Genomic DNA, 72,089 nt, shown 5'->3' on the forward strand with positions numbered 1-72,089 from the left:
AGGGAACGCTACCAACATCTTCATAACCTTGCCTAAGGGGATTCCTTTGAATAATCTGTTTTCGTTTTATTTATTTTTATCTTTTAATTTTAAGAGATTATAATGTACTTGTATGTGCTAAATCATTTTCCTAGTATAATTTTATAAACGCCTTTACTTGTTAAATCCTAGTATATGTCTTAAACTTTTTAGGTAGTATTTTTATAAACGCCTTGAAAACTTGTTAAATCCTGTATATTTCTTAAAGTTTCAGGAGTTTGATTGTAGATTTGTTTTGACGTTACACATCAATGGACTGGATTGTACCATTCCCATAGGCTGTGCCATACAGAGGACGGATTTTATAAACCTCACCGTTGCATAATAGACGCGTTAAACTCTGTTACGCGAGTAAACGACCTTATACAATGTAGCAATTTCCTAACACTTTCATAGCAGAATAAAACAATTTATACAGCTCACGTAAAATATTCTTGGTTTTTATCATCGCTCAGTATGCAAGGAAGTATTAAGTGTCCACTTGGAACCATTATATCGCTAGTTTATCGCGATGAACGCGTTTTATGTCCAGTGGCTTTACTTAGTCTGGAAATATACGGTGCGCTGTTTCAGTAAACATTTTTTACACACTTTTTTTGAAGCCTGGCCTAAATTAAGTAAAATTAAAGTAGTATACTCGTCAAATAAATGCACGTCCTGTCCATTCACTGCAAATCCAAGCCGTTCGGACAAAATTTGACACGCAGAGCTGCGCGGCGCGAAGACAGGTAAATTAAGCGTTTCTATAATACATAAAACGGGGCAATTAAAAAAAAAACCTTTTTATGCGGTATTTAGGCTAAAGTTATAATACAAATATTTTCTGCATTATGAGCTGGTCAAGAAGGTTCTGTTGAGATTAAACCAAGTGTTACAGTGCGAGAGAAATAAAAAAGTTTTTTCCCTTCTCCTGGTAAATATGCGTGAATTAAAAACATTTTAGTTACGGAATGTATAAAAACATCGTAAATTGAAAACCTTTACACTAGTTTACTGAACTCAATTAGGTCATTATTATGCTGTCTTAGAAAAATTAGCTTCATTAGACCTGTTGAATGCTCCCTTAAAGTTAACGGAAATCAAAAATAACACGGTGTGAATTGTGCCCATGCACAATAGGCATTTCCTAATAATTATAGGCACGTGCTTGTTTAAACAAGCAGAATATTAATAAGAAGACGCTCGTCTATTTACCAGTCCGTCTGTCTTCCAGTATGTCGTAACCGCACAGCGTTATGCTTTCATAAAGCTCACGCACTTAGCCTTTACGGCGTATTGCTGGCACTAAAATCATTGTCGCTATACTTTAAGCGATTATTTACAGAGCCATTTATTATCACGGTGCGTATTGTTACGGTTACATTGTTAATGATATTTTCTCTAACTTGCTCGGAAATGTTTTCATTAATATTGGAAAAATCGACCGGGAAGTCCATCGTTATAATATGTGTTGATGCGATAATAAATGGGAGCAATTTACATCGCCATCACCCACGAAAACAACACCGCATTTTTTACACAGCACGGCCATGGTAGGATAATTTACAGACCGACTCTAAGTCAATACGAATAATGTCCAAAATTGCACAAGCGGCAAGCCGTGATTGCGTAGGGTAATTAGCACTCGGCGGTGGCGATTCAAAAAATTGATTGTTTGGACTTAGTTTTTTAAGGAATTCACTTCACATATAAGTTGTATCGTGGATATTTCTTCATTCTTGAATGGAAAGTTTACTTCCCTCGAACAATTATATCATTTAAACTTCCAATTTTTAACTTTAAGTACAACAAAACACTTTATTTGCAACTGACGAGCAAAGCGTCCTCTTGTCGTCGCACGGCGCCCCGTGTTGATATTCTGTGGTGGCAGGCAAAAATATATTCTTTGTATTGAATTTGTTTTTTTATTAGTAGCCCGAAGTCGAAGACTGAGGGGGTTCGTAATTCTAGTATCGCCCGTGCGACATACAATGTTTTTCATCACATTTGCGAGTAAGTTGTATATTTGTAAAAGAAAAACTAATATTTTTTCAAAAAATTGCCGATACCGCTGGCTTCGCTCTTAGCAGCGCTCTGCAGCATGTGCATGGCGTACGTGTGCAGCGCGCGCACGGAGCAGCAGCACGCCATGCAGTAACAAACTCATTTACCGACCTTGGGCTTCATGGCATGAAAATTAATAAGGGCAATGACTCACTTACCGACCACGGGTTTCATGACAAGCACATTAAGGTCGAGGGTTTTATTTGGGGGGTTGCAACCAAGGTAGCCTGCATGTTACGACATAGTTTACGAGCAAGTGTGATGAAAAGTATGAGACGATGCCCACTAGCACGTTTCCTAACCGTCGCCGTCGCTTGTCATGTATTGCGCTTAACATTTCGTTCCTGGCACGATCCTATGACGGTCATGGCATGATATGGTGTACTGGTAAACCTTAAAGATCAAACGATTGAAGTTACAAAGCTAATCAAATTCGTCTCATGTCTTTAAATAAATAAATAATATAACGGGACAATTAACACCAATTAACCTAGTCCCAAAGTAAGCTTAGCAAAGCTTGTGTTATGGGTACTAAGCAACGGATAAATATAATTATTTAGATAGATACATAATTAAACACCCAAGACCCGAGAACAAACATTCGTATTTTTCATACAAATATCTGCCCCGACACGGGAATCAAACCCGGGACCTCAAGCTTCGTAGTCAGGTTCTCTAACCACTAGGCCATCTGGTCGTCTTTGTCACGTAAGATATAATGTCTCTCTTGGCCTTTGCAAGTGTAATTAATTCACGTTTCGAGATTAAACCATTAAGTCTAACAGATGTACAGAGCATCATAATTTCATATTAAGCTATCATTTTACGTGGGACGATATTCACGCCTACACTGTCACAGCTTATGTAGGTTAAAGATAATACAGGATTGAATTTCGAAAATAATTGCTGGGCAATAATAGGTAATGCATTAACTTTTTAACCTCCATCAGGCAATCTACCATCGCGCATCATGGGATCTTTCAGGGAAGGCTTGAGAAAGATGTAGCTCACACTTTCTTCTTAATGAAATGTTTGAGAACTTTCCTTTATTTTTTTGTATACTCATGTACTGTATATGAATGTATTATACATACATACATGCATAAAATCACGCCTCTTTCCCAACGGGGTAGGCAGAGACTACATCCTTCCACTTGCTACGATTCTGGCAGACAACTCTCGCTTCCTCTACATTCATCAATCTTTTAATGCATGCACGTCGGTTTAGAGTACTCCTGACCCGACCTTTCTTCAGAACGTCCCCGATTTGATCGTGGTACGTTCGTCTAGGCCTTCCTCTCCAACGTTCCCATTCACGCATGAATGTATTATGCTTGTTTATATATGTACAGTAGTTTATTTATTTATTTGTATGTAGTAGTTTATTACTATCAGTTTATGACAAGGTAGGTATTTAAAGCATTGTATTCTAGTTTCCACTATGTTTGACTTTTAAACTCAGTCTTTGTCGGTCTATGGACTGATTCCTCCTCTCATCCGCTCAAAGTTTGTCAATTGTATTTTGTTTCTTTTCTTTTGTACAAAAAAGAGTTTACATGCATACATACTAGTAACCAAGCTGTTGTAAGGTTCGTTGTTCGAATACCCGGTAAGGTTAAATATGAACCAAAGGCTTTTACGATCCAATTTATTACCTACCACGCTGCATAGTGCTGCGGTTTAATTAAAAATGGATCGGAGATTGTGTGACCTGACTTATGAAAGGAAATACTTATATATAGGTTATTGCTAATTTTATTACCCTTTTATGGGACATAGGAAGGCTATTATAAGTCTGTTAAAATGGGTTGTACGTTGTTTCGCAACAACATTTAAATAGAGTTTCGTTTAACAGATTTTTTTTCTCATATTATTGTTTCATAGAATAATCAATACATGGAACACTTACTTTGAAGAAATTTGTATCATTGATTTTGGTTACAAATAAAATTCATTATTTAGGTATATTCATTTCATAGAATGGCTAAAGCGGCTATATCGGTGATCTTCGTTCTATAAATATATGTATTAGTCACGATTAAGTCTCCAAATATTACCTACTCATTCTTTAATGTCTGTTTAGTGTCTGTGTCCCGACGCAAAAAGAGGGGTGTTATAAGTTTGACCGCTATGTGTGTCTGTCTGTGGCATCGTAGCTCTTAAACGGGTCTTAAATTTGAATGAGTTTTTTTAACTGAAAGATTGTTTTTAGACATGTTTTATCAAAATCGGTTCAGCAGTTTTTGAGATATTAAACTTTGAAGTGACAAAGTCGGGGGTTTTCCACCTTTTTGATGGTTAGGTTAGTGTACAATAAACAGTTAACATACATACATTCATACATAGATTGCTTTTTATAATGTTAAAAGAGCTCAAAAACTATTTCTTCTATTTTCCACCATCACACGAGATCATCCTGTAGAAGCGAAGTGCCGGGAAAAAACACGGCAAATGCTTGGTAAGCTGAAACAGTGCTGCGTCTCTCTCGCACTCGGGGCGGCGAAAGAGGGTCAGATGCATATTCACTATCCTCATGCTGACTCGAGAGCCTCTTCGCACAGTATACATTATTAGAACAGGGTGATAAATAAATATTTGATCGATACAACAATAGCTATAGTACAAGCTTTAGACTAGGTCAGTTGTTGTCAAACGTCCCATGGTATTTATTTTTTATTATTTATATACAGTGTGGAAAAATAAGTCGGGCCCTGGAGGGAAACTGCCTTAAATCCTTAATTTGGCTCATTTTATTTAAAGGAGGCAGACAGGAGACATTCCTTTATTTTTAAAAAGAAACAAAACTGCATTCATTGTTTTTCTAAAACCCGCTTGCCTCGCCCGGGACTTGCAACTAAAATAAAAAAAACACTCGCTATTTTATTATACTAATCGATAGGATTATTATTCAGGATAAAATTTATCTAAAAAACATTTGGTCTTGCTCTCGTCTGTAGTACAAGATATCCATGAAGAATACCTATTCTGCCTTAGTTCAGATGAGGCCAAAGGTGTAACTCACGGGTTGAGTATGATCCCATACCCAACAAAAACGATAAATCTCTGGTATTTGCGTACTGTTCTCAACCCGTCCGCTGCGCGCCGAGGGCCTCTCAGGCCCGCTTTGAAAGATTAGTGAGCACGTCGGCGGTTAACGATATAAATGGCCGTTTGCACAATGCTGCAGCGGTGGTGTTAATGATTAGCCAGCCTTTGCCGCGAATGTTACTCTGTGGACTAGCTTAGGAATACGTGTTGAGTTTAGTTATTTAGTAATACGTAGTTTAAAGATAAGCATAAATTCTGTTTTTTTACACTCGAGTTTTTTTATAAACCTTGGATTGGGACTGGTTATTATAGCTATCTCTGGGTGAGGTCTAGCAATGGCCGGTTGTGATCGGAAGATGATGACAATGATAATGGTGATCAGTCGCGTGGCTTCGTAACAACTCGATTCCCAACAGGTTGCCAGATATTTTTGTGAAAGTTGATAGTTGAAAACGTGACAATTTGTTACAAGATGGAGACCGTGGTTTGGTTACATTTAATGAGCTCCCGTTATTTTAATACGGTTGAAAAAAAACAAATTGAAAGAAAAGAGAAAATACATTTATTTAACGTCATAAAAACATTACAATCACATAACAATCAAAAAAAGACAAAGGCATACATGACGCCAAATAGGTCCTCACTCAGCATAATGCCACAGCAAGGCGTGGCGACGTTACCTAAAAACTAACGAGTGATAGCGCTCACGCCAGCAAATCATGAAAAAAAAATTAAAAAAAAAAACATTTACTATCAAATTATATGGCAACACCGACTTAAGTTCAATCGTGTGTAGTCCCACTATTCGTAATCTGTATCAGAATTAACGTACATCAAAGCTGCACCAAGTGTACGCAAATAATACAGACGTTCCATAAATATTCGAAGTGTCAAAAGGACCGGTCGTTATACACGTGTACTATACATAGGGCTCGTGTCCGTTGGCCCTTAGCTGGAGAGCGAACCGAGCTGACGCGAGGCCCCATTTCAGGGCCCCCCGCCCCTCACGAGGGCCCTCGAGCCATACTTAGGGCCCCATTAAGGATCCCGGTCAATGGCACTTTAACATTCTGATTTTCAGCAATTGACACATAATTTTTGGAATATTCCTGAAAGAAGAGCCTTGTAAAGTTTTCGAGTTTAACAATGTCGAACGCTTGGTGTTTGATGCGAAAGATTTGAAAGGTTTTTTTGTTATAATAATAATGATGAAGTGTGTCTTAAGGATTGTTCGGATATTGCCCAAAATTGGGACTAATGGAGAAAATGCATGATAACTTTAGGCAAATGCTTTTGAAGCAGCCGGAATAAATATGTTTGAAAACAGCCGTAAAATTCTTTATACTCGTATTTTTAAGAGTAAGAATTAGTATGTGTATTTAAAAAAAACAGCTTTATATTTCATATTCAGCGGTAATAACCGCTGAATATGAACTGATCCTTAATTAGCTACTTTACCAATTTAACACAAAGAATTTTCTTTGTTGACATCAATAATTTTGTAAGTGGAATAAAAGGACCTGCTGCACTACCAGTGTTGAAAATCTTGCGGAGCTGCTACAAAGTGGAGATGGCTTTATACTAATAAACTATTGAATCAGGCTTTACTTTAGGGAGGTCCATATCAATGAACATAAACCATTTGTGACCTTAAAACAGCACACTACTAATAACTAGTAGTAGTACCTATAGTAGTAGCGTACAGTCTGAACTAGAGCGTAGTAGGTATTCATTCTTCTAAAAAAATAATTAGGAAATATATCAAAAAAGCGCATCATTTCAGAACGGCTACTCTTTTACAGACAGATTTGTATTTCTTAATGTCAGGACAAGATTTGTACAGCAAACAAATGTTTTAAAAGCTAATTAGTGGGACAGAAGATATTCGCATGGAAGATTTTTATTTTCTTCATTATTAGTACGCCCACGCGAAGCCGGGGGCAGAAGGCTAGCCGTGTAATAATAACCTTCATTATAAGAAAGCTGGTAATAAATGGTTTCCCACATTAACAATTACCTACTCCATCGCTTATTCAGCATTGCATCGCAAAGTAGCCATTACGCTGCCCTCGCCGGGAAATTGCTTTCCCCCGCACTTCATTTCTCTTGTAAATTTCATTTTTTACCTATTCATGTGACTTTGGCGGTTGCAGGGTTTGATACAAACGAACCGCTGACTTTTATGGACTTCTTAAGATTTTGTGTCTCATTTCTGTGCGAAGAGGAAAGCTATTTTCAACCCCCGATGTAAAAGGAAGGATTTTAATTGACGGACCAATTTCGTTGTTTCGTGATCGATGCAAGTTTCTTTGTAGTGTAGTTTTAATGTTTTTGGTAAAAATAATGTAGGTTCAGCTGTTTTTGAGATTTTAAACTATGAAATGACAATCTCGAGGGTTGGCAACCTTTCTGATATTGTTAAATTATTTTTTCGGGGATCTCAGAAACGGCTCCAACGATTTCAATGAAAGGTATGTGCGGGTTTTCGGGGGTGAGAAATCTATCTAGCTCTAGCTCCTTTTATACAATCAGTAATCAATCATTCACTTTAACTCTCGTGGCACGACCTATTATGCACATAGCAATTAAGTTGATACAGAAAATTATGGTCTAAATATATTAAATTATATATATAGTCAGATTTAGATTTCCTAAAATACTACCTAACTAATGCTAGAGGCAGCAATCTAGATCGAGCAACATAGCAACAAACAAAACAAACGACCAGCATCACAAAAATATGCTAACCATTTCTTTTAATTATCACCGCGGAGTTTTTATTAAAAAAAAAACGACAAATTGTCCCTTATTTATTATTCTGTTTCAGCTAATTTAATTTCTTTCGTTGCGTTTCTAAATCAACTCTAATGAGAAAGCAGATGTCGGCTAACTGAAATTTATCGAGTCGTTTTATCATCCTGTAAGAGCTCGAGAAAATATTTTGCGCTGTTATATTTTTCAGGCGCGACTTTTAACAGCTCCGCGGTGTGGACCTCAAATTTAGATCGGACTGAGAGTGTATACCGTGTTATGCTTATATCGAAGTGAAAGTTTATACCGGGTCGTGTTTATATCGAAGTGAAAGTTTATACCGGGTCGTGTTTATATCGAAGTGAAAGTTTATACCGGGTCGTGTTTATATCGAAGTGAAAGTTTATACCGGGTCGTGTTTATATCGAAGTGAAAGTTTATACCGGGTCGTGTTTATATCGAAGTGAGAGTTTATACCGGGTCGTGTTTATATCGAAGTGAAAGTTTATACCGGGTCGTGTTTATATCGAAGTGAAAGTTTATACCGGGTCGTGTTTATATCGAAGTGAGAGTTTATACCGGGTCGTGTTTATATCGAAGTGAAAGTTTATACCGGGTCGTGTTTATATCGAAGTGAAAGTTTATACCGGGTCGTGTTTATATCGAAGTGAAAGTTTATACCGGGTCGTGTTTATATCGAAGTGAGAGTTTATACCGGGTCGTAATTATATCGAAGTGAAAGTTTATACCGGGTCGTGTTTATATCGAAGTGAAAGTTTATACCGGGTCGTGTTTATATCGAAGTGAAAGTTTATACCGGGTCGTGTTTATATCGAAGTGAAAGTTTATACCGGGTCGTGTTTATATCGAAGTGAAAGTTTATACCGGGTCGTGTTTATATCGAAGTGAAAGTTTGTACCGGGTCGTGTTTATATCGAAGTGAAAGTTTATACCGGGTCGTGTTTATATCGAAGTTTTTATTGTACCATTTTGTCGGCATAGTTTACGTATATATTCGTGCAAAATTACAGGTTTCTAGCATTAATAGTCCCTGAGCAAAGCCGCGGTTGGACGGACAGACAGACAGACAAACATGGCGAAACTATAAGGGTTCCGTTTTTGCCATTTTGGCTCCGGAACCCTAAAAAAGGAAGGTGAAGGTGGATGTTGAAAGGAAGTCTTTTTACTCACTGAAGTAATAAGTATGTATTTTCTCTTTGTGTACCTGTTTTCTGTATCACTCACTATTTCTGGTGTACAATAAAGATGTAGATGTTGTATTGTATTGTTAACAAGATGCAAATCTATGTGTTTACATTTAAAGCATGTTTATATAACGATGGATGCTGCAAATAATATACTGAGGGGCAATAAATCTGCCCCGTATACAGTAACATATAATTTTGTAAGTAGAGTGGGCCAAATTTTTTACTGCTGATATTTGTATCACTTTATAGGTTTGAATATTTGAACCCAGAATAACAACAACACCATCATCATGTCAGCCGAAAGACGTCCACTGCTGGGCATAGGCCTCCCGAAGTCTCTCCACTCAGACCAGTCTTGTGCTTTCCGCATGCAACGCGATCCCGCGATCTAAACCAGTTACTCGCTCCATCTTGTTGGAGGCCTACTGACAGCTCGTCTCCCGGTCCGCGGATGCCATTCGAGAACCTTCTGACCCCATCGGCCATCAGTCCTGCGAGCAATGTGCCCCGCCTGTAACAACAATGCAAACAAAATATATGCCTATTTCTACAAAAAAAGACGTTGCTTAAAAGTTCCTCCTTACTAATTTAAACAACTTTTCTTAGTCGTAAAATAATATCCATAGCCAACTGCGTTTAAACAAATTCCCCATTGAAACTAAAACTCTGACACAAACAACTCTAACCGCGAACCGTAAAAGGTGACGTGCCATTATTTATTAAAACCGGTATTTCCCAGCCCTACGATATTCGGGGATAATGAAGTTTTAAATTAAGCCCAACCCTAACGGTGAGTGTACACCGAAAGATGCACGGCAACCCTATGATTATATAGTTGTTTGCCGATAATCTTTTTTAGAGATTGAAAGCTTGGAGTTTTGCACGGGTGATTTTCATACAGATGATTATTTTTTTAAACGAAAACGGTTTTTGAACGCTTCGGGCTGGATTCAACGTTTACACACGACACTACCACGAGCTTTACAGTGAAGGAAAACATCCTGAGGAAACCTGCACAAACCTGCACCTGTGAGTGAAGTTCCGAATCCGCAAACATTTCATGATGTTCCTTTTATTTAAGACACTATGTTATTTAAAAAAAAATCTTATGACTGCGTCTTTTGATTAGTATCGTAAAATTACGGCATATTTTTTTAATTCTGTGGGTTCGATTCCCGGTTGAGACGAGGTTTTACCTATTTAAGAATCTTTGGATGCAGTTTAAATCTATATATATAACAAAGGCGTGTTAGTTAGATAGGTACACCAAACTCAAGAACGGCTGGACCAATTTTTATGATTTTTTTTGTTTTTGGATTTGTCTTCGTCAGGAAAAGGATAATAAATAAGTATTAGAAACATTGGAAAATTGTCGAAAAAATAAAATAAAAGAAAAAACATTTTCCCATTCAAAATGTTCACGAGTTTCGTCTGCCAAACATTTAATGTTCATCCCGTCGATGTCGGCGGCCAATTGCATTTCGTGACGGTTCCTAGGCATATCGTGAAATGGCGCCATTTCATGAATTGGCTAAGGGGCATCCGCCATATCGTTCAAAACTCGCCGTTTAACGATTTGCCTAGTGACGTATGTATGTATGTAAACTCTTTATTGTACAAAAGAAAATAAACAAAACACAATTGACAAACTTTGAGATACTTGTACAAAGGTGTTACTTTACTTGTACAAAGGTGGACTTACGTGTCCGCAAAGTAACGCCTGATTCAATAAATTATATATATTGGTTGTCAAATTTTTATGGGCTGATGGTTAGTTTACGTTGGTGGATGGTTTGAAAACGCAATTGGACCCGCTAGATGGGGCTGTTGTTGGTATGTTATCATAATAATTTTTATGTAGTGTTTTTTCGGCCAGCACAACGTCTGCCGGGTCCGCTAGTTGCTTTAAAATTAAAATGAAGTCTTTTTAGTTTTTTTAAGTACGATATATAATTAAGGTACTTTCCTTCCATATGGCATGGAATGTATACCGTAATATTTTTCTCCAAGTTCACGCATTGTTTGGGGCAAAGAGGCCCCCAGTGGCTCTTTATAGGTTAGTTTATAAGTTTAATATTCAATCAATAATATTACGTCATAAATTTTAATCACAATTCGGGGCGATTTGGACGCAAGTCGTGAAAATAAAATTAATAATAATAAAAACAAAAAATAAATTTCTAAGAATGTCTACATATTTAATTAAAATAAGATTGATTCTTATCTAGGGATCATCTCAATAATGGTATATTAAAAAAACCTAAATTAAAATTAGCATTAAAAAAAATATTTAAAATGTCAAGGATAAAAATTAATACTCGGGTGGGATTTAAAGGAAAGGCTTATGCTGATTGTGGGAAACTTTGCGTGGTGTAAACCAGGCTTTAATTGTGTCACACCCAGTGTGGCTTAAGCTTAACATAGTACTTATTTATATTTCACGTCACGCACCCCGGGGCTGTCCTTTAACAGTAGGTATACATGTTTAATTGAGCCGACTTTATTCGGTCATTTAACTCCGTTGAGATTGCAGTTTTAAAAATTAATTATATCGCGTTGATTAGCAGTTTTTGTCCTGTTCATAGATATGTGTATGCGTCGTGAACAGCGCAAATAATGTTTATCTCCCATACGTAATAATATCACGTACCTATATTATATTATATTCTATTATATTATAATCTAGAGTTTACCCGGGCTTCGGACGCGTAAATCATTAGATACAGCTGTTGAATTGAAATTCCGGGATTTTACAAAATTTCCATGGGAGTTCCCGAAAATTACATCGTGGTTTTCACTGACATTGCATTAAAAGCCACTATGCCAAATTTTGTGACTCTCAGCTTAACGGTAGTTATTTCGAGATTTTAACCCTTTAAGAAGTAGCCTATATAATATTCCAGATGTCCAGCTATCTACATACCTAATTTCATTCAAATCCGTCGTGCCATTTTAGCGTGAAGGAGTAACAAACACACACACACACACAAACTTTCGCATTTATAATATAAGTAGGAAGTAGGATTATCCAAACCTTAATATTATAAATGCGAAAGTGTGTGAGATTGTATGTTTGTCCGTCTTTCACGTCGAAACGGAGCAAAGGATCGACGTGATTTTTGGCATGGAGATAGTTTAAGTGTCAGAGAGTGACATAGGCTACTTTTATCTTGGAAAAATGCACAGTTCCCGAGGGGATTTCAATAAAATCTTCATGAAAATCGAGCGTCCTCCCCCCTCTAAAATCTAATTGTGAGGTGGAAAAATTTGAAAAAAATCAGAATGGTTGTAAATAAATCAAATTTACAAGAAAAATAATAGCGGCTAAGATTACTTGAGAATTATTAGTAGTTGAAGAGTAAATAGGAGCCTAAGGTATAAAAGACGTAACATCCTATATTACCCATATTACGCGAATAAAAAAAAACATTTTAATTTTATTTCATTTCAATATACCTAAACTTGAAAGATTCTGTACACAAATTCGAAACCCTTACAGAAATATTATTAGAATTTTTCGTAATGGCTACGGAACCCTATCCTGGACGTGTCCGACACGCTCTTGGTTTTTTTTAGGATTAATTGTCTAACACACACACGCTTATATTCACAATCGCCAATTTTATCTTTCAAAGAATGCGTGGTGGCGGTAGAAAAATCGGTAAATGGTGGAAGTAACCTAGAAATACGATATGTCGATACTGTCTGTACTGTGTGTGTGCGATGTATCAGTTCGCATAAAATTAACATGATTTACAATTTAGCAAAACATTTGTGTCAATACCAATTATGCCTGACTGAAGCAGTATAATATGTACCTTATGCCTGAGAAATAAAGCTGAAAAAGAGTATAGATTTTCTACATAATATTAATACGAGAGAATATTTGATTGTGTGCTTGTTTGTCTGGGTTATTGTCATCATCATCATCACATCAGCCGTAGGACGTCCACTGTTGGTCATAGGCCTCCCCCATAGGCCTCCAGTTGCGTCGGTTGGAAGCAGCCTTCATCCACCGTGAACCTGCAATGTTATAATATAAAATGAAAATATATACTTACTATTGATATATTGAACTTTATGGACATGGCGGCTGATCGTAAAATCCGCCAGATCACGAAAAGTTGGACAGGCATATCACGATGTGCCTGAGAAACAATACGCAGATCGATTAGAGCAACGCATTCGTCGATATTCCTAGCTCTATACCGGGCATATCGTGATATGCCGAAAAAAATAAAAATTTAGGTACGACGAGCGAAGCGAGGAGTTGTTTAGTATGAATTGTGAACACGACGCACGAGCCGAGCGTGCGAAGCGAGCGTGCCGCGCTAGCGGCCGGCGAAGTGCCAGAACCGATATTTCGGCGTTTCATGATTATGTCTAGGATTTTCATGATCTGCCTAAACGTCACTAGGCAAATCGTTAAACGGTGAGTTTTTAACGATATGGCGGATGTCCCTTAGCCCATTCATGAAATGGCGCCATTTCACGATATGCCTAGGAATTTCGTGATCTGGCGGATTTCACGATCGGCCGCCGATATATACATTACTATGATATATGTATATTCACTATGGCCAAGCCCTCTTGTTCTGAGAGGAGGCCTGTGCCCAGCAGTGGGACGTATATAGGCTGGGATGAATGAATGAATGAATGTATATTCATTATGATGATGGTGTTACAAATATGTGATCCTATACAGAAGAACAAACTGATTTGTGACACCACGATGGAACCTTTGTACTACTGGCATGCTTGCTCGAGCAACAAAAATGTTATTTCTTTATAAGTGGAAGAAAGACACTGAAGACTTTTACAACATGCTATCTGACAATGTAAAGAAATACAACAACAATTAAATCATAGTTATGGGTGGCTTCAGTTATCCCGGCTGTTATTCGGACATAAAGGGACGAAACACTTGTAGCCTTCCATTTTAAACAAGTTCCGTAAGCGATTTCAAGTTTTTTTGAGGTTAGCAGTCCGCGGTGACGTTAATACCTTGACGTTGACGAAACTGTTTTTTTTTGTTCAGTCAAAGACTACACTATCCATTGTGGATTTGATGACGTCACGCCAGCAATAAATTAATATATTTCTTTATAGTAGATAGGATTAATTAAAAACAAAAATACCGAGATCAGTTTCTTAAAATAGTCTATATTTATCAAATAAATTATAATAACCATCCATAAAAAAAAATGAAGCATGACCAATTGGCAAAACATTTGTTTCAATACACGACGATGACGCACGTCGACGAGTATAATGCTGTTTGCATTAAACCATGTACCCTGTGCAAAATAAATAAAGTTGAATCCAACTATACATTTTCTACCTAATATTAATAAGCGAAAAGGTGTGACTGTATGTTTGTTTTAGAGATGGGTAAGTCAAAATCGGAAAAAAACAAAATCAAAGTATTAAAAAAAAACTTGGTTCTCGTGGCTCGTTTTTGTTTCACATTCCTTAAGGTCGCAGTTCTAAACATAGCCTAACCTACTGTACTGGCAGCAGTTCTAACCTAACCTAACCAACTTTACTGGCAGAAATTAGTTTTTCTTAGGGTCTCAGTTCTAACCAAACCTAACCTAACCTATTTCAATAAAGTTAACCTGAGCTACAGGCACCTCTAAATTATTCTTAATAAGGTGTTTATCAAAATGATACATTTTATTAAACGTTTTTTTGCCAAACGTTGATTTGACAAACGTGGTTTTGCCAAATGACGAAAATAATAAATGAATAGTTTGCCAAATAATGATTTGTTATATGATAGTTTGTCCAAATAAAGAGTTTGTGAAATGATAAATTTGTGAAATGTGGTGATATAAAACGATTAATTTGTGAAACAATAGTTTGCGAAAACATTGTTTGTTAAATGAATATTTGTTGAAACGTTTGTTGCCAAATATATCGAACTTCGTATCGTGCCGTCTCACTCAAGCTTATAGTATTAACGGAGTGTAAAAGAATCGACATGATAAAAACTTCGAATTTTGTCCAATGACATCGGATATGTTCGGTCAGACCAGACATAGTCTTAAGAGTATCAGTACTATCCGACCCGGTTGGTTGGAGTCAGATCGGAACGGAATCGCTTAGCTTTGCTACAGACATTAATGAATTCTTGACAAAAGCGGCCAAGAGCGTGTCAGACACGCCTAAAATAGGGTTCCAGGCCATTACGAAAAACTTAAGTAACGTTTTTCTATGGATTTCGTAATTTATACGGAATCTTCCAAGTTTAGGTATATTTTATTCCTCAGACTGCTATTTAAGAGTAAAACTGCAAATATTTCTCAAACAAACTTAGCCGTTATAGTTTTCCTTGAAAGTTTGATATATTTACTACCATCCTGAATTTTTTCAAATTTTTCCATCCACCGGTTTAGATTTTAGAGGGGGGGGGGACACGCTCGATTTTAATGAAAATTTGCACTTTAAAGTTGAATATATCGCAAAAAAATCAATGAATCGAAAAATCAGCCCAGCAAATGCCTAATGGTTTTACACGACCTATCCAACGATACCCCACACTATAGGGTTGGATAAGAAAAAAAACCACCCCCACTTTACGTCTATGGGAGGTGGTACCCTAAAAAAATTTTTTTACAGTTTTTATTTTACCATTTTGTCGGAATACTTTACATATTTATCCGTGCAAAATTACAGCTTTCTAGACAGACGGACAGACAGACAGACGTGGCGAAACTATAAGGGTTCCGTTTTTGCCATTTTGGCTCCGGAACCCTAAAAAGGAGTCTGAGTCGGTTCCGATATCGTAGCTGATTTAGTGAATCAGGTCTCTACTTGCTGTCGAGATTACCCAATAACCCATGTCTAGTTTGCTTGTTTGGTTGTTTGTAATAGATAAAATCAAAAACTATTGAGCCTATTAAAAATGTTCTTATTATCACGAACGTGTAAACTTTTCTCAGGACATAGACAAAACCGCGAGCAACAGCTAGTTAGTTACCTTCATAAAATTGCAATTGTGCAAACTATTTAAAATCATAAAGCCTGAGATAGTTAGGCTTGAACGTCGCTAACGTAGCTAATTCGCCAGAAGCAACTAATTGTGTTTTAATTTTGAATAAATGTCGTGTCAATGTAACAGTGGATGTTAAAAATGGAGACATTGGAACACGATATTCTTACAAGAAGGGATGAAAAATTCCTTTGGAAACCATTCTTTAGACAGGTGCGTATTTTAAGATCTCCGTACCCGAAGGAACCCTATTGCTGTCACTCAGTGTCCATCCGTTTGTCCGTATGCCACACAGATTTCACAGCCAAAGTTACTTTACAATAATTTTTGGTATTTTTGTTAACGCAAATACAATTTTGTGTTTCTGGCAGTCAGATTTGTGCGATACTCAATAGGGATTAATCTGAAAGTGAAACAAGACGAGTTCTGCATGATCACATTATATCACACAAACGCAGTTATTGTGCTCGTGGAGGAGCGTGGTAAAGACATTATTAATATTATAGGAATTATCTTATAGGTATTTGTATGTAGCGGTGCTTGGGCCAGCGACTTCGTGTTTGGTTTGAGTTTTGGGGCCCCAGCAGTCCTCATACCACAAGTGAGACAGGAAGCTAATTCAACAGCGGCAATCAGCGAGGACATGGCATCATGGTTATGTGAGTGTTATTGCAAAATTTTATTTAACTTACAATGGCTTCCTCTCAGATTGAAAAAGCTTGGGTTATTTCCATGTGGAGGCAAAAATGGGGACTAGGAAATGGAGACATCACACAGGCACTATTAGCTTTGCAGGTAAACGCTGGTTCCACGATGTTTACCTTCAATCATCATCATCATCATCCCAGCCTATGTGCGTCTTACTTCTGGGCACAGGCCTCCTCTCAGAATGAGAGGGCTTGGGCTGTAGTTCCCACGCGGGCCCAGTGCGGATTGGGAACTTCACACACACCATTGAATTGCTTCGCAGGTGTGTGCAGGGTTCCTCACGAGGTTTTCCTTCATCGTAAAGATCGTGGTAAATTTCAAATGTAATTTCGCACATGAATTTCGAAAAACTTAGAGGTGCGAGCCGGGGTTTGAACCCACGATCCTCTGCTTGAGAGGCGATAGGTCTAACCACTACGCCACCACGGCTTCATGGCTTTTACCTTTAATGAAGACCCCTTATTATGGAATTCGCGTACTAATTCTGAAAAACTCAGAAGCGTGAGTTTGAGTTCGAACACTGCACTATACTTGAACTTGCACTGTTTGCATGTATGTATTAAATTAAACCAACTTCCAGTAGTCGGATTGGCTTACAATTTGTAGTTAAGATGAAATTACAAGAAAAATCAACAAAAAGCAAATTAAAATTGTTTCTCTCTTACAAAAACATATTAATAAGTTTGTAAATACTGTTTTTCAAGAGGTTAGGGAATTTTTGGAAAAGATAAATGCAACGTGGGATGGTACTAGAACATTGTTTTGGTCTGCTACTATTTTGCTTTGAATAAGTATAAAATAAAGTATTGTGTAACGAAACTAAAACAGTAAAAATGTACACAAGACTGATATATGTGATGATAATGTGTCCAAGATAATTGATTCTCTGGTAGGGTTCGCAAATAACTTTTTAATTAACTCACATTGAAATTTCTTTATAATAATAAAATGATAAGGGCATTGTTTCATTTCAGCTTCCGCTTCCGGAGTATCTGGAATATTCTGGGTACTGGTGCTGCCTTACATAGCTACAATGTATGGGAGAAGAATATCATTCCTAATTGTTACTTTAAACTCTATCATCGGTAACATTGTCTTCTATTGTAGCAGCACTGTGTTACAAATTATAGTCGCAGAGGCGATGCTCGGTGCTGCCAGAAGCTGTATTAACACTGTCTCACCTATGATTGTGGCTGAGTACACATCTCCACAATACAGAGGTTTATTCCTAACAATAGAGGCCGTATGTGTCTTTTGGGGCATTTGGGTCGCAAACGCCACTGGAACATTCAGCCATTGGAAGAACATAGGAATTATTGGCATTGTATTTTCCGTTTATACCAGTACTGCATTATTTTGGCCAGAGTCTCCACATTGGTTAGCTGCTAAAGGCAGAGTTGAGAAGTGCACTTCTGCATATAGATGGCTACATAGCAGTAGTAATAAATCCAAAGCGGAATTAGAATTTTTGATCGCTGGTAATAAGGTTGAGAACAGTGGTAACGTCATAACTGAATCGAACAAGAACAATCTGGCTGTAAAAAGACTAGTAAGTAAAGCAGTAAGCGTTGCTAAGGATAGACAATTTTATGGGCCTTTAATGATTAACTTGATTTTATTATTATTCATGGTGTTTTCAGGGAAGATGATAAACACAATGTATGCTTTAGTTGTTCTTAAAAAGATTACAAGTAGCACTAGTGCTGCATATTCTGGGATGCTCATACTTGACGGTCTCACTATTTTTTCAGCATACGTGGGTTGTGCCTTGACTAAAGTAATTAAATCAAAAAAGTTTTTTTTGGTTTCCTCTTTTATCAGCATCCTTTTTATGTTTATGATATCATTACATTTGTATCTTATTAAATTTAGTGTTATTGCAGAAAGCGATATAGTTTCTCTAATACTATTGTCATGTTATTCAGTTTCATTCAGCTGTGGGCCTTTAATTTTAGGACAATCAATTGGTTTTGAAGTGGCTTCTTTTAGATTTAAAAGTTCTATTTTTCTCATAGCAGCGCTAAGTGCGGAAATAATTGTAACTATTATTCTAAAAATTTCTCCTCTGTTATTCAAAACACTTGGGATGCACGGAATGTTTTTGATGTATGGACTCACGTCATTGTTTTTTTGGGGATTGTTGTTCAAAGTAGTACCTGAAACTAAAGACAAATCATTACAAGAAATTGAAGAAGAATTTAAGAATAATTAGGTGCTGTTGGTCGTAGACAGAAGTCGTAGCTGCAAGTAACACCAAGGAATGGACCAGAATCACAAGTGCCGTGGAGCTATTACTTCTCGTGAAGGATCAAGAGAAGTATGCGGAACTGACTGCCAAACTTCTCTAGGTGGGTATAGGCGCTATAAAACGAAGAAGGAATCTTGAAATATTAACTTTTTATAAGTTTTGCTGTTAATGTTAGTTTCATATGGAAAAATATCATACTTATTGGAGCCAACACTCATACTTGTTATTAAAATAAAAATAGGTAGTACGTTGTTTCGCAGACCAAATTTTAATAGAATTTCGTTTAACAGATATTCTTTCTCATATTATTGTTTCATAGAATAATCAATACATGGAACAATTACTTTGAAGAAATTTGTATCATTGATTTTTGTTACAAATAAAAATCATTATTTAGGTATTCGTTTCATAGAATAACAAATCAAATATTATTTAGTCTTATATTATTTAGTTGATATAAAACTTATTACAAAGAAAAACATTTCATGTGGTGGTAGTTTCTAAACGTTTTAATTCATAACCTGCGACAAAATGCATACCCTCCTATAACGGTAGCGATTCACTTTCTGGTGCACCTGACCATATGGTCACAGTTCTTACCTAACCTTACTTCTTTTCTGGTATCAATTCGCTTAGTGGTGATGTCACAGTTCTAACCTAACCCAACCTACTTTTCTGATAGCGATTCGTTTTTTGTTGGGGTCACAGTTCTAACCTAACCTAATCTACTTTTCTGGTAGCGATTCGCTTTCTGGTGAGGTCACAGTTCTAACCTAACCTAACCTACTTTTCTTGTAGCGATTTGCTTTCTGGTGGGGTCACAGTTCTAACCTAACCTAACCTAAACCTACTTTTCTGGTAGCGATTCGCTTTCTGGTGGGGCCACAGCTCTAATCTAACCAAATCTAACCTACATAAAATTACTATATTCAAATGTGTTAATTTTTATTAAATTATGGACTATTTTGACATTTTCGTTGAAAATAAATATTGTGAATTAACAAACCGAAAAAAAAAATTATAAAAAAATCTATGGTTTGACACAATTGTTAAATAAAATAATTTCACTATAAAATTCATTGAATTATGTTTCTATTTATTTATTAACTTTGGCACACAAAACAAATTGTAAACATGCGGTACAGTAATGAGAATATTTAAGGCAAGAGATCATTTACAATTCAAACTATGCGTACACATCATGAAAAGAGTGATACAATTAAAACTTAAAGAAAAGAAAAGTATCAATATTTATAAAATATAAATACAAGAGAAACTATACATGCATTTAATTAACAAACAAAATTAAAAGTAAGACTGACTTGTTCAAATGTACCTAACATTCTTTATTTTATTTAAAATCATATGGGGGGGTTTTGGATTCAGTCGGTTTTTGGGTTTCGTGTCCGATGGGTTCAAGCGAGACTCAATTGCTGGTACTCACGTGACCGTCTGTCTGTCTGTCCCTCACGGTACAGTTGGAGCTACACTAGCTACAGTCAAATTTTCACAGTAATAAGCATCTTGTTGAGTTGACCCAAAGCGAAAATTATCACAAAAATATTAAAATGCTTTTGAGTGTGGTAGCCACATAGCTAAAAACACGTAACTTTATAAATTTATTGTAAATTAACTATCAACTTGTACTTTGTTTAAGCAAATAAATGACTAATTTCTGGTTACTGCAAAATTTTATTTCTTTTTCTATGAAATTTGATAAATGAAAGCAGATTGACTAGGCAGATCTAAAAGACGAGCGTGAATGGGAACGTTGGAAGAGGAAGGACTAGACGAACGTACCACGATTTTAAACAATTTATTGAATCAGGCGTTACTTTGCGGAGGTCTATATGTGGGAGATTAAAGGAAGATATCAATAGGTAAAACAGCGTTCAAATCAACACAGCATATTTATTTAGAAATAAGGCATTTGTCCAAGAACAACAATATATGCGATATATTAAATTAGCATTAATTATGACTATGTGTAATAGTCTTTTAAACAATGCAACAGTATCATCAAAGTCACTTACTTACAGGGGTTCCACCATCAGGTAGGTATAGTAATTTGTATGAAGCACAACGATAAAGACACAGTATGACAGTAATGACAGTATGAACTAGTTTCTATAGGAAAATGGCGTTACCTGGACTACGTCAACAGCTCAGAGCACAGCTTGTGCGATGTTCGCAACTGAATGATATCTGAGCCGGCGACGGCAGGTAGGTCCTATTTATAAAAGCGAACAAACAAATGACGTCACACCGGGTGGGAGCGGTTTAGCGACCAACTTGTTTACGAGCTAATTTGGAACCGTTAAAATTCAAAATATATTAAAAACAACTCTTCTCCCACACGGCCATACTGACGAGCAGCCGACTCGGCTCGCGATATTTTACAATACAATACAATACAAATATTTTTGCACACAACAAACATTTTCTTACACTGACACAAGTTTATCAATATTTATTACAGTTACAGTCAAAGAAAATAATAAAACATCACAAATTTGTCCAAATCTTACAGATTATGCAGCTTCCAAGCTTAGTTTAGCTTAATTATTAATTAAGTCATCGTTAGCATCGATGGAGCTAATTTCCTAAAATTTGGTTCAAAGTCAAAGTCAAAGTCAAAGTCAAAATATTTTTATTCAATTTAGGCTATAACAAGCACTTATGAATTGAATTGACCTAGTATCGATTGAACGGTCCAAATAACATGGCAAGAAATGAAATTGCAATGATGAGCCTACGATTGAGTGTCAATTCACATGACAGTGGTCAATTTGCATGACTGAGTGTGTCAATTCACATGACAGTGGTCAATTAGCATGACCGAGAGCGCCAATTTACATGACAGTGGTCAATTAGCATGACCGAGAGCGCCAATTCACATGACAGTGGTCAAATCGCATGACCGTGGTTCAACGTTGATGATCGTGTTGTACGCTTAAACGACTGAAACAGTCCCAGTCCGTGATATGCTGGCCAGGCAACACGTAGCATGAACAATCATATAATGAACAGGACGTCTGGACAAAAAGGAGAAAAAGAACAGTTGCCAAATTATTGTAAGCAATCTGAATCCACCAATAAGAGTGTAACTCTTAAATCTTTGATGCTGACAAACTCGGAGTGTAGCGAGTTGGTGTGACTTAGATACAACACCTCACGGTTAGTGTAGACAATTTTCGTCGTACTTGTCTTGTTATCAACAACTGACGTCAAGTGAAATAGTCAACAGTAAGAAACAGATTGTCACGATGCTAAGTTAGTAGTAAGTAAACAATAATATTCGCGTTGCACATATTTTAGTTTCAAAATATTGCAACGCTCGGCACGGGTAGCATGTAGGATAGTAAACTCATGTCTACCCCTTTCATCGTAATTGTACCAAATTTATGCAATCAGGAGATGAAGCAAATTTATATGTGTGACTTTTAAAATTGCGTAAAAAGTCTCAAAAGATGGCACTAGTATACACAATTGATGTCTTGCCGATTTATTGTATTTATTAAAATTGAACAGAAAAATGTGAAAACAAATAACCAGCAGCTTCATTTTATTTTTACGTTTCAATTTATTTTTATTTCATTTTATTAATTACAAATCCAATCTCAATTGTTGTAATTTACTACTCGATGCCCAAATTATGTATGTAATAACAAAATTTTTAAATTCCTAGAACTATCAAAACGCTATGGTCATTCGTGGCTCGAAATAAATTATTATTTAATTCGATTACTCCCATTCTATCATTGAGACCAGCGACAAGCATCTAGCAAAAATCAAGCGCTCCGCATCCATCATTAGGATTGTTAAGTATGATGCCTAGAACGGAATGACAAACTATAGAAATTTACTCATTTATTACTAACCGTACGTTGCTCACAAGAGTATTTTCGACTGCTCTTGAGGGTAGTTTTAGTAAGGCCACTGCCTTCAAAACGTTTGTCATCAGTCTCAACCCTCATCGTAACCATTGGTACGTTACATCTAGAAACAATCGACTACATAACTCGGCCAAGCTGACACTTCGCTGCCAAAACATGTTAGCTAATAAAGAACCTTTTACCATTGTAATTCGTACATACAATGTGTAGCCCTAAGTCACGGGCTTGATCCCAGGTCGCGCCAGATAAGAATATACAATCTTGGCAAAACGTTTTTTTTTTTACTCTAAACAGGTTAAGGTTTCTTTATTGCTATTTTTAACGACAAAATAAATATGACATCTCACTGAATAGGAGAAAAATTAATAAAGCCAGCTTAATAGCTGCCTGGCAAAGCCAGAACATACTTTACGTACCGCGATTTTACTGTTCAGCGCTTGAAGGGACGTTATGATTACTAGAACCAGCTCTGGTTAGAACTAGATCAATTAGTGTCAATCATCCCATGATAGCTCTATCCTAGTACAAATCATTATTATAAGAATAACGCCGAATGTACCTACTATGTGAAGTACAAATGATACAACAAAATACGAATTTTATAGCTATCGAAATAATGTCCCAATACAAGACTATTTATACCCAGAACAGTTTAAGGTAAAGTTTCCTGGCTTACGAGAACACTGTTACTATGAGTAAAAGTCGCGGAAGTTTAAAACAATAAAATATAAAGACACCGTATAATCAACACATGTGCAACTTTATGAGATAAAGATTATATAGATTATGGATCCGGAAACATTAGTTCACTTCAGACTTTCAAATAAGTTTTATTATTGCAGGAGCTTTTATAATAAAAATGATTACTCCAAAACAACAAAAATATAAATACTGTCACAGAATTACTATTATTGACGAAATGAGCTAAGCGACCGGTTACACTGTGTGCTTGTAGTTATAGTGTTATCATACCACAATTGTACACAGTTTTCAAACAATCATTTCTCATTCCTCATTAACTTATTTATAGAATCACTGTATTAGGTCACTGAACCGCATTTACAAATGTACTTAGGTAATTTAACCCATTTCAAAAATGGTTTTGATGATATATATAATACTGTTAGAAAATAAAAAGTAAAAACAAACTATTAGCCTAGCCTGTCTACCGTACGATATGTTCAAGTAGTCAGCTTGAAATACCCGTTAATAAACAAAACAAAGTGACGATACGTCGCCATCTCATCTACCCTCAAATGGGAAATATAAAAGTTCATGTCTTTAGTGATGAGATAAATTAACCGCCATGTTCAAAACACAATTAATTGAATTTCGCTGTACACTCTATAGACAGACATAACTTTATTCGACATCAAACTTATATTTATAGAAAAACATTTGATGATGTCTAAAAGTAATTTGTCTCAGAGCGGATTTTCAATAAATACCTTCATATTTTTGCATCTAACGTGTGACCAGCACAATCAAAATCAGCACAAATAAATTTGTGTAAGAATAGTACAAGAAATATATAAATTTATAGATTAAGAACAAACAGCAATAGCGTAGTGAACTGTGCTAAATATGTATGAAACCAAACGCAACCAGTTGCTTAGGTACTTATTAAACACGCACCGCACGCCTACAACGTGTTTCAAAGTCAAAAAGAAGGCAATAGTATTAGAGGTAAGAAGAAGCAGCCATCCCGCTCGCGGGGAGTGCTTATTACAAATTATTTGTCATTATCAATATCATTATTATTTTGTTTTATATTGAAGTGGGCAGATGTCCTCAAGAGTTAAGTAATCTACGATTACTAAGATCATTTATAAAAACACACTTATAATCCTTGCGATAGCAGGGTGCCTAGATTTATCGTAAGTAAATGCAGTAATTCGCACTACCCAAAGGTTTCATCCATCTACCCAAACACAGAAGTGCTTATTAAACTTGTTAGTATTGTTGCTAGAAAGACAGTAAAAATACATAATAGGGTAGTTGACACCATGAAACAAAAATTCTAGGAAGCAACCCTTTTAACATCAAAATAATAATTAACTGTAAAACTTGATTTTTAGTAACTTTGAAAGAATTAAGTAGTCAACTGAGTTTGCAACTAAGTGACGTTACAGGTCAATAACTGCCGAATAAAATTAATCGGCAGAGTATGTAAGTTTGGTAATCTCAAATACCAAAATATTAAATGTCTAAAACCAAAATGTCTAGAACCACAATTTACAAAATAAAATTTTATCGTCAAGCCAATGCGATACAAGCAGGTTTGCAAAATGGGATTTACCGGTCTTCGCATCTCATCCAACTTTTCTTTGCAACGCTGAAGGTTCACTCGTCGGTACCACCATCGCAAGTAGGGGTGAGGGCGTCGGTGATGTCGTCAGGTCGCTGCGTTGCCGGCGCGTGTATACGCCACCTTGGAGCATGTACACGCCACGTCGGCGCATGTGCACGCCACGTCAGCGCCCGTGTACGCCACGTCGGCGCATGTGCACGCCACGTCGGCGCATGTGCACGCTACGTCAGCGCCCGTGTACGCCAGGTCAGCGCATGTGCGCGCCACGTCGGCGCATGTGCCGCCACGTCGGCGCATGTGCCCGTTATCGAAAGATGCAGCATTGAAGTCCATGAAAAACATCAAAGCAAAAATGCATTAATAATTTAGTAGGTACACGTATTATCCCGCTTCTGATGTGGGAGATTAAAGGAAGATATCAATAGGTAAAACAGCGTTCAAATCAACACAGCATATTTATTTAGAAATAAGGCATTTGTCCAAGAACAACAATATATGCGATATATTAAATTAGCATTAATTATGACTATGTGTAATAGTCTTTTAAACAATGCAACAGTATCATCAAAGTCACTTACTTACAGGGGTTCCACCATCAGGTAGGTATAGTAATTTGTATGAAGCACAACGATAAAGACACAGTATGACAGTAATGACAGTATGAACTAGTTTCTATAGGAAAATGGCGTTACCTGGACTACGTCAACAGCTCAGAGCACAGCTTGTGCGATGTTCGCAACTGAATGATATCTGAGCCGGCGACGGCAGGTAGGTCCTATTTATAAAAGCGAACAAACAAATGACGTCACACCGGGTGGGAGCGGTTTAGCGACCAACTTGTTTACGAGCTAATTTGGAACCGTTAAAATTCAAAATATATTAAAAACAACTCTTCTCCCACATATATAAAAAAAAAGTATATGTAAGTCAGACAGGTCGCAGTTTTAATACTAGATTTAAAGAGCATGTTTCGGCATATAGGAATGAGCATCCTGATAGATCTAATTTTGTCAAACTTCTGTTAGAATTAAATCATTCTTTATTCTTTGTTCGTTACATTATTGCGGCAAGGGGTTTCGTCTCGATGTTTTAGAATGCATGGAGATAATTAGGTACAACAGTATGGGGTCTATTATTAATGAGCAGGTAAATTTAGTATCATCTCCCTTGCTATGGCTTGGGTCTAATTTCAGCAATTACCATTGCCTAATAAAACACGCCTTGACAGTAAATAAATAAAAAATCAAGGTAGTTTTGTAAGACGGTTAAAATTTATTAATATTTTGTGGGTAGTTTTGTGCGCGCGAGACCAATCATTCATCTAAGTATAAGTGGTTACTTGGGGAGTTACAGTGACAAATTAAAACGTTGGTTGTGGTTTTGTTAGTGTAACAACTGGTAGCATGTTGTTCGGTTGTGTTACTTTGAAGATGAGCTCTGGTTGAGTTCGAAACGTGTCAGTGTGGTGTGGTGGTAGTGACAGATAGGTTTGTGTAATTTGTGTGTGTTCTTACAGTGTGAGGTGGAGGAACAGCATGAACACGCATATTTTGCATAAGCTTAGCTATCATAAGGTCGCGGGTGAGCAAGGAAATTCTTTTAGTTCATTGAACGTACCACGATCAAATAGGGGACGTTTTGAAGAAAGGTCGGGTCAGGAGTACTCTAAACCGACGTGCATGCATGAAAAGATTGATGAATGTAGAGGAAACGAGAGTTGTATGCCAGAATCGTAGCAAGTGGAATGATGTAGTCTCTGCCTACCCCGTTGGGAAAGAGGCTTGATTTTATGTAATGTATGTATGTATGTTCTATGAAATTTTCTCATTTTTAGGGTTCTGTAGCCAAAATGGCAAAAATGGAACCCTTATAGTTTCGCCATGTATGTCTGTCTGTCTGTCCGCGACTTTGCTCAGGGACTATCAATGCTAGAAAGCTGTAATTTTGCACAAATATATATGTAAACTATGCCGTATGCATATTATGTAAAAATTGTTGAATTAAAAAATTCAAAAACATTTTTTTTAGAGACTCCCATAGACGTAAAGTGGGGTTGATTTTTTTTTCTCATCCAACCTTGTAATGTGGGGTATCATTGGATAGGTCTTTTAAAACCAATAGGGGGTTGCTAAATCAAGCCCCCCCCCCTCTAAAATCTAAACCAGTGGGTGGAAATATTCAAAAAAAATCAGGATGTGAGCAAGTACTATCAAACTTACAGGGAAAACTATACCAGTTAAGTTTTCTTGAGAATTATAAGTAGTTTAAGAGTAAATAGCAGCCTAAGGTATAAAATATACCTAAACTTGGAATATTCCGTACAAAATAATAATAATAGTAATAATAATAATAATAGTCCTCCACATCGGTTTCGATGACGGCGACCCTGACTAAATATATCCATTGTATAAAATTTTGCAAAAACACTTATAATAACAAAGAAAAACACTTATTTTCTAGCGTGCGCTCTAATATGGCTCGCTAGACCGAACTTAGTCTTGAAAACTCTATCGCAGGGTGCACAATAGAGTTGGCCTTGTGAATTGTATGTATAAGTATAGGAGGGCTTGGGTCTGTCTTTTAAAATTTGGCGTTTGAGATCGAGTGCTGCCAAGCGGTTCTCTTCAAAAGCGCCAATCGATCTGAAGATGGTAGAACGCCACGAAGACCTGTTCGAAGCAAGCCCCTCCCAACCCGTAGGATCAATTCCACAGGCGTTAAGGTGCCTCTTAAGTACGTCCTTATAGCGCAGATGCTGACCGCCGTGCTTTCGTTTACCCTGAGCCATTTCTGAATAAAACACAGCTTTGGGTAACCGGCGATCATCCATACGCAAGACGTGCCCACACCACCTGAGCTGGCGCTGCATGAGGATAGCTTCCATGCCGTGCATTCCGGAGCGACGCAGGACCTCACAATTAGAGACACGATCCTGCCACTTGATATTCAAGATAGACCTTAGACACCTAAGGTGGTATGTGTCGAGTTTCCTGATGTCTGTTTTGTATAGGCACCATGTCTCGGCTCCATATAGAAGGACTGGTAGAATTAGTGCCTTGTAAACACTAATCTTAGTCTCGAGCTTTAGATCATGGGATCTCCAAACACGATGGGTAAGTCGACCGAAATTGGCTGCGGCGTTAGCGATTCGTGAAGGTATTTCCGAAGCTAAAGTGTTGTCGTGCCTGATATTGCTACCCAAATATTTAAAGTTGGACACCTCCTCCAGTGATCTGCCCTCCAGATACACTTCAGCTTTGTCAGCTTCGCAACCCCGAGGTGGCTGTTTAAGGATTTGGGTCTTGGCAGCACTAATAACCAGGCCGAATCTTTGACAGGATCGATTTAGTGCATCAACGTAACTTTGGAGGTGGACCATACTGTCGGACATGAGGCATACGTCGTCAGCATACAGTACCTCCAATATGGAGGTCGTCCGCACTTTCGACCTCGCCCGAAACCTAGAGACGTCAAATACACCCCTCTCAGATCGGAAGCTAAGCTGAATTCGATCGTCACAATCCTGTAGTGCGTCCCTCATCACAACCGCGAAGTAGATAGCAAAGAGTGTCGGCGCCATCACACAACCCTGCTTCACACCACTTGTGACTTGGATCTCCTCAGAAAGTTCATTTTCATGTTGAACCTGCGCTTTCATGCCGACGTGAAATTGGCGTATAAGGTTAATGAATTTCTTTGGGTACCCAGATTTTTGGAGCACAATCCAGAGAGCCTCGCGTGGAACTCTGTCGAACGCTTTCTCCAGATCGACAAAACACATGTAAAGTGGCCGTTGATGTTCTAGGCTTTTTTCCTGTAACTGCCTGACTACGCTAATCGCGTCAATAGTGCCTCTACTGGGACGGAAGCCACATTGACTCTCCGGCAGACACTTCTCAGCCAATTCACTAAGGCGGACATTGACAATGTGCGCAAGGACCTTCCCAGCGCTAGCAAGGAGTGATATGCCACGGTAAGAGCCGCAATCGGAGACATCTCCCCTTCCCTTTGTACAGCTTACAAATCACAGCATCCCGCCAGCCCTGTGGAATTTCCTCACTAGCCCACACCCTCAGGACTAGCTCGTAGAGCCCCTGTAAAATGTCCTTTCCGCCATACTTATATACTTCCGCAGGAAGTTGGTCCATTCCAGGTGCTCTCGAATTCTTGAGACGTTTGACTGCTTTCACGAACTCCTCGAAAGATGGTGGATCGTCTAAAGATTGACAGACTGGTAGTTGCTCAAGAGAGTTCACGTAGAGCAGATTAGCGCCAGCCGCGTCGGGATTCAGAACATAATTAAAATGCTCAGCCCAACGAACCAGTAAGTCGGCCTTATTCGTAATTCGGTGTTGTTTATCTTTAGTGTACATTGGTGCAGATTTCCTTACACGGGGGCCGAAAATCGCTTGCACTCCCTCAAAGAATCTACCAGTCTGATGAGTGTCAGCACAGTACTGTAATTCAGTAGCTTTCTTTTGCCACCACTTATCTTTTAGTTCGCGAACTTTCGATCTCAAAGCCTGACTGGCGTTCCTTTTTCTGCGTGCATCCGTTGTTTGCGAATTTAACTCATGTCTGTGCGCTTCGACTAGAGTAGTGATCTCTTTGTCTGATGAGTCAAACCAATCTTGATGTTTCTTCGCAGTTCTTCCTATAATCTTCAGCGCACAACCATAAAGATGTTTTGAAAATAGTTGCCACTCTTCATCGATAGACAAAGAATCTGTTTGCAGAGCAGCATCAGAGAAAGATTCATTCAATTCGTCCCCTAGTTCCGGTGAAGCAATCAGCCTTGAGAAAGCTAGCACTGGCGGAATTTTGTGAGGTGCTCTTCGAGGTGTTTTAAGCTGTAGGAGCATCTTTGACCTTATGAGACGGTGGTCAGTCCACCCCAAAGCTCCGCGCATCGATCTCGTTATCAGGACGTCACGCAGATCCCTGTGGCGGACAATGACATAGTCTAAAAGATGCCAGTGCTTAGATTGTTATGGGTTGCCGAGTAAGAAATAAAAGAAATACTACTATGAACACTAATACACTATATTGATTTGACTAATTTTAAATTTAAGCACTACCAGTATCAGTGACTGGAACTTAAAGTTAACTTAACTTATAGAATTAAGGGATCGATTAGATCACTACTTACAACTAACTTATTACTAGCTACTTATCACTACAGTTGAGCGCCAGGAAGGATTTAGACTTCGTCAGGGATCCTTGCCTATCCGCCTGCCACCGGCTAGCGTCCAAATTTAAAGTCTACTAAGCGCTAAACTAAACGACCTCCTCCTGATCCCAAAGGGCATGTCCTTACGCTAAAACAAAAGAGCGTCTGTCACTCACAACTGTCTCTTGGAATTACGGGAAATGAGATCAAAGATTGCAAAAGTTTGTTGAACTTACCCCTTTGTCACAAAACACCAAAAACAATTAAATTATTAAACTAAAGTAACTTAATTACTTCAATGTCTTTAATGTGTCGGGTACATTTCCAAGATAAGGTGTACACTGACCGACACCCGTCCGTCCTTAGCTTGAGACGAGAAACGTAATGACCATTTTTAAACTTATTTCATTATTTAAATAATTATTTTGTGCTACCCAATCCATCTTACTACTAGTACTTATACTTTTAATAAATAGAAAAAGATGAATCTCACCGCGTGAGATTTGAACCGTGAACCATCTGTTGTCTAGACGCCCTTTGCTGCCCCTGAGCCATCGAGCTAACTACACTGCACTCGGAATTAGGCGATCGGTTTCCTATCTAGCGAGTGACGTCATGACATTGCCTTATCATTGTCCCTAGGCGCTTCAAAATGGTCATGACATGTACCTCCTCCCTCAATAAAAAAAAATGCCATGGTATTTTTTTTTTATTGTTTTTTATTTGTTATTACCATGATAGAGGTTTTAGATCTTTCACGTGCCAGTTACCCAACACTTTGCCCGACGGGTTGCTTAAACGAAATATATTATTTGACAACTTATCAATAATGATGGCCTTTTCAAATTTGGGAGCTAATTTCGCCATAAACTTGTTGGGTGCATTCGACAATAGCTTGGTCTTTTTCCAGACTGTATCTCCTATCTTAAAGTCTGCACTCGATCTACGCTTACTATTGTACCGCTGACTACTTTGCTCATGAGCTGCTCGCAAGCGACTCTGAACCTTGATATTGTTTCTATTTCTGGACTCTAACTGCTTAATGAACTCCGTGACGTTAATTTCATGTCTATCATTAGGACTATATACCACCTGATCTGCCCCTGGCGTTGTGAAGTTTGGCACAGTGGTTTCTCGACCAAAGAATAAATATGACGGTGTGTAGCCTGTCGTTTCATGTACCGCAGTTCTAATAGCATGCCCTATCTCTGGTAGATAATTGTCCCACGTATTGTGTTTCCCTGGCTGTGTATACGTAGCAATCATCGTACCTACAACACGATTAACGCGTTCTGTTGGATTACTCTGAGGATGATAGCTGGGCGTAAACCACAGCTTGCTGTTATATTTTGCCGCCATATCTTTGAAGAGCTGACAGTTAAATTGTTTACCGTTGTCACAAATAATTGACTGGGGAGCACCAAACAACAGGAATTGCTTCTCCACTATCTCACAAATCTTGTCAGCCTTTCCTGTCCTCAACGGAAACAATAGCACAAACTTACTGAACCAACACGTTATGACTAAAAGCATGGTGTTACCATTCTTACTCTTCGGGAAAGGTCCCATTAAGTCCAAAGATATTATTTGCCACGGATACTGAACCTCTCTGTGTCGTCCCATAAGTCCAGCAGGTAATTGCTGCGACACTTTGTGCTTGGCACAAATCTCGCATTGCTGTATGTACTGCTTCACTTGTTGAAGCAAGTTTGGCCAAAAATATCGCTGTTTAATCTTAAAATAAGTTTTCCTGATTCCTAAATGTCCAGCCGTAATGTCGTCATGACATTCTTTAAGCACCTTAGTTCTCAACGCCTCCGGGATGTAAAGCTTCCAGTCGTGTATAGAATTAGGAAACTGGCTTAATATAACCTTTTTATACAGCAAATTGTTCAAAACCCTCCATTCAGATGGTTCTTCTTGCTTTAATACGTCCCTAACTTTGCCTCTATACCACTCATCCTTGTGTTTTTCCAAGATGTCTATAGTAATTATTTCTGTATTCGTATCCTTATCCACCCCTCGGGATAGAGCATCAGGTACTGTATGTGCTTTACCTGGCCTATGCACAATATCATAACTAAACTGTTGTAGCTTCATCGCCCATCTGGCCAATCGCCCATGTGGGTCTTTCATCTTATGAAGCCACTGCAACGCACTATGGTCTGTAACTACGGTAAAGTGAACACCATCTACGTAAGGCCTAAATTTCTCTATTGCATAAACCATACTCAGTAGCTCTCTTTCCGACGTTGAATACTTTCGCTCTCTATCATTGAGCTTCCTACTCAAATATGCAATCGGTTGTTCGCCCTCTTCATTTTTTTGGCACAATACCGCACCTATGCCATTGTTTGAAGCATCACATTGTATAACAAACGGCTTTGAGTAGTCGGGACAAGTGATCACTGGTGTTGTTGTTAAAAGTGTCTTAAGCTTCAGGAACGCCGATTCTGCCTCACTAGTCCAAACTAATCTCTTGTTTTTTTTTTTTTTAGTTAAATCATGGAGTGGAGATGCGATGATGGAAAAATTCTCGACAAATCTCCTGTACCAGCTAGCTAATCCGATAAACCTCTTTAACTCCGTGTAATTTCTAGGCCTAGGGAAGTTGATTATTGCCGCCACTTTTTCAGGATCAGTCCTTAATCCTCTTTTGTCAATGACATATCCCAAGTATCTTAAACTTTCCCTGGCAAACCTGCACTTGTCTACATTTATAGTCAATTGTGCTGTATGTAAAATATTCATCACCTTCTCAATTAAGGCCATGTGCTCATCAAATGTTGAAGAACATATCACTATATCATCTAAATATGCCCAGACTTTATCGTCATTTGAATGAAACAAGATGTCCATCAACCGTTGCTGAGTCTGGGAGGCATTTACTAAACCAAACGGCATCACCTTAAACTGAAACAGACCTCTCCCGGGCACAGCGAATGCCGTTTTTTCTTTACTGCTGTCCTCTAATGGGATTTGCCAAAATGCTGACTTGAGATCAATGGTAGTCAAGAACTTTGCATTTCTAAGATTGTCTATAACAGTTGAAACCCTTGGCAAAGGATAAGTATCTCTTTTGGTAACCTTATTCAATTGTCGGCTGTCCAAGCATAAACGATTGTCCCCATTTGGCTTCTTGACCAATAATACTGGAGAACACCAAGCGCTATGTGACGGTTCCACCACATCATCTCTTAACATTTTGTCAAGTTCTTTGGTGATTTCTGCTTTAATTACCGGAGAGAAGTTGTATTGTTTCTGATGGACCGCTTTATTTTCACCTGTGTCTATGTGATGTTTCAATATATGTGTCCTACCTAAACCTTTACCTATTGTGTCCTTCATTTTGCTGATTAGAACAGTAATGCGATTATTTTGCTCCTCAGTCAAATCCTCCCTTGACCATATAACTGGTTCTTTAACTGCCAACTCATCAAGTTTAACTAAAAAACTATCATGATTCTTGAATTGTAAAGAGATTCCAAAATCATCAAAAAAATCTTTACCTAAAATCAATTGTTGACTCAACCTAGGCATAACAATTGCCGGAATCACCCTAAGTTGACCATCCAACATAACTGGCATGTCAAAAATTTCCTTAACATCATGAGGCGCTCCATCAGCGGTCGCCACCTGGAAACGTTTAATGCGCGTGCCCTCAAACCTATGGACGTTAGAACATCGGAGAACTCCTTATTAATTACCGTACGATTTGCCCCTGAATCGAGAAGACCTACAAATTCGTTGTCTAAGATACTTATCCTTATGTAAGCCCTATTGTCATTATGTTTATTTACTAGTACGGGCATATTTCTCCATCAGTGCGAGAAAAATATTTTGACACTACACCTAACCATTCCTGCCACTCCTTACTATTGTTACTAGGGGAGAAACCTAATTGGCAGAATTTGTGCTTCTCCCTTGTGGGTTTCCCGAACAATCGCAATCTTTAGATGTCACACCAAAGCGTCCACATTTATAACAAAATAATCGCTGTTTCGGTACACCACATTCCCTAAATAAATGTCCTCTTTCCCTGCAATTCCAGCATCGCTTTACACTGCCAGCACCATTACCAATCTCGTCTACTTTAACCATTTCTGGATCACCCTCGTTACTGTAGTCTGCGTGATAAGCCAAATCGGGTTCTAATGAGTTCCTGAAGGACCTTGGTTTCTCAAAATTATCACAATTCACTTTCGTTCTCTCTACTACCCTAAGAACATTGATTAAATCTGGTATTGAGCAAAATTCGTCTCTGCACACCGCTCTTTGATAATAAGGTTGTAAATTCTTCAGTATTATCGATAATTTTTCCTGTTCAGAAATTTTGACCGGAAGCCTATTAAACATGTTTTGCATGACCGCTATATAAATTACGACCGATTCATCACTTCCCTGAGTTCTCGCGTTTATTTCTGTCAAAAGTTCCTCCTGATAGAACGGTTTCTGGAAAGTTCTTTTTAGTAAGACTACTAAGTCCTCCCAATTACTGGCATACTCTTTATTAGCTCTGTACCAGATGAGCGCCTCACCCTCAAAGAAATCGATCGCGTAACGCCATAGGTCATAATCAGTAGCATTCCTAGCATCCTTAAGTTCGGATACTCGTTCCAAAAATGCATTAATACTTAAATTACTACCAGAATATCTAATACCCCACTGATAAATAGGGACTAATTTTCGCTTTGGAAAGTCATCTTCAACCGTCGAGGTTCGAAGTAGTCTACCGCGGCTTCCCCTCTCATCTCCCCACTTGCCTAAATTAAAACTGACATTGCGGTTCCCGTTAGTCTCAGGAAACCTTAAATCTTTAGTACCAAATCGTTCATCACTAGAAGACCCTGGTATATCCTTATTCGTTTCTAAATTCTTAACTATCCTTTCTCCCAAGACACCTAAAGTCTCATGCAATACTCGTTTATCATCAGCCGTTAAATTTTCCTCCTCATCTAGGTCATCCTGCACTACCAGCTTGTCTAACAGAAGTTGACATTGCTGTTTTAGCCCATCTTTCTTTATACCGTGGTCTTCTGAGTCTTGTGGTACTAAATCTAACCTATTTTCAATGTGATGTAGCCTGGAAATTAACCGTTTAAATAAAGCTTTGTCTGGCTTACCCACTATTTCTGAAACATAATTAGATAACGTGTTAAGTTTCGCCGAACAAATCTCAAGCTCGAAGTCAACTTTTTGCGCCCTATGCTGTGGTATTTTAATTTCACGTGTGAAATCCCCCGATTGCTCACTACACAACAACTCTTTGAGCAACTTTTTTAGAACCGGCGCATTGGCCTTCAGCGTAATGCCTCGACACTCTAGCTCATATTCCAGCTCATCCTTCAACAACAGATTAGGGTCCATGTTAACGAACAATGTGTTGCAAACTATATAGTACCAAAATATACTTTAAAATGTGAGGGTAGTTTTAAGTCGTAATTTAGAAAAGGAAAAAAAAACGATTATTTTGTTTCCCGCCTCAGTAACACTTACTATTAATGCGCTGTCGTCTTAACATCAAGCAGCAAATGCTCAGCAGTGGGATGCAACAGTGGACAAAACCTTTTACACAATAACAACGTAAATATACAACACAAGACCTCAATTTGGTCTCGTGAAAGAAATATGTACCTAAAAACAAGCACTAATATTCACGCACTTAAATGCCTAAACTTAAGTTACCTAAAACGGCAGCAATCAAAGTATGTATGCTCTAGATTAGCATTAAAAACCACCAAATGCGCAGGTACCTAACTATAAAATTCCTAAAAATTTTCCAAAAACAACTAACCGTAAATTAAAGTAGGAATTATATTAAGTGTAACGAAAGGTACGTTTACCCTTAACTTCAAATAATAATATCGGTTACAAAATTTTTGGATATAAGTATAAATAAACGTTAATACGCGTAGTGCTAGAGAAAACAAATTGGTTTATAATACATTTAGAACGAGTAATCGATTGCTACAACGAATGAATTTATATGCTAAAAATAATTCTTACACTTTAGATCAAAACAATTATGGTAGGTAGTGTCGAAAGTTTTACATATAAATGACAATGGTACACGTTTTACGTTATCACGGCCACCAACGTTAATACGGCTTAATATACTACAGTGGTAAAAAAAGTATATCAACTGAACCGGTACATAATATGTAAGGTACGAGTAATTAACAAATAAGACTATGTTACTTATTTAATAGGGATAAATAAAAACCGTTCGTCAACCCATTAAATTTTAACGTTGGGCGCTATTTTGTTATGGGTTGCCGAGTAGGAAATAAAAGAAATACTACTATGAACACTAATACACTATATTGATTTGACTAATTTTAAATTTAAGCACTACCAGTATCAGTGACTGGAACTTAAGGTTAACTTAACTTATAGAATTAAGGGATCGATTAGATCACTACTTACAACTAACTTATTACTAGCTACTTATCACTACAGTTGAGCGCCAGGAAGGATTTAGACTTCGTCAGGGATCCTTGCCTATCCGCCTGCCACCGGCTAGCGTCCAAATTTAAAGTTTACTTAGCGCTAAACTAAACGACCTCCTCCTGATCCCAAAGGGCATGTCCTTACGCTAAAACAAAAGAGCGTCTGTCACTCACAACTGTCTCTTGGAATTACGGGAAATGAGATCAAAGATTGCAAAAGTTTGTTGAACTTACCCCTTTGTCACAAAACACCAAAAACAATTAAATTACTAAACTAAAGTAACTTAATTACTTCAATGTCTTTAATGTGTCGGGTACATTTCCAAGATAAGGTGTACACTGACCGACACCCGTCCGTCCTTAGCTTGAGACGAGAAACGTAATGACCATTTTTAAACTTATTTCATTATTTAAATAATTATTTTGTGCTACCCAATCCATCTTACTACTAGTACTTATACTTTTAATAAATAGAAAAAGATGAATCTCACCGCGTGAGATTTGAACCGTGAACCATCTGTTGTCTAGACGCCCTTTGCTGCCCCTGAGCCATCGAGCTAACTACACTGCACTCGGAATTAGGCGATCGGTTTCCTATCTAGCGAGTGACGTCATGACATTGCCTTATCATTGTCCCTAGGCGCTTCAAAATGGTCATGACAAGATCTAGGATGCATCCACGAGGTCTTATGTTTCTCAGCAAGCCGGAAGAAAGTGTTTGCAATGCTAAGGTCGAATTCTGCACACAGCGACAAGAGGCGTAATCCGTTGTCGTTACACCCACCAATTCCATGCTTGCCAAGGACCCCATTCCAAAGTTCATGTTCGGCGCCGACTCGAGCATTAAAATCCCCCAATAGGACGATTTTGTCATGTTTTGGGACACAAACCAGGACTCGACGAAGATCTTGGTAGAAAACCTCCTTATCCACATCCGGCGAGGGTAGAGTAGGAGCGTAGGCACTTATAAGATGGACGTATTTGTTACCCGAAACTGGCAGGCGCAGAGTCATGAGTCGGTCATTGACACCCTTAGGTAAGTCACTCAGATCTCTAGCCAGACCATTACGAACTGCAAAGCCCACGCCACCACCCGCCCGTTCACCGACGGGACGTCCGCTCCAGTAATAAGTATAGCCACCAAGTTGTTCACACAGCTCTCCACTGTCGCTCAAGTGAGTTTCACTAATTGCGGCCACATCAATCCCGTAACGGGCCAACTCTCTTGCTATGAGAGCAGTTTTCCTTTCCGGACATAAGTTACGGTCATTATCTAACAAAGTTCGGACATTCCATGTAGCAAAGCAAAGTCGTTTGGGTTTTAAGGGATATCTCGTATTTTTCTGTGTCTCTTGACCGCATTGACGATGACTGAACGCCCGCGGTTTGGCGTCCAGATTATTAGTGAGGCGGACTATTTATAGGCCACCTTTTCTAGGCCCCTCCTCTGTGCAGAGGAAAGCAGAGCGATCCTAAATAGGGCTGCTTTGTCGTCAGTCGTGCTGCCGAACCCAGAGTCCCGCCTCCATCGACTCCGGAAGCGACCACTCTCTCCTGACCGCCTACGTGCGGGATGCTAACTAAGGCTTCGGCACATCGTTGCCATAAACCCCACCACCAACACCCCATCGCCGCAGGACTTCGTACATCGGATACCTGCATGAATAGCCAAGGGTCATCTGCGCGTGAATTTATTTTAAGTGGACAAACTCTTGCGCTGGTGCAAATCCACTCTCTCGTCCCGTCCTCTGTGTTCCAATGGACCGGGAAACCGGTACGATTGGCAGAGATCAGGATGCAGCGATAGGCCGCATACCACTGTATGGATCCTGGTAAACGCCCTTAAGGTGCTTCGCACTACCTATTCGACTTGACAGATTTGAATATAGTGCCCTGTCAACGCAGGTTTGACCGGGGATCATCCGATAACTACTCTACAGATGTTAGTAGATGCAGTCCCCTTCCCTAGGTTTAGCCCACTGTAATATTGTGGTTTACCGGAGTGTGGCCGCTGTGACTACAGCTTCTTGGAGCCACTAGGGAAGAGATTATGGAGGTTGATAGATGCTACGAAACACTCCATTACACTCCGTACAAAATACGAAATCCTTAGAAAAATATAACTTATTTTTTTCGTAATGGCTACGGAACCCTACTTCGGGCGTGTCCGACACGCTCTTGGCCGGTTTTTCCATTTAAAGTAACCCTTAATTATCTAGTTAAATTGAGCACAGAACTGAAAAGCTAAAGTTTACTCATATGAATAACGCTCTAAAATTCATTCATAAAATGTAATTTTCTCTTCAACCTGTTGAATTTTAATGCAGATTTGGTGGATTTTATAAAGAGCTTATTATAAATTTTAACTGTCTGGGAAAAATCTGTTTTTACGCCAGCCCGCTATAAATTGAGGGTGACATGAACAATGTTATATTATTACTGGATATGCTCAGCGCCTGTTTATGCGAGATCAATCCATTTTTGGATGTGTGCTCCATGTTAATAGTTTTGAGAATGAACTCGTAGAAAGATTGAAATGTGCTAGCATTTCATGGATTTTTTGTGCTAGTTGGATCTATGATATGTATTGTTTGAAGTGGAAGAAGAGAAGAGCGGATTCTGCAAGTTAACTTACACTAAAGTTTAACTCTCTTTGATTGAACCCAGTCTTACAAATTACATACGAAAATAATGAAATCTCTTAGCGAGGCTGCTATTTAGACAATTAAATACAGGCCGTTTTCCTGTCAATTATGATTTTCTTACAAAAACAGCGAAGAGCAACTGACAAGTACAAACTGCGACTGCATTAGAATTAACTTAACGTTACGACCACACCACATCTAGTCCTATCCCTCGATATACCCCTGGCCGCCGTCCGGCGTGATCTAATGAACTTTTTAAATTAAAAAAGGCCCGGACTACATATCCCACGCCCACGTATATTTCGTCCCGGGGGGCACTAATTTAATTACAACTTCCGGCTAAGGTGTCATTTGAAATTTCCCCAAATTTTCCCGCTTTTTGGACAACCCTAATAAAGAACCTTGGGTTAAGGGAAGTGCGTGAACGCTTTAAATTTTATTAGAGATGGGACCGTAGGGTTGGCAGTGACTGGAAATTACGTTTAGAATCACAGACATACACACAAACATCACGTCTGTATTCCCAAATGGGGTAGGCTAGGCAGAGCACACGAAACGTTACCGCTTCGGAGCCACTTTTAGCAATTTTAGGTTTAAAGATTGTCAAAAAAAAGGTACAATAGTGACAGGTTGGGTTGCTAACCTGTCGCCTACGGTATACCTTAACCTATATCCTTTGTCGCCTCTTACGACATCCACAGAAGAAATGGAGAGGTGTAAGTCTAACCACACGGGAAATTTTAGTTTAGAATCATTGTGGCCAATTTAATAGACATCGTCCTCCGGTCAATTTTCGTATTTGAGGTTAGGTAAGGTAAATGTCCGAGTGCTCGACACGCTAATGCCCAATAGACGACACCCTGCTGTCATCTCTATTGCTAATGACATAAGATTGAAGATGCCAACTATCGAGACAGTGACGAGCAGTCGTACGTTTACCTTATTTCTTGTGTTTTCAGTTACATCGTTAAGTTTCTTGCCGGATTCTTCTCAACAGAGGTCTTTTCGAACTTGTGGTAGATTTTTTGACATTCATAAGTGCTTGTTATACCTAGCCTAAATTAAATAAAGATATTTTGACTTTGACTTTGAAGTGAAGTTCTCTTGGAAATAAAGTTTTAGTTCTTATTTTTTTTTTATTTGACTGGATGGCAAACGAGCAAGTGGGTCTCCTGATGGTAAGAGATCACCACCGCCCATAAACATCTGCATCACCAAAGGTATTGCAGATGCGTTGCCAACCTAGAGGCCTAAGATGGGATACCTCAAGTGCCAGTAATTTCACCGGCTGTCTTACTCTCCACGCCGAAACACAACAGTGCAAGTACTGCTGCTTCACGGGAGGATTAGCGGGCAAGATGGTGGTAGCAATCCGGGCGGACCTTGCACAAGGTCCTACCACCTGCACCTCACACCTGTCCTTCACCTGTTTAGTGATTAAAAAGCAATAGCTGTTATCTAGATAGTCCTAAATAAAGAAAACTAGTCATGATTTGAGGGCTTCGTGATAATAAAATACCCATAAAAACATTGATAAGAAAGTATTATCATGAAAACGTGGCAACACTTTGAAATATTTATTTATTAGGTTGATTTTAATCTCTATTTAGGAACACTACAAACGTCAAGGGCAATTATGTAAACCTAATGGGGAGATTACGCAGGAGCTTGGAAGAAAAATACCATAACGAGATTAAGGCTTTATTGCCTAACATACTTGAAATCACAATCGTTATCATCACTCTTTCTGTCACACGGTGTAAGACGAGGGTAGAAAGAGACGGTGAATACGATCACATACGTCAGCGTGTTAGACAATACGGTCTCTGGCAGACAGTTGATAGTCAAAGAGGCTGAAAGAGTCAGTATGCAGGCACTTACAACAATATGTTTAATCTTAAAGGTCAACTGCTATTGACTGCATTCTAACTGCAGCTGCCGACTGACCATATTATATAGGATTACGGCTATCCTGCAATCTGCGTATAGTTTTCCGACTGCAATGTTACGAGTAGATAGTTGTATTATGCAAACAGACACAAATTAAACACATTTTCAAAATTATTTCATGGACGGGAATGTTTGGAAATAATTCCGATCCCCATTGGCGATCCTCAAGCGCGCGTTTTAGACGCCCAATGTATGTGTGTATGTTTGTATGTATATAGGTATGTATGTATGCAAGTATGTATATAATGTATATATGTATGTAAATACTTTATTGTATATAAAACACAAAATAATACAAAAAGAAAACAACAAAACCAAAAGAGTACAAAGAATGTATCCCTAAAAGGGATCTTTTCAAGCTAACCTAAACTAGAAAGGAAAACTCAAAGATAGGCTCATGCAGCCGCTCTCGGTGTAAACGTGCCTTTTTCTCAGTGCGTGCTAAAAAATCAACGTCCTTAATTCTAATATAAAATAAATGCAAATAACGATTATGCCTGATTAATGTCCCGTTCAGAATGTTGACGTAGTGTCAAATATCGAATGATTTACGAGCGGCATTGTTTGACGGCTTATTGTTGCTTTTACAGCCCCCAACAAAGGTTTGTAAAACCGCGACTTACAAAAAATTTGGACCTTTTTAATATCCCCCTTAAAGCCTGCGTCTCCTGTCACTTTGCCCGCGAAATGGAAAAGATATAACCAAATATTTGCGTTCATTTTTCAGTTTGCGGCCACGGAACGAGCGGAGCGGATCGAATATGAGAAAAATCACATCATGCATTATGTCAATGAAAAATGATGGCGGCAGCGTTATTGATTGATGATAAGTGACAATACCACTTTTATATACATTTGCTAGCTGTGTGGTGAAACTGAAAATGACTAGATGCAAATTCACAGTAGTAAATGTTTTTTTCACACCTCTCCTTCAGAAAAGTAACTTTTCCTCCCTGTCGAGAGGGAGCAAAGTGCAACTTTTCTGTTCAAGGCTTTTCTAAGTGTTTTATTGCAAATGCCATTTTTTGAAGTTGATAATTGTAAAGCCACGCCATTTTCTATGCTGGTTGTTCTTTAATAATACTTATTTAGATATTTTTTTTTCAAGTTTCTTAATGCTCGGTGTGAAAAGTTGTATGAGCCACTCGGGAGCAAAATTATTTTCATCTTGGGCGTTAACACTTGAATCCCTCATTACGCTCAGGATTCTACTTAAGAATCCCTCGCTACGCTCAGGATTCTACTGTAGAATCCTTCGCTACATTCTGGATTCAATGTAGGTACGCCCTCGCCCTAAATATACCATTTTGCTCCCTTGTGACACAAATAACTATTTTTAACCTTGTTTTAAAGTTTCACGATATCAGCCTCTTATTTGCATTACCTACTCACGACGATCATTGTGGAAAAAAAATGGAATTTCTGTTTTGCTCCTCCGCCAAGTAGTGAGGCCAAGTCGTGCGAAACAGCTACGTTTGAGTTGGAAAAAATGTTTGTTCATGCAATTTAACCCGCCCTCCCTCCGCATAAAAACCTAAATAACCAACGCAAATGTAACTGAACCCACCACCACCACAACCATAAACAAGATCCCGGATGGTGGTGGATGGTAGTGGGTTCAGTTGTTCAGTTACGTTTGCGTTGGTTATTTACGTTTTTTATGCGGAGGGAGGGTGGGTTAAATTGCATGAAAAAACATTTTTTCCAACTCAATCGTAGCTGTTTCGCACGACAGGGCCTCACTACTTGGCGGAGGAGCAAGACAGATATTCCATTTATTTTAACATGGACCTCCGCAAAGTCTATACAGTAATTGTGAAAAATCTAAAAAAATGAAAAATCCAACTGCATTATTTTTTTTTTTGTAAAAACTAAAAAAAACTACACCGGTGGGCGAAGCCGCGGGCACCATGCTAGTAAAAGATAATTAATCGATTCGTCTAAACTGTCACAAGAACAACAAACAATAGATACTTGTAATATTTCAAAATGGCGGCCGCGAAAAGAATATGAAGGGGGGATTTTTTAATTATAACAAAAGAATATCTAATGTAAGCTAATAATAGCCCATTCCAAAAAGTGTAGTTTTAACCGTTGCTTAACACACAGCACAAGCTTTGCTTAGTTTGAGTAAATATTTAGGTATGTTTTATTTATTTATACCCTAGTCTTAGTTTTAGGATAAAAAAAAACCTTTTTTTTATCGCACTTTTACTGGCCACGGTCAGACACATTGTGCGGTACATGGTATTTCATTGGTGTTTAAAATACAAAATATTTTAAAGACCTAAGAGTAATTTGTTTACGTACGAGATTTATCGCATAGCTGGAAGCAAAATAAGCCAATATTTTACAAGAAACGACGTCTCCTGGACTATGTAAAGAAGGCAGCATAGAAATTTCCAAAATTAATATACAGGAGTCTCTGACCATGGGGCCTTATATCCATGGTTTGATTCTTACTTTTTAAAAATATGATCACTGTTAATTTCATCTTTTCATACAGATTAAATGTAATTTTCAATGTATGCGATACAATGCTAAATTGACGGCAAATTGATAAATGTTTATCATGAGTGTCGTAACATGCAGGCTACCTTGGTAGTCGACCTTAATGTGCTGGTCATGAAACCCGTGGTCGGTAAATGAGTCATTGCCCGTACTAATTTTCTTGTCATGAAGCCCAAGGTCAGTAAATGAGTTTGATACTGCATGGCGTGCTGGTCGGGCACATGCTGCTTGAGGGCGGCGCGGAGCTGGCGCTGCCAAGAGCGTAGACAGAGGTATCGGCAATTTTTTAAAAAATATTAGTTTTTCTTTTACATATATACAATATTTTACTCGCAAATGTGATAAAAACATTGTATGTCGCACGGGCGGTACTAGAATTACGAACATCGAATAGACTCTCGTTCGTAATTCCTTATTTACCGCCCTAAAGACACAATGTACTATAAAGGCCCCCGTACCAAGAGACAGCGGTAGCACCGCCATGTCCGATACAATGATTTAGCGATTAAATTTAAGTTTTTTGAAAATGTTACTAAACAAAAGTAGCTTATTTTTGTAAGTAGAATCGAACCTTGAATTTAAAGCCCTAATGGTCAGAGACCCCCTGTATAATACTCGTATGCTGTCGTGGTAGCCTAATGTTTATGGTTTCTCGACCATCTGAGTTTTTGGGATTTTTTTGTATAAAGCTAAATTTGAAATATAATATCATGAGCTTTGCGGTGAAGGAAAACATCATGAGAAAACCTGTACACCTGCGAAGAAATTCAATGGTGTATGTGAAGTTCCCATTCCACGCAAGCTCGCGTGGGAGCTACGGCGCTTTCATTCTGTGAGCAAGCTGTGCCCTGTAGCAGAACGTAATAGACCGAGTAAATGAAAATGAAAAAGTTTATTCGGGACACACAAATATAAATAATAGATACAAAAAAAAAGTAAAATAAAATAAAATGAGAATACAAAATACAAAAAAAACGAATTGCTTAATACCTAAGCATATAAGCTATGTTTGTGCCCGAAATGGTCCCGCTTCAGCATAAAATACGGATTCCTTGGGTGGAGCCAGCGCTGGTCTTCCGGCGAGACCAGTAGACGACAGAAAAATAATAGGAATGCTTAATCCCGCTAATATTACAAATGAGACAGTTTGTAAGTCTGTTTGTTTGTTATATTATCACGTCTAAACCGCTGAACCAATTTAAATTAAATACGATATACCTATACACATAATTTGAGTTCCGGTGAAGGACATAGGATAATTAGTTTTATTCCGAAAATCGCGAAGTTCCCGCGGGATAGCGATAAACGAATTACTTATACGCGGACGGAGTCGCGGGCAACAGCTAGTACATGTATAAATTTACGTTCGCCAGTGACCTCACATTGATTTTATAACTTCTAATATCGCAAACATTAATACTGATTATCGTAAAATGAAACTGTACTGCTTCGTAAACTTGGAGCTTCCGCAGAAAGTTGCTACTTAAGAGGCGACTTAACCCAAAAACGGGTTAAGCGACACTTTTACCAAGAAACTTAGTTATATCATTCAAGAACAGATAAACAAATCAATTATGAGCCTATTTTTAACTTTAAAAATGATTATTCAGTCTCATATTTCCTTTTGCAGTTGCATCGTTTCCCCAAATATGGGTCTATTCCGAAAACTTGCAACATTACAGCGAAATATGAAAGCGGCCATAAGCTGGCAACTTTAGTCAGTTAAAAGCTTAGAGCATCAAACCAAACGGAGACCATCGACGAGCTTAGGCGACAAAACAGTTGCAAGAGATCGTAGCATAGTTTCTTTAATTTCAACTTGTTGCCCCGACACTATTTGGAAATAACCCAATGTACTAGAAAAGTTGCAAAACCCCCCGATATTGTCATTTCAAAGTTCAATAAACCAAACACGGCTAAGACAGCTAAAAAACACAGATACTATTCACCGCAAGGAAGCTTACCACAACATCGTATGCCGTTCCATGGGCTTTTTTTGAAAGTAAATCGGACGTAAGAAGGTCGAATTTTCTAATACGAGTACAATTTTAGATGTCAAACATGAAAAAAATGACGACAATTTTCTCATTCACAATTAAACATTTCGGGTTTAAGTGATCTAAAATACCTACCAACATATTGGCCACAAGAACCGGCCGTTTGGTTTGCCCAGTTTTCATTGTCCAATACAACTTTATAACAAACGACACGAAATTTTTCTACGTACTTTCACGTCTGCTACCATCAGCCAAATATATGTGGTCTACCACCCTAAAGTTCATAATCGTTTGCGCGTCATAAAACAATAAAGCCAATAGACGTGTCTTTCAACTTGAAAGTTCGACTTTAGCTACATATTCATTTGATAGGAACTTGTTTAACAATAAATTGATGACGGTACATCAATACGCCGCGAAAATTAATGTACATTTTTTGGTCATTAAGTGTAGTTGTATATATTATGTGAACCAGCTTCGTTGTTCACCGGTTTGGAAATTTCCTACAATCACTTCTAACATCGATCAAATGTTAAAAGAAACAGTGAGCAAAATTACAAATTTAACCTTTACTCCCTCCAGCTGGGACCAAGCAATCTTTCCTGTTAAATTTGGAGGCTTAGGAATCCGGTCAACCAGTAGCCTGGCACGCTCTGCCATGCTGTCTTCCATTAATAGCACGCTGACCATTATCAGCGGTATTCTTAGACTTACCTCAGCCTCTGATGTTCAGGTGTCGTGTTTAAAGGATGCAGAAACAGCTTGGAGGAATTGTAATCCAGGTTAGTGTTTGCCGTCAGAGAAATCCAGCCAAGCCGTTTGGGATACGATTAATATTAAAATGAATCACAAGCGGCTACTGGAGGATTGCTCTGACCCGGGTGAACGAGCCAGAATATTGGCGGTATCCAACGGGAATCAAGTCACTGGCTGCACGCGTACCCTGTTTGGATCCCTCTTCACTGCGAATTGCAACCTGTCTTCGCTTTGGCATTAAAATCTGTGAAAAACACCTTTGTTGCCGCTGAGGTCAGACAGTGGACACTTTGGGTCGGCATGGCCTTTTTTTGTCACCAGAGTGTGGGTCGCTTTTTTAGGCACGCCACTCTTAACGATATCATCCGCCGGGCTCTCTCCACTGCCTCTGTGCCCACGACATTGGAACCTTCGGGTCTCTCTGCCACCGACGAAAAGAGGCCCGATGGTTGTACTTTAGTGCCTTGGTGTCTGGGCCGCCTCTTAGCACGTCACCTGTGTAGACACACACGTTAACGGTTCTGCACGGAAGCCTGGGTCCGCCGCAGAGCAGGCCCAAACTATTAAGTGTCGCAAATATGCATTTCTTTCGAACAACTACATATTTGCGGCACTTGCAATAGAAACTTTGGGCCCATGGTCGTCCGACACAAAAAAAGTTTGTAAAAGAAGTGTCGGACAAGCTCTTCGGCATTTCAGGCGACCATAGGGCTGGTACCTTCTTTGCCCAGCGCCTAAGTTTGGCGGTGCAGAGCAATGCGGCCTCCGTCCTGGGGACGATGCCCCAAGTGGGCGATCTCCAGGGTATTTTTTATTTGTAATTTTTAGTTTTGTAAAATTTTGGTTTGTTTAGTTATTTTGATTTATTTACATTTAACCAGGAGCACTACCCACTTTTGATATTGCCCTATTTATTTTCTATAGAAATCAGTGTGGATGTCGCCTCCCATTGGTTTAGTGCTTTAAGCTCATAAGGCCGGGTAATATCCGAAATGAACGTCAAAACTAAAATGGTTCTGGAAACTAGACCTATTTGAGATAGTTAGCAAGCACGGATATGCTCGGAAGTCTTACTCAGGCTAGTAGTAACTGTTGGTAAAAGCCGTTTTAACCACTTAAACTAGAAACACACTGACGCCGGAGGCTTTTTTTAGCTATGTAGTGAAAAAAGTTTTTATACAGGCCAAGTCAAAATCAATCTTATGCTAATGTCATATAGACTTTGACATGGAAAAACTTTTCTCACTTTAACTGGCACACAGAATACCGCGCCACGCTTAATTCCCGCGCGGTATTCTGTGTGCCCTCTTTCATGTTAGCTTTAATATTATAACCGGTACCGCCGCACCGCACCGCACCGCACCGCACCGCACCGCACCGCACCGCACCGCACCGCACCGCACCACACCGCACCGCACCGCACCGTCCCGTCCCGCAACCGCTCTCTGCGGGTTTCAAGCTTTAGGAATATTAAAGAGCATTAGAGAGATAAGATAAATAATAATAATATGTTCACATAAACATAATAAACAACAAACATTAATAATGTATTTTAATTTAATTTCATTTAAATGTTTATTGAATCAGGCTTTGTTTTGCGGAGGTCCAATCAATAAACTAAAATATTTACTTTGCTCACCTGCGACCTTAGCGCGTTAGTTAGTTAGTCTGTAGGTAACGGGTGAACAAAGTAATTGTTTGACTTTATTAATTTAATGGGTCAATTTTAGGCCTCGAAAAATAAAGATTATTATTTTATACCGGCGATTTGGCAACCTAGGACCTATTAATCTAACTACCAGTGGTGTAAGACCTATTTATTTGCACCTAATATTTATTTGGGCAAACCTGTTAAAACCCACATCATAGTTTCCTTGGCCTATGACCAGCAGTGAACTTCATTTGGCTGTCAATGATGACTATTGACAATCACCATTAAACGAAGAGAAATATTATACAGGAGATCCGACAGAGGACTAAAGTCATCGACACAGCTCACCGGATCAACAAACTGAAGTGGCAGTGGACCGGCCACATCAGCCAAAGACCCGATAACCGCCGAGGTAAACGAGTTCTTGTCTTGAGTGGAGACCGCGAATCGGCAAGCGTGGCGTGGGACGCCCTCAGACTAGGTAGAGCGATGATCTTCGCAAGGTAGCTGGCAGTAACTGGATGAGAGTGGCCGAGGATCGTACTCAGTGGCGTGCAATTGGAGAGGCCTATCCAGGTCCAGCAGTGGACTAAGATAGGCTGATGATGATGATGATGATTAAATCCACCGCATTAAAGAAATCAGTAGGAACTATAATTTAACTGACATTTAGGCTACTGATTACTAATGTGATACAAATGGAAAAATATTGAAATAAAATAAAATGTTTTGTATGGAGTCTTATTGTGGCTCAACTTGCATACAAAACTGTTTTTTTTATTAAAATATATTTTGATGATGATGATTATTTCCACTTGTATCGTATTAGTAATCATTAAGGTCAATGTGGTTGAATTATAGTACCTTACCTACTTACATAATTTTTAAAGCCATATAGGTATAATGTAATGCAAACCAATTTACACCTCTCCATCCTCGAATAGAAGGCATACCTAATACCTACCTAACTCATACGATTCGTCGTTAACATTCAAATCCGCCATTTCGAATTCTCGCATAACAAGATGGCCGCTCTGCCAATGCGTCATCGCGGGTAATAAATTACACCGCTTTGTCAAGGAACACGGTACCGTGCATTACCACACGTGGGGGTAATAGTCCGATTGTTGTAGCGTTACATACCTAGGGATATCGCTTGCGTTAGGTTTGATTGTGATGGAGGAATTATGCGTTTGGAATGACAGCCATTGGAGATTGATATAAATGTAAATTTAGTTAGTAGTTGTAGTACTTAACTAATACTCGTATTTCTCGGGACTTAATCAAGAACTATTTGTTGCTAAATTTATTCCTGCGTTCTGTTGGAGTCATCTCGGTTCACTTCTAGGCCTCTTCTCAGAGTGAGAGGACTTGAACCTTAGTTCAAAAAAACGAGCGTACCTACTCATTTCTCAAAGGGCCGGCAACACATTGGTAACTCACGATGTTTTTTTTTTCACTGTTAAATCATAGTAAATTTCGAATGTAACTAATTTCGCACATAAATTCCGAAAATCGAAGAGGTCCGAGTCTAGGCTTGAACCTACGATCCTCCTCTTGAGAGGCAATTGATCAGACCACTAGACCACCACGGCTGCAAATATTTGTTAGAATATTTCCTTTTAATTTTAGGACAGTACATTTACCTAACGCCGACTGGCATCTTTAAAAACATTAATGTTATACTAAATTCAACGTTACCTTTAAAAACATAAGGCGCTAAGAATTTTGGAACTTTAAGAATCTAGAGGAATTTCAAGAATTCTCTCCAACGCTTTCGTCCCACTGCTTCCTTTGGTGAATATGTGTGACAACTACAGCAGACTTAAATAAATATGAAATACATTGATTATCATGAGACAGTTCCCCGTATAAAACCATCTTACATAACCAGCACGGGCAGGGGCCAAATTATTTCATAATTAAAATAGTAAAAAAAAAAACACAAAAAAGGACTTATCATAAACATACAGCAGTTTGCCACGTCTTGAGGAAATATTCTGGATATTCCCGCAGGACGTGGGTGGGTGCAGACCAAAAAGTTGCACCCCTTAAAACAGGTATTTGGTTAGAACTACTATTATTTTTAGGGTTCCGTAGCCAAAATGGCAAAAACGGAACCCTTGTAGTTTCACCATGTCTGTCTGTCTGTCCGTCCGCGGCTTTGCTCAGGGACTATAATAAATACTCGAAAGCTGTAATTTTTCACGGATAAATATATGTAAAGTATTCCGACAAAATGGTACAATAAAAACTGTAAAAAAATTTTTTTACGGTACCTCCCATAGACGTAAAGGGGTGATTTTTTTTCTCATCCAACCTTATAGTGTGGGGTATCGTTGGATAGGTCTTTTGAAACCATGGGCTTGCCAAAACGATTTTTCGATTCAGTGATTTGTTTGCAAAATGTAGTGATTTGTTTTTTCCATTGTTATACGAAAATTAATCATATATTTGTTTGGTATGAATAATTTTCATGTCACTAAAGAAAAAATAATAGTAATTCTGTAGCCGATGACATAGTATCGTACGGTACTTCTGTATTTTCTCCACTACGTCATGGCAGCATAAATTACGTTTGCATTTTTCATACTGCGTCCCTAAGCGCGTTTATTTTGAAGATATTCCGTCGCCAATGTAATGTTTATATCAAGCCAAAAGACGTCAAATCATATTTCCCTTAACATGTTCATACAAATAAGGTATCATTTTATTTGAAGTACCAATACCTTCATGAAATGAACTCAATAAACGCGTTTATGTTTATTTATTTTTAACCGACTTCAAAAAAAGGGCGAGGTTATTTTGTTTTAATTTACACCGAGATAGGAATACCTACAGAATACAATGCCCGGTTTGGTTAAGTCCAATAAAGATCTCTCTTTCTTGTTTAAGTAACCGAGATAAATAGGATCTTTTTAAGTGGCCTCTCCCCTCAGTATGTATACCTATGGCCTCACAATACATGACAAGTAAAGGGAAAAATCTGAGAAAAATATTGCATCCATGTGAATAAGGATAATTTTCGCTGGACGCAAAAAATACTTCATTTATCATAGAGATAATTTGCAGGTATTTACGAATGATCGTAACTAAGATTAAGTACCTACGTCTCAGTCATCAGAGATCACACCAAACACCAGTCTCGTTTGTAGATAAATAAATAAATATCACGGGACAATTCACACCAATAGACCTAGTCCCAAAGTAAGCTTAGCAAAGCTTGTGTTATGGGTACTAAGCAACGGATAAATGTAATTATATAAATAAATAAAATAAATAAATATCACGGGACAATTCACACCAATTGACCTAGTCCCAAAGTAAGCTTAGCAAAGCTTGTGTTATGGGTACTAAGCAACGGATAAATATAAATATAAAGATAGATACAAACTTAAATACGTATTAAACATCCAAGACCCGAGAACAAACATTCGTATTTTTCATACAAATATCTGCCCCGACACGGGAATCAAACCCGGGACCTCAAGCTTCGTAGTCGAGTTCTCTAACCACTAGGCCATCTGGTCGTCTACTAGGTAGATAAATTATAAACTTTATTTTTGCTAATATACTCGTAGTTATAATGTATCAATACCAATTGCAAAAAAAAAATTGCATAGTGTTGTAATTTATATTTTCTATCCACCTGAAATAAATAAATGACTTCGCTGGGCTAGTCACTTTTCGGCCGTCAAACAGTGTTATTCAATCTGCTCAAATCAATTTGATTCTCGATATAATGAATAGCTCTACAAATTAGGAATAAATAGGTATTAAACTCACTCAATAAGCCGTGAATAGTCCATACAAATCACGGATGAGCCGAATTTATTACCGGTTTTCACGATTCCGTTGGACAAAAACCGGTTTGGATTTTATTGAAACAAAGCCGTCATTGTTATTCCAAAATGTCGGTGGATGGTTCGAAATTTGAATACCTAATTTAAACTTATTCCAATTTCGTAATCTTTATTGCCAGTGTCTTTTTTGTGGTTCATCTCTAATACAAGCCTATGCAGGGCTGGGCACAGGTCTTTCATAATAATATTCTACGTGACAGGCGCACCCTAGTGAGGTGATCATAGAGTATAGTTCCTAGTTGACTATGGAACCCTAAAAACAGGTGCGAGTACGGGCTCGAACCTACGACTCTCTCCTTGAGATGTGATAGATGAAACCATTAGGCTACCACGGTCTTTTTAGGGCCCCGTACCGGAAGGGTTGAAACCACGAACAAACGGTCCCATTTACCTACGAACTTGAAAGTTGGTAATAATGTTCGTTATTATTATTACGTATACCGGGTGTGGCCTGTAATACGAGCAAATAATTAAAACATAGATCATACTCGTGAAACTGAACAACATTAGTTTAGACCTTTAAAAATAATTAGTTTTTTATTTTTTTATTACACTTTTAAGTTTACGCAAAGAAGCAATGTAAAGAAAAATGCTTGTTGTTTGTAGGGTGACAGGCGATGTTAGTTATGTTCTAGGATGGCCTACATCGATAGCAGTATTTAATTTGTATGATAAAGGGAAAATCTAAAGACTCTATCATTTTTAAAAGTCGCTGAACTGATTTTGTTCAGTTTGACGAGTACGATGTATGTTTTAATTTCACACACACACACACACACACACACACACACATCAATCCTGTATTACCAAATGGGGTAGGCAGAGCACACGAAACGTTACCGCTTCGGAGCCACTTTTAGCAAATTTTTTTTGTTAACCTGTAGCCTACCTTAACCTATATCTTACTTAAGTATTCTAACAAATTGCCAATATATAGATAAATCTGATTTTTTCTTTGAAATTCCGTAATTTACATCTAGATTTTCGTCGAAGCAGGGCTCTGTTAACACTGGATGTTCATAGATACGGCCCTTGAAAACATCCTACTACATTTTGACATACCTAAAAATTTGTACCGAACCCTCGTAGCGTGAGACTTGTACTTAGCCCATTTTTTTGGTGAATGCCAAAAACTAACTGTGCCCAAATAAAGCTCCCATACTTGGCTCCCAGCCACTCTATTTTATTCATTAATCTACGTTGTATGTCAGGGTGTGAAGTTAGCTTTTATGTGTAACTTCTTCCATTACAGCGTAAATAGAGACTCAGTCGTTAGCAGTGCTGCGTTCACACCGGACGCGGTCTTGCGTAAAAACGAATACTACTTTATTTCTCAACGTCATTTTACCCACTGCCATCTTTGAGGGTTCCGTACGGTACAAATGGGGAAAAAGCATCGTTTATACGATGACTTTATCAATTTCCAAGTCAACGCAATCAGACAGAACACAGTCATTAAAAAGGTGTTTCCATGTGGTTTCCATACAGATTTCGATAACCGACAAATCTACTATACCGTACCTACTTACGGTTGTCCTAGAAACTTGATTAGATATGAAGGCAACCAATAAGAAAAGTGTGTAAAATATATTATATTGCTTTAAACTTGCAGGTGGTAGAACCTTGTGCAAGGTCCGCGCGGGTCGCTACGACCATCTTGCTCGCTAATCCTGCCGTGAAGCAGCATTGCTTGCACTGTTGTGTTTCGGCGTGGAGAGTAAGACAGCCGGTGAAATTACTGGCACTTGAGGTATCCCATCTTAGGCCTCTAGGTTGGCAACGTATCTGCAATACCAGGGGTATCGCAGATGTTTATGGGCGGTGGTGATATCTTACCATCAGTAGACCCACTTGCTCGTTTGCCAACCAGTCGAATATAAAAAAAAAAACTTTCGTTACTTTCACCCATAACAATTTAAAAATGACTTGCAAATGTGAAGTGTTGATGATGATGATTGGATTGGATTGGACTCGTAACCATTGAAATGTCGAGGTAATTATTACTCGTTGTTAGCGTGATAAGGCTCCGTTTCCACCAGAGATGTGCGAGGATGTGTTGCTAGGAATGTGTTTCATGAACCAATAGAAACGCTTCATTTACCTATCTTCGCACAGCACATCTCTAATAAACACATTCCTCGTAACACATCTTCGCACATGTCTGGTGGAAACGGAGCCCAAGTCTCGGGTGTGGTATTAGTTCTCTAAATCTTATTTTTTTATGTCTGACTTTCTTAGTAACCATCTAAAATAACCCACGGAATAGAAATAAAAATAACCACACACTGCGTATTTTTACCCGACTGCCCGAAGGAGGGTTATTGCTAATTCTGCTACAATTTTGCACATGATATCGAAAACTCCGAAATTCAAGCCTGGGTTTGAACCCACGTGCCTCGGCTTCAGAGCCATAGGTCAAACCATTGATCTACCATAGCTCTTCATTAGTACACCCAAAACCGGTTTTCCCCATACAATTAAATCCTGCTTGACCCTTGCCACTCCAGATTAGAATCCCTTGTTGTGATAGTAACTTGTTCAAGTACCAGCCCAGCCTGGACACGTCTTAATCTAAAGTATACAGTCCCTGGTTGAGACAGTAACTTGTTCAAGTACCAGTCCAGTCTGGAGAAGTCTTAATCCAAAGTTTTCCAAGGGGCCATTTATGCATTCTTCGTTCCCCGGACGTAGACGTGGCAATCGCAAGCTTTGCATTGCAAGCTCCAAGCTTTCGGACAACTTAGACTTGCTTATTTTCTAGAGTTCTGTTGTAAAAGGGCCAAATCAGAAAGAACCCCTATAGTTTTGGTTCCGTCCGGCCGTGGCTAGCTCAGACGCTCCTTAGTAGGTCTTAGGACGCTACATAAATATAATTTGATATGGTAGCGAGGGTTGGGGGGGTGGGTTCGATCCCCGGCTCGCACCTCTGAGTTTTTCGAAATTCATCTGCGGAATTATATTTGATATTTACCACGTTCTTAGCGGTGAAGGAAAACATCGTGAGGAAACCTGCACAAACCTGCGAAGCGATTCAATGGTGCGTGCGAAGTTCCCAATCCGCACTGGGCCCGCGTGGGAACTATAGCCCAAGCCCTTTTGTTCTGAGAGGAGGCCTGTGCCCAGCAGTGGGAAGTATATGGCTGGCATGATGATGATGATGATGGTAGCGAGGGGGACACTTGACTGTAACCAAAATTAGCACTTTGAATTTTAATACTTCGGAAGCGGATCCCTAAATCAAAAAGTGATCCATAAAAACCTGTTCCTAAAAGACAAATCCAACCATATATCACAATATAGGACATTTTTTTTCATCCCTACTCTAAGGGAGATTGAAGCACAGTTACTTAGAGTAAAGTTAATTTTCACACAATTGTATTGTAAGTACAGTCGAACAAATTGAATCATGATCCAGGGTGGACCTTTTAAAAATCAATTTCACTAAAACTGACAAAAGTATGTGATGACAACATGACATCAGTAGCACAAACGATCCACCCTGGGTCATGATTCAATTTGTTCGACTGTACCACTTTGTCCAGGTGATTAATTCATTTACCCATGCAAAATAACTGCTTTCTAGCACATACTTTTGCAACGAAAAGGTTCCACAGTGGGTTACGATTCAGTTGGTTCGATGATACTTATTACAGTCACCGGCACCAATATCTGACACAACAAGCGTGCATAAATATCTGATACGACTCTATTTCTAGGGCCGGAAGGACGTGTCAAATATTTTTGCACGCTCCGCTGTGGCATATATTAATGATAGTGACTGTACATACAGTCTCTAAGATAAACCTCGACCGAGCGAACAGACAAACTGACAGAATTGGCGTACGAAACTATACACAGACGAAACTATAATTATATTATTCTTGATATTGTATGCGCATAATAATTTGTGAAAATAAATATTTTTCATTTGATTTTCATTGTCATTATTATCATCATATCAGCCATAGACCTCCACTGTTGGACATAGGCCTCCCCCATTATACCCCCAGTTGCTTCAGTTGGAAGCGGCCTGCATCCACCGTGAATCTGCAACTTTATCCAGGTCAACTCGTAGGCTACGCTGCGCTTACCGATCCGTGGTCTCCATTCGAGAACTTTTCACTCCTAATGGCCATCTGTTCTGTTCAAAGACTTATTATTAAATAAAAGAGAACTATACAAACAAGATGTTGTCAGATTTATACATATAATAATCGTTGTACCCACTTCCGGAACAGCGCGGCCTAAGCCGGAAGTAGTTAACCGTAATGGATAAAACTTTGTCAAGCGTTTGTAAGCAGATGCCTTTTGATTTAATCATGTAATAATATTTTAGCCTTCTAATATTTTATATATAAATTCGTTTTTAAATGCGTCGTGAAGGAAAACACTTTTATAATAATATGGGAGTTTTAACGACGGTAAGCCAAGTGGTTAGAGGACCTAACTATGAAGCTTGAGGCCCCGGGTTCGGTCCCCGCTCGGGGCAGATGTATGAATGATACAAATGTTTGCTCTCGGGTCTTGGACCTACAATATGTATCTAAGTACATATGTGTTTATCTTTATACGTATGTTTATCCGTTGCTTGTACCCATAGTCACCCTTTGTTTGGGACTAGGTCAATTGGTGTCAATTGTCCCATGATATTTATTTAGTTGAACCAAGTGCGGTCCAGACTAAAAATACGCTGCATTATGGTCTTTTAACATAAGACTGTATAGAATTCCATTCTATCCCAGGTGTCATAGAAAAAACGTGTCAAAACCAAATCATTTATTTATTATTTATTCTTTGACCTGGGACTTATCACTTGGCAATTCGACCCAGCTTTGATGTGTTCCGCAACTATCAATGTAACAGAAGGCATTACCGCATCAAAGGTCACCCCATGCCATTAAGAAAGTAGAATTAACCGTACCCCCTTAATAGTTCCTGGGGGTATTATTTCATTTCCGGCCCAAACTTGGGGCCGTAAGGACAGTGTACTATTAACATAACGTATTATTATGCCGAAAGTTGTAGTGCTTGGATGGTAACCAAGAGCAATGTACCTACAGTCAATCAACCCGATTCTTAGGATGCGTTTCCATGAGAGATGTGCGTGGATATGTTGCGAGGAAAGGATTTTTCATGAACCTATAGAAACGCTTCATTACCTATTCTCGCTCGAACAATTTTCTTTTTATTCGACTGGATGGCAAACGAGCAAGTGGGTCTTCTGATGGTAAGAGATCACCACCGCCCATAAACATCTGCAACACCAGGGGTATTGTAGATGCGTTGCCAACCTAGAGGCCTAAGATGGGATACCTCAAGTGCCAGTAATTTCACCGGCTGTCTTACTCTCCACGCCGAAACACAACAGTGCAAGCACTGCTGCTTCACGGCAGGATTACCGAGCAAGATGGTGGTAGCAATCCTTCCACCTGCAAAGAAAGATTGGGGGAGGAAAGGGGAGGCCTTTGCCTAACAGTAGGACATACTTCTGGGTACATAAAAAATGTACGAAAAAACAAACAAAAGGAAATTTTAATAACAGTGCCATCTAACGTGACTTTGAGCTAAGCTGGAGCTTCGGTCCAAACTATGACTTCAACAAATTCAAATTAATCAAAGAGAAAGTGGAAAACTTGGACCGATCTGTCTTGTAAATGGCACAGAGATGGGACGTACACTTTTACTAAGATTGATGCGGCAATGACTCTCCCTTAAATTATTAGTTCATTTTCTCTAACTTTGCAAGTGATTTTTGTCATCAAGGACCTATATTTAAACAACAGGCTGGATATACAATGTGTTAATTAAAAAGTATACAGAATATCTCAAACAAGAGTGCTGTTTGAGGTCACAAAATAAGCCTAAAAGAATAAAATAAATTATTAAAACGAATAATATTGTTAAACCTAGAAAGAAAGCCGTCATATCATAAATGCAATCGGAGTTAACAGCATCGATTTAACAAAGAGGTAATACTGCGAGATAATATTAGGTAAAAATGTACATAAACACTCTCCCTGTTGAATATTCGAGGTTTTTGACCGCTTGGTTAAATCTCAATACAATACAATACAATACAAAGACTCTTTATTGTACACCAGACGTAAGCGATACAGAAAACAGATACATCATCATCATCATCATCCCAGTCTATATGCGTCCCACTGCTGGGCACAGGCCTCCTCTCAGAACTAGAGGGCTTGGGCCGTAGTTCCCACGCGGGCCCAGTGCGGGTTAGGAACTTCACACGCACCATTGAATTGCTTCGCAGGTTTGTGCAGGTTTCCTCACGATGTTTTCCTTCACCGCAAAGCTCGTGGTAAATTTCAAATGTAATTCCGCACATGAATTTCGAAAAACTCAGAGCTGCGAGCCGGGGTTTGAACCCGCGATTCTCTGCTTGGGAGGCGATCGGTCAAACCACTAGGCCACCACGGCTTGAGAAAACAGATACACAAAGAAAAAAATTACAAGGTGAGCAATAGGCGGCCTTATCGCTTAAGAGCGATCTCTTCCAGGCAACCAAACCAAAGAAAGAAGGAAGGACTAGTTTACAACAGGTGGTGCATCAAAAGTAGATCAGAAAATTCTCATTACCATTCCACGTTTATTAGCACAACAGAAGGACAAGTCACAAGGATTTTAGTAACGCTACATTTAGTGTATAGCCGTAATATGTATTTTTAATTAGTTTATGTGCCGATAGATGTCGCTGTACGGGAAATTAAATCAACCTGAATCGCGCTGGCGAGATTTTTCCTAGCAAGTATAAAAAGGGTGTCAAATTTCGCCGAGCAACCGTTATTTGATTTACATCAAGGACAGCGGTTGAACATTTAGCATCGGTATTGTTCATAGTTTTCAAACTTAACCCTGAGCATCATCTCTTTAAATAATACTTGCAGAAACGGTAATGAGGAAATAAAACGCCACAGAAACGCTTGATATTTACCCAACACGAGATAGGTCAGAACAAAGTTGACAAGCGATATATTTCCAAAGACTTGTTGCTGCAGACAAACAATCTGTGCCATTGTTTTTTCCCAGGTTCTGTTCGAGGGAAGTAAGACGAATCCATATTTAGTTGGTTTCGCACTTAAATAGAAACGCGACAGTTTTCGTTTCAGATAACGTCTTTATGTAAAACTGCTGATAATCTTGAGCATTTACTTATAACAAGACAATGAGCATTCGTCGTTTTTAAATTTGTCTAACTAAACAACAAACAGTGTTTTATGTTATTTTATGTACAGGTGTTTGTTGAAATAAATTGAGATATGTAAATATAAAAAAAGAAAAAACAAACAGAGCCAAGCATAGAGCCAAACATTGCTACGAATCTTTTTACCCGATCATTCTGGGAACGCTCTAGTAAAGGCTCGTTAAAATTTAAACAATGCCGAATGCTCCTCTCAACCCCTCAAAGGATGACTGGTTCCCCTTAAAGGGATAAGTTAGCTTTTATATAAATATCTCATTAATTGACAATAGTGCTTGTTTACTTGTTTAGTACAATAATGTGTTTACATAGGTACATACAATATACTTAACTAGGTACTGATATTTTCTAGCCTTTTCATATCTTGAAACCGCTCTTTTGGCTGTTTCAAAGTGATAAAATTATAGGTAAGTAAATGGAAATTTACTTAAATGCTGAACCCATTATATGAACTACTTTACGATAACTTTGCATAACGCCCATTTTTCGATGCGCGTTTTAAAAAACGCTGCTACAAACCGCCCAACCTCGCCCAATGCGTTTCTCAAGACGTTTTACAAACACCATCCATCAGCCGCATGACAGAGCAATCGGAAACGGATTGCGTCCAACAAATTGAATGGTGCCCCGTCGCCTTCCAATTATTGTTATTTTTTAACGGCCATTGTTGTTCACAATCGGAAAACGCGTTTGTAGGCAAGTGGGTAAGTGCGAGTCGCGATTTCAGTCATCCAACCAGAGGCCGTTTTGCCTAACGTTTCCGACGCTCGCGATCGCAATCAAATGACAGTTTTTGTATGCGAAATCTGTCATTTGATTGCGATCGCGAGCGTCAGAAACGTTAGGTAATGCGTCCTCTGAGGCCTTATTGTCAAATACACTTGAAATCGCAATCATTTTCACCACTCCTTTCTGCCACACGGTATAAGACAGAGGTAGAAAGGGATGCCGGATACAATCGTGAACATCGGCACGTTAGATAATATGGCCTCAGTGCCCTTAGTGTAAGTTTTCGGTTACAAAATACGTCTCGATCGCGTTCGCGTTAAAATCTCAATTTGTATGGAAACAGGAACAGCGCCTCTAGCGGAAAGTTTGCGATGTTTTCATGTTTCCATAAAAATTGAGATTTTACGTGAACGCGATCGAGACGTATTTTGTAACCGAAAACTTACAATAGGGGTACAGAGCTTTTAATTGTACGATTTTGTAATAAACTGAAATCTTTTGCGTTAATGTTTTTATGACTAGTACCTGGGCGAGAGAGCTTCAATAAATTTCAAATGTTTACCCCCTCCCCCCTTTCCCTTTGCTAGTGAGGCCATCTGTCAAACTACTAGGCTGCCGCGAATTCCCGAATAATATAGGTTTCCATAAAATTACTCCATGTATGTAGAAGAGTACGAATTAAAAAAAAATTTTTTTTTTACCTAATTTTTTTTAAACCTGCTAGCTCGGTCATGTTATATATTATACCAAAAGATAAAAAAGCCCTTAAAGATGAACTGATGGAACTTTAGTTACAGGTCCTGTTATTACGGAACCCTAAAAAAAAAGAATTATTTATTTGATTTACAACATTGTCGGTGGTCGCTCACCTGTATACAGGAGGATTAATGGAGAATCGGTCAGGACGCGTCTTTTGTAGGTATTAACGTTATTTTATTTTTATTATTATAAGATCAGGTAGCTGTTATAATATTATTAATTCAGGAAGCCAAGACATCCCCATGAAGTGCTGAGGTAGGTATTTGCCCTATAGGCTCAATACAATGACATCTCTTTGTAGTACCAAACCAACTAAGTATGCTCTGGTTTTGTTGTGTTATACATTTTTATTTTCTACTTTTTGTGCTTAATAAAAATAAATAGTACTTACTAGCATTTACTCGCGGCTTTGCAGACATAGCAATAGAATTGAAATTCCGGGATTCCGCATAAATTCTCGTGAGAATTTTCAAAAATTATGTCGTTGTATGTTTCATTAGTGTTGCATTAAAAAACTACGCCAAATATAATGTCACTAAATTTTAAGTTTTGTAATTTAATGAGCTAAGGTTACATTAGAAAGTTTTTTATAGTGTTAAGTTTTCTTCACTTTTCTAATTTTGTGCTCAATTTTCTAAATTTTTTTTTAGCTGATCACGATTTATATTCCTCCATTGCTATAATGTCAGGAATAAATGTTTTTATTTGTCTTTCTTAAGTTGTTCTAGCATTTAAGAATAAGAGGATTAACATTTCACCATCTGCACTGCGAACTTTAAATAAATAGAATTGCGCCCGGAAATTAATTTAGCGACATAGCGTAGCACTTAGCCTCTTATTAATTAGTTCCGGAATCACCCCCTTGCCGGGAACTTGAACAAGTTTACACATTTCAAGAGCCGGGGGACTATCTGCTTTGCTGGCTCTAGTGCGTCCGGAAAGTTACGACTTTGTGGACAGCAACTTAGCAAAAAACTATTAAATATATTACAGACTGTCCCACGGCTATGCCACATGGAGGGAAAGTATAGTAAATACTAGCCTTCTCCCGCGACTCCCTCTGCGTTGAATTCGGTTATCGCTATCTCAAACTCAAACTCACAAACTCACAACATTTATTGACAAGAAAAACACACTACATCACAACAAAAACACAGTAAAAACATAAATAGGAGAAGAGAGGAAAATAAGAGATATTGTGCTGTAGTGTGATGCCAAAAGGACTCAGCTCAGCATGTGCCGTAGCCCTGTAACCAGAGCTGCAGCGCTGGTTTTCAGCTGAACCCCGGTGAGTGTGCACCCACGTAACCGAACGCGTAATTATTGCGGGAAAAGAAAAAAAACTATATATTATATTTCATGACAAATATAAGAATTATAAAATACCTATAAACACATATACACGTATATCACGGCAACTATGCAATTTTCCGGGATATAAACTATATCCTATGTCCTTCCCCGCCACGGCGCCACACACGCCGCACTGTTGGTGTATTTTGCTTACTTTAATAGCATTATTTCGTACGGCCTTATTTTATGGGGATCTGCTGCAGACATTGAGTCAATTTGTATCTTACAAAAGAGAGCAATTAGAGCAATTTATAATTTGAAGACGCGTGCATCTTTAAGATCCTTTTTTTAAGGAAACAGGTATCCTAACCCTGCCGTCGCTTTATGTTTTTGAAATAATCATGTATGTAAGGAAGAACATATGTGATTTTCCCACTAACGTCGATAAGCCAAAGGCTACTAGAAACACAGGAAAGCTTAAAGTTCCATCTTACAGACTGGCTAAAACCAAAAAGTCGTTTCTGGGAAATTGCATACGTTTGTATAATAAAATTCTCAAAAAATATGATAAATGAAACAGATACCTACAAAATTCAGATCTACTGTCAAGAAGACATTAATATCTAAGGTGTATTATAAAGTTAATGATTATATCATGGACAGGGATATTTGGAAATAATTCCGATCCGCATTAGCGATCCCTTCAAATAGCGAACCTACTGTGTTAAAAATAAAGTTGTGTTAAATACTTGTGATGTATTGATATCATTTAATAATATTGTAAATCTGTTTAAAAAAGATATACTTCGGTGAGTTTCTTGCCGGATTCTTCTCCACAGAGGTTTTTCCGAACCGGTGGTAGATTTTTTTGACATATTCATAAGTGCTTGTTATAGCCTAAATTGAATAAAGATATTTTGACTTTGACTTTGACTTTGACTCCTATTTGTATACCGAATTTCATCTAAATCGGTTGAGCGGTTTAGACGTGATAAAGTAACAAACAAGCAACCAGACTTACAAAGATATTAGTGAGTGGGAATGTAGATAGACAATTTTACTGAAAGACTTCATTTTAATTTTTAAAACAATTTAAACAGCATTCAAAGTTTTTAGAGAAATACCTTGTCTGAAACGGGAATGAAACCCGACAAATTGTTAAAAAAAAACATGGCATGTGTAATTTTGCGGTATTGATCAAAGGCTCAATCTTAAGGATTATATTTTTCTGATAACGAAGCATAAAATAAAAGGAATACCATGAAATTTTACATTTAATACTTCAGAACTTTTTCTGTGCTTCTAAATACTAATTTTATCATTTTAAATAGTAATAAGACATTTAAGAAATAAGTAATGTTATTTCCCTATTAAAATTACATGATAAAATAATAATGTGATAAATAAATTGTAGTATCCACCTAGTTGCAGGCTACTCTTCAGTCTCCTCACAACCACAATACAACGAGTCGTTTAAAAATAATTGAAAATGTGGTCCATGCAAGAGTTGCGTTGCGTTGGGTTGCGTAGAAGTAGGTACTATAATTTATTATATCCACTATGCACATAGTTTTTACTTTTAAATGTGATCTAAAAAAGGGAAGTCTCTCTAAGGAAGGGAAGTCTAAAATTTGAACCTTATTTAATATCGGTTTAAAATAACTGGTTTTAAATCACCAATTTTTTTTTAAATGTTTTTGTATTTTTTATTTCAATTCCAAATGTTTGTTACTTTTACGGTCATCCCGTAAAACCCATATCGGAAATACAAACTGAAATACAGATGCATAGAAAAACCAGAAAAATAAGACCAGCGCTGAGACCACTCCAGTCCAGTTTTGTTGAAAAAATGACTTTCTGCCAAGTTTCTTGCGGCGCATTCTTTTTGGCAATGATCAATGGTCTTTCCGAAAGCGCTGGTAGTTTAAAAAATGACGTGTAAAATTGCCCATTGCGAATTACTGAATAAATGATTTGAATTTGAGTGGAGGTGGTGTAGTGGTATAGCACGTGGCACGAAATGCCGAGGACCTGGGCACAGAATAACTAATAGTACTACCGTAACCTGGGATCGATTCCCAGCGCTGGTCTTATTTTTCTGGTTTTTCTATGCATCTGTATTTCAGTTTGTATTTTCGATTTAAATCATCAGCCTGTACATACAATGCGCAGTGCATAGGTTGCAACATAGTGTCAAGAAGTGTACACACTGGCGTGTTTGCACTATGAAATTGAGCCGTGTATCCACTGTTTGTGCGGAGCGGAGCCCTCTAGTGTAGAGCTCGCTTTGTGATGGAAAGAAGATTTAGCGAAGCTGGATATGACGTGAGCTAGTTTTAAAAGGATTAAGATATGGAGTCACGGTTTCTCCTACAAATGGCGATGATGCTTTTTACTCCTTAAACGTTACAGGTTTGATGAATAATGTTTTTCTATCGTATTATCGGTAAAAAACAAAGCCGTGGTGGCCTACTGGTTTGACCTTCCGCCTCTCAAGCAGAGGGTCGTGGGTTCAAACCCCGGCTCGCACCTCTGAGTTTTTCGAAATTCATGTGCGGAATTACATTTGAAATTTACCACGAGCTTTGCGGTGAAGGAAAACATCGTGAGGAAACCTGCACAAACCTGCGCAGCAATTCAATGTTGCGTGTGAAGTTCCCAATCCGCACTGGGCCCGCGTGAGAGCTATGGCCCAAGCCCTCTTGTTCTGAGAGGAGGCCTGTGCCCAGCAGTGGGACTTATATAAGCTAGGATCATGATGATTGTCGGTAAAGTTACTCGTTTACTAAAGTAAACTTTTAGTTGAGAAAGCAAGATAAATAGGAACTTTAAAAACATTACTCACTAGATCTGCGCCGATTTTACCATTTTTTGATATTTTTATTATACATATATATAGTAGTACTAGCATTCGTTTTTTACTTCACAATCCTCTAGCTGTTTTGGCTGACTGCACTTCATGTTGACTACACTTGTATTGTCATCAAAACTACATATCGTCGCTTCGGAGGTAAAGATACTAAAGCGACATTTGACCAACTTTACAGGAGAGCGATTTAAAGTTTTTTTTTGACGAAAAAAATTCATAACTCGTTTCTTTGTGAACACATTTTAGAAATTCTGAGACTGTGTGAAAGACAATTCAGCATACTATGAACTGAAATCTATAATTTTGACCTAAGTACAATAGTTCAGGAGATAGGTGGCGCTTTAGTCATTCGTCTTCAACTTTTTGAGACAACGCAATAAGGTAAAAGGACTAAACGTAAGAATTGGTGTAATATATCATAATTTCAGATGACTAACGGGATATTTATTCTAGTTTTTTTATCTTCAAATTACTTAATGGCGTTAATCAACTTCTTATCAAACTGTGTTTAATGCTTATTCACCAATAATCAAACTATTTTACAACTGCATAATGCTTAAGGACCCTATTAAATAATAATCATAAAACATTACAAATACTTATTTTGAAATACAACATACTAATTTTCAGATTGCTTTAACGAATGATCACTAATGGACCGTCTGTGCTCGAAACTCGAAGTTCGTATCGTACCGTCCCACTCGCTCTCGTATTAAATAGTATAAGTGTCAGAGGGACCGCACGACACGAACATCGAGTTTCGAGTTTCGTAGTTAGCCCTGCGCTGACTTTAATCAATATTACTAAATTCAAAGGAAACACAGGAAATCGTAGAAATTTTTAAGTTTTATTTGATATTGGTTTTGTTATCGTCTTATCTGCCTATCGTCGACTATTGGGGGATAAAGCTGTTCGCGTCCGTGGGCTTTAGCTCTAGTTACCCACACGTGTCCCCTAGGTAGCGCCAAATGAACAACCTCATTCTGGTGAACAACCTCATTCGGGTGGTAGGCTTCAGCCGCGGTTTGTCACCACCCACCTAACTAAGTTATGCTGCCAAACGGTCATGGCCGTGTTCCAGCATAATGTTAGGAGTAGCCATGTGGAGGGACGGGTCTGGGCAGGGACTTGCGTGCAAACCAGTTTCGGTGCCGTCAGTTTGCTGCACCGGGTGCCTGTTCGTGGAGGGTAGCGGAATTCGAAGCACGGTGCTCCGCTGGCCGACCGCAGTTAGTAGGGGGCCCAAGTAGAGTTTTCGCCAACTTTGAAAGGCTGCCCCGGTAACTTGCGAAAAATCCCGAAGATGTGCTGTAGTGCCGGTTGGCGACCGGAGAGAGGACCCGAAAGCCGTGTTTGGGGGTTCGGGCGTCCCCGCAGTCACCAGACCAGGCTCCTAGTGTAGTGGCTCACTTTCGTGTGCTGCTGGGTGAGCAGCACTGTGTCTGTTCAACTGCCGTCTTTTCTAACCTATTCACTTTTGTCTTTCTCATCTCCTTCTTCTTTTCTTCCGGTGAAATTACTGGCACGTGAAGTATCCCATGTTAGGCTTCTAGATTGGCAACGCATCTGTGATACCCCTGGTATTGACCAGGCCAGGATACCCAGACGCAGATTAAATGTGCCTTAGACATGGCGTACTTGCACTACCCACACTACTCAGGGTACAGCCTGGAGCATACTTTTAAGCCACGTGTTGGGGTCTGCTTGTACGTTTGTGATGACATCTGTACTCAGCGTCTCCGCAACCTTGAGGATCCTAGCTTTTCCATTCTTTGGATCTGATCTATCGGTCGCACAGCGGTGACTTGGAGACGACCAGGGTCTTTGATCACTTCAGTGCTACGGCACGCCGTGTGGTTCAGCAACGGTATCCGCGTGCGTAGTTGGTTTTCTTGGGGGACTTTAATGGTCACCGCGAGGACTGGTTGTTCCCATACCAAGTCATCTATGCAGGAGGAGAAGCGCGTAAGTTTGCGCTTTCGCTAGATCTCACCCAGCTGGTTAAGCAACCGACTCGCATACCGGATGTTGCCTTGCACACGCGTAATTGCTTGGATCCAGACAGGTACAATGTGTCGGTGTCTTCCCATCTGGGTACTTCTGACCATTGTCTGGTGAAATTTGTGTCGCAGTACTCTCCTCCCGATTGCTCAATCGGTACTGGGCGAGTATGGCGATACAAGTAAGCAGATTGGGATGAGATGCGTCATTTCTTTGCTTCCTATCCATGACAGAAAACTTGCTTTTCCAGTGACGATTCGTTGAGCTGCGCAGAAGCTGTTACCGATGCGTTGCGTCAGAGTATGGAATATTTCATTCCTTTCTCTGATGTATACTGGTGGCAAATCTTGCCCATGGTTTAACGCTGAGTGCACTCAAGCTGAAGCTATTAAGCACTCTATTTGCTTACTTACTGTGGGTTGATGCTCGATGTCGCAAAGCTCCGGACCGGATGTACACAATAAGAAACAGCTCTTCAACAAAGCTGCCATGTCCTGCAAAAAGGTCATACGGAAAGCGCGATTCCTCCATGTTGGTTGTATCGGCGCCAAATTTGCTTCCTACCCCTCTGAGAGTAAAGAAAAAGAAAAGAAAGAAAGAAAATACATTCATTAAGCGTTTTCGTCCTTAACCAAATCGGTGGAGTCCAATTTCTGTCGTCCGTCACTGCCACCACTGCTGAAGTCGGATAAGTCGCTTGCTCACACTGCAGCGGAGAAGGCAAACCTGTTCGCGTCTTGATGATGATAGTGCAGCGCCTCCATCCATTCCTCACTGTGGTACGTTTAATCAGGAGGTCAAAATACACCAAATGGAGGTTTTAAGAACGCTGCGTTCTCTGGACGTGAATAAAACTAGGAATAAACTATACCTGGAATTGTTTTAAAGACCTGTGCTCCGGAACTGTCTCCGGTTTTGACACGTCTGTTCAGGCTCTCCCTCAAGATGGGACAGGTCCCGGTATCGTGGAAGATTGCTAATGTGCAGCCAGTACCTACCCAAAAAGGGCAGTCGTGCCAACCCGTCGAACTATCGGCCTATCGCAATCACCTCCATACTATGTAAGGTAAAGGAGCGTGTATTGAATGCTAAGTTCCTGGTAGGTATATCTAGAAGGTAACGATCTCCTCAGTGACCGCCAATACGGGTTCCGCCAAAATCGGTCCACTGGGGATCTTCTGGTATATGCTACTCACATTTAGGGTGAACCTGTTGAGAAGTATGGCGAAGCTCTTGCTGTGTCTCTCTTCCAAGGCATTCGATAGAGTCTGGCACAGAGGCCTTCTTAGCAGGATTTCTCCTGTCCTATGCTCATGGATCTCTGATTTCCTGCGGAACCGATCTTTTCGAGTCGACGAATTCGGCCTCGGAGGCCATGTCCGACTGGGGCTCGGCAAACTTGGTCCAGTTCAGTGCTGCCAAGACACAGGCGTGGATGTTTACCGCTAAGCGGAGACCGTCCACTTTGTATCCTTACCACCTAAAGACCACCTTGAGGTTCTTGGGTTAGACCTTCAATCTAGCCTCAACTTCGGTGCGGCTATTGAGTCCAGTGCGAAAACAGCTGCTAAAAAACTTAGTGTCCTATATAAGGTGAAATGATATTTCACACCAGAGCAGCTTTTTACTCTTTACAAAACGCAGGTAAGGTCGTGTACGGAATACTGCTGTCACCTTTAGGACGGCTTGATTTGTTTCGATAATAAACAGTATACATGCAATTTACAAACAACAAAAGCATTCATATATTTACCATCGAAGGTAATGCGTCGCACTACGTTAAGCTTTGGCAAGTCATAAATTTGATATTTTCACTTTCCGGGTTCGAATTTTTGGAAAGAGACATGTTTATCTGATTCCATTTGGATCTGAAATTGAAGTGTTTTAATTAATCAAAGTTGCCATTCAATAACATAATTTGAGCCTTTATATAGTAAAGACTAGACGTTTAGAATAGATAGATGTCAATTCATCATATTTCTATATGAGACCCTATTTCCGATAGATAGAAGTCTCACAATAAGCTTACCTTTTTATCATGTTCCTTCGTACCTAACTCTAATAACAGTCAATAGAGTTAGTGCCCATAATCATAATAATTATTTGTTTACAAACTAACCTTTCGTAATCACAATCAATTATTTCAGGTTTTGTTGCCAACACGCTCTATTATTGTGTTGATATAAAAGACGCGCATAGTACCTTACCTATCCTTGGTAAAGTGATTGTATCTTAAGTTCCTAAGATTAAAGTCCAGGTTAATTTGGCATAATCTACAATTCGTATGAAAATATCGTGAGTACTTTTACTAACTGGCTAATTAATATAATTGATTTTTCGTAAAAGAAAAATACCTAAACACTTCTTTTTTGACAATAAAATATCAGATTATTGACTTACTGGACCAAACATAATCCTATAATATTGTGTTTTTTTTACTAATTTAAATATTTTCTTTCTTTTGCTATGTTGTAATGACGCTAATACACCACAAATTCTGTTAACTTTTTTGTACTAAATACTCAAACGACTTAAATATATTCTTATCAGTTTAATCAAAATACTAAACGCATCCAAAACTTCAGAATAGACTGGAACAATTTACTAAAGCGACGAAGAATCAAATTTCTTGATATGCATAGAGTACTAAAACGCCAAATGTATTTAAAGTTGAAAAATTACAAATTACTTAACAATATAAAAGTTTAGAATCTAAAACAGGTAAAAGCACTAAAGAGAAAATACTCAATTTAAGCGTCGGATTAGTAAGAAGTGTCCCAAATTTCACTGATTTTTCAGGGACTAAAGCGCCAAAAAAGTCCTCTGATCGTCTCGAAACCCAGATAGATCGATGCAGAAAAATTCGCTGATTCCGGTGGTATATATAACTCAATTTGGCCCAAAGTGTCGCTTTAGTATCTTTACCTCCGAAGCGACGCCATACCAAATTTCAAGTCGATGCCAATAAATTGAGGAGTTCCATCCTTCGGATACGATCATGGCCGGATCCAGAATATCACTCGTATAATCAGCAAAAAAGATTGTATTGAAAATTAGTTTATACACATATATAGATATAATATCCCGCGTGGAACACTCTTAAGTGAACTCCTGACACAAGCATTGTTTTTGCTTAAAAAAAATACAACCGAACTGATAACCTCCTCCTTTTTTAAGTCGGTTAGAAAGAGGTCTCAAACTTGTTCTGTAAAAATACTTTGTTAAACCAAGAAACTTTTTTTATGATAAATATTGTCATGTCTCTTCACATCCTTCTATATCTTTGTTCTACTCTTTATACCACTCGTGCCTAGTCGATGGGGGCTGCTTTTAGGATTAGTATAAACTGGCGGCGACCGTGATGCGATCCTTTGACGCTGGCCACTATCAAAATTAGTGGACGAACTGCCGTACTGCTTACAGATTTTGGAGAAAATAGTTAACGTAGAAATACTGGGGAGATTGAAGGCGAAATCTGCTGCAGGGCTACTACGAAACTCGTAACTCGAAGTTCGTGTCGTGCGGTCCCTCTGACACTTATACTATTTGATACAGTCGAGTTCATAGTCTTGTGAGCAAAACTTTGATCAAAAATATCTGAACACGCTTCTACGCCGTCAACAATAGAGTCGTGTTCAGATGTTATTGATCAAATTTTTGCTCACAAATTTATGAACTCGACTGAACGAGAGCGAGTAGGACCGCACGACACGAAGTTCGAGTTTCGTAGTAGCCCTGCAGCTTTGTTACATTTTTAACCCCCGGCGCAAAAAGAGGGGTGTTATAAGTTTGACCGCTATGTGTGTCTGTCTGTGGCACCGTAGCTCTTAAACGGGTGGATTGATTTGATTGCGGTTTTTTGTATTTGAAAGCAGGGATTCTAGCGATGGTTCCTAGATATGTTTCATCAAAATCAATGCAGCCGTTTTTGAGATATTGAACTTTAAAATGACAAAGTCGGGGGTTTTCCAACTTTTCGTTGGTTAGGTTATTGAATATTCTGTAAATAAGTATCGATGTTTGGTGCTCATCCCACTAATATTATAAATGCGAAAGTTTGTAAGTCTGTTTTCACACCTCTCCTTCAGAAAATTAACTTTTCCTCCCTGACGTGAGGGAGCAAAGTGCAACTTTTCTGTTCAAGGCTTTTCTAAGTGTTTTATTGCAAATGTAATTTTTTGAATAATTTATTGAATCAGGCGTTACTTTGCGGTGGTCCATATCAATGAACTAAAATAATTTCCTTGCTCACCCGCGACCTTACGATAGCTAAGCTTATGCAAAATATGCGTGTTCATGCAGTTCCTCCACCTCCACACTGTAAGAACACACACAAATCACACAAACCCATCTATCACCACCACCACACTACACTGACGCGTTTCGAACTCAAACAGAGCTCATCTTCAGAGTGACACAACCGTACACCATGCTACCAGTTGTTAGACAGTTGGTAGCATGGTGTACGGTTGTGTCACTCTGAAGATGAGCTCTGTTTGAGTTCGAAACGCGTCAGTGTAGTGTGGTGGTGGTGATAGATGGGTTTGTGTGATTTGTGTGTGTTCTTACAGTGTGGAGGTGGAGGAACTGCATGAACACGCATATTTTGCATAAGCTTAGCTATCGTAAGGTCGCGGGTGAGCAAGGAAATTATTTTAGTTCAGTAATTTTTTGAACTTGTTAATTGTAAAGCCACACCATTTTCTATGCTGGTTGTTCTTTAATAATATTTAGAATTCATTTTTTCAAGTTTCTTAATGCTCGGTGTGAAAAGTTGTATGAGCCACTCGGGAGCAAAATTATTTTCATCTTGGGCGTTAACACCTAAATCCCTCATTACGCTCAGGATTCTACTTAAGAATCCCTCGCTACGCTCAGGATTCTATTGTAGAATCTTTCGCTACATTCTGGATTCAATGTACGCCCTCGCCGTAAATACACCATTTTGCTCCCTTGTGACACAAATAACTATTGTTTGTTT

The 72,089-nt window shown here is 38.7% G+C and overlaps 1 protein-coding gene and 1 long non-coding RNA gene across 4 annotated transcripts; one reads left to right on the top strand and one right to left on the bottom strand.

Moving 5' to 3' along the window:
* The first annotated feature begins 16,084 nt into the window (after positions 1-16,084).
* Positions 16,085-42,270, top strand: LOC141435555 (arabinose-proton symporter-like). 3 transcript variants are annotated; one of them, XM_074098268.1, is made up of 5 exons: positions 16,085-16,296; positions 16,604-16,742; positions 17,766-18,340; positions 19,020-19,139; positions 42,188-42,270. In XM_074098268.1, exons 1-4 carry the CDS (start codon positions 16,216-16,218, stop codon positions 19,137-19,139), a joined length of 915 nt encoding a protein of 304 aa, XP_073954369.1. In that variant the 5' UTR covers positions 16,085-16,215; the 3' UTR covers positions 42,188-42,270. The 3 variants fall into 3 exon arrangements, with proteins under 3 accessions (XP_073954369.1, XP_073954367.1, XP_073954368.1); XM_074098267.1 differs by lacking the exon at positions 42,188-42,270 and having other exon boundaries at positions 16,086-16,296; positions 19,020-20,891; XM_074098266.1 differs by lacking the exon at positions 42,188-42,270 and having other exon boundaries at positions 17,766-19,112.
* On the bottom strand, positions 36,716-37,132 carry LOC141435696 (uncharacterized). Its single transcript, XR_012452214.1, has 2 exons — positions 37,100-37,132; positions 36,716-37,011 (listed from the first exon to the last, which is right to left on the bottom strand). It is a non-coding gene; the product is annotated as an uncharacterized lncRNA (long non-coding RNA).
* Positions 42,271-72,089: the final 29,819 nt, after the last annotated feature.

This window comes from Choristoneura fumiferana, chromosome 15 (genome assembly GCF_025370935.1).
Source record: "Choristoneura fumiferana chromosome 15, NRCan_CFum_1, whole genome shotgun sequence".
NCBI lineage: Eukaryota > Metazoa > Arthropoda > Insecta > Lepidoptera > Tortricidae > Choristoneura > Choristoneura fumiferana.

Excerpts from the sequence above, each read along its gene's own strand:
- LOC141435555 (XM_074098266.1), top strand. The coding sequence starts at position 16,216 with ATGTTAAAAATGGAGACATTGGAACACGATATTCTTACAAGAAGGGAT. Across the intron at positions 16,297-16,603 it reads GGAAACCATTCTTTAGACAG|GTATTTGTATGTAGCGGTGC; the intron begins GTGCGTATTTTA and ends ATTATCTTATAG. Across the intron at positions 16,743-17,765 it reads GGACATGGCATCATGGTTAT|CTTCCGCTTCCGGAGTATCT; the intron begins GTGAGTGTTATT and ends GTTTCATTTCAG.